The sequence below is a fragment of the Primulina eburnea genome, chromosome 16, assembly GCF_022965805.1.
Source record: "Primulina eburnea isolate SZY01 chromosome 16, ASM2296580v1, whole genome shotgun sequence".
Lineage (NCBI taxonomy): Eukaryota > Viridiplantae > Streptophyta > Magnoliopsida > Lamiales > Gesneriaceae > Primulina > Primulina eburnea.
The window spans coordinates 8,791,746-8,863,834 of record NC_133116.1 but is presented as its reverse complement, the minus strand read 5'-3'; the positions used below and the strand labels follow the sequence as shown (position 1 = coordinate 8,863,834).

The 72,089-nt window shown below is 36.7% G+C and overlaps 2 protein-coding genes and 2 long non-coding RNA genes across 8 annotated transcripts; all 4 read left to right on the top strand.

The window, feature by feature from the left end:
• Positions 1–6,257: 6,257 nt before the first annotated feature.
• LOC140816178 (LEAF RUST 10 DISEASE-RESISTANCE LOCUS RECEPTOR-LIKE PROTEIN KINASE-like 2.1) lies at positions 6,258–31,365 on the top strand. Of its 4 annotated transcripts, none has more exons than XM_073175260.1 (3): positions 6,258–7,184; positions 29,978–30,013; positions 30,127–31,365. In XM_073175260.1, exons 1-3 carry the CDS (start codon positions 6,431–6,433, stop codon positions 31,263–31,265), a joined length of 1,929 nt encoding a protein of 642 aa, XP_073031361.1. In that variant the 5' UTR covers positions 6,258–6,430; the 3' UTR covers positions 31,266–31,365. The 4 variants fall into 4 exon arrangements, with proteins under 4 accessions (XP_073031361.1, XP_073031360.1, XP_073031364.1 ...); XM_073175259.1 differs by having other exon boundaries at positions 6,259–7,184; positions 29,966–30,013; XM_073175263.1 differs by lacking the exon at positions 6,258–7,184 and adding an exon at positions 28,865–29,791.
• Positions 10,473–13,412, top strand: LOC140816180 (uncharacterized). The gene is made up of 2 exons (XR_012114489.1): positions 10,473–11,092; positions 13,190–13,412. It is a non-coding gene; the product is annotated as an uncharacterized lncRNA (long non-coding RNA).
• On the top strand, positions 14,972–19,145 carry LOC140816179 (uncharacterized). Its single transcript, XR_012114488.1, has 2 exons — positions 14,972–16,825; positions 18,923–19,145. It is a non-coding gene; the product is annotated as an uncharacterized lncRNA (long non-coding RNA).
• A 30,050-nt stretch (positions 31,366–61,415) lies between the features above and the next one.
• LOC140815916 (chaperone protein dnaJ 15-like) lies at positions 61,416–69,849 on the top strand. Of its 2 annotated transcripts, none has more exons than XM_073174951.1 (12): positions 61,416–61,574; positions 61,678–62,127; positions 63,057–63,180; positions 66,020–66,102; positions 66,180–66,291; positions 66,390–66,494; positions 66,733–66,783; positions 67,618–67,707; positions 67,791–67,899; positions 68,005–68,153; positions 68,256–68,309; positions 69,389–69,849. In XM_073174951.1, exons 2-12 carry the CDS (start codon positions 61,994–61,996, stop codon positions 69,614–69,616), a joined length of 1,239 nt encoding a protein of 412 aa, XP_073031052.1. In that variant the 5' UTR covers positions 61,416–61,574; positions 61,678–61,993; the 3' UTR covers positions 69,617–69,849. The 2 variants fall into 2 exon arrangements, with proteins under 2 accessions (XP_073031052.1, XP_073031053.1); XM_073174952.1 differs by having other exon boundaries at positions 61,434–61,574; positions 61,817–62,127.
• The last annotated feature ends 2,240 nt before the right edge of the window (positions 69,850–72,089 follow it).

Below are 72,089 nucleotides of genomic sequence, written 5' to 3'. Positions count from 1 at the left end.
TTGATCTTTCTTCACCTCTGTGACCATGTACCTGTCCAACCTGTTGTCATGCACACATACAAACAAGACAACAGCCGGATAACTCCGGTGAGATATAAATATCCCAGTATAAACAATGTATTAAATGCAATCATATAAAACATATATAAAAGCATAAACAAACATCAAAACATGCATCCAATCTGACTACATGAATCAATGACTCGTGATCTGATCTTATCTTATCTCTAATCTAGGGATCCCGATCTAATTTAGACTTTGGTATGCTGTATCGAGTGTCTACAATAGACGTCGATCTACATCTAAAGCTCATCGATACACCGTAAGTCTAGAGTCTTATCGGTTCTGAGAAAGACTCGGCGGTTCTGCCCTAGCTAGGCTGATCTGCCCTAGACTCAAACTCTGGCTCTACTATCATTCAATAGACTAAACATATCAATCTGATAATCTGCAAATATCAATGCAATAAAATAAAGTATGTGATTTAGGTAAACTCAAGTCAAACCTAACTCGAGTTGTGCAATCCCGAATCAACATTTATTTATACCTTTCTTGATGTCGCTCTGATACAATCAAAGTCTTGATTCAAAGTCTATCACTGTTCAATCTGGCAATGACAATATCAATATTATGTATCAATATTCTAATCAACTTACAACATCTCTGTTTTATCAAATTCTGACAGTACAATAGTACAATCCTGCGATACCGGTAATACCAAACCAGTATCTACTAGTTCCCATAATTTACAATCAACCACCGTACAAATCTGACATCACATCTCAGTCAATTTAACTCTGAAATTCATAACAATTCCATAACCAATCTGTTTCTTAATCTGACTTCGATTCTATGATGTCTACTATGTCAAAAACACTATATATGAATCGTATCTGATTCTGGACATAGCATAATTTCAAATCTTAACAAAACGTAACAAAACTTACGTCCTGTTGTAGCTGTCGTTGCTAGGAACACGGTGCCGTACTCAGATTCAAGTTTGGACGGACGGATCGAAATATAAAGGCGTAAGGATTTTTCACCTCTTTCCCCGAAGCTTTTCCTCGATTTCTGCTGTGTCATTTCTGAAGGATTATCATATATATATATATATCTACATGCATGTAAACGAAACGTGGCTTCTTTTCTTAAACTTCGGTCGGCGCTCGAGCGGTGCTAAACTACCGCTCGAGCGCGGCATCCTCTATCCAAGCATTTTCATATTGCAAATTGGCGCTCGAGCGGTCATAAACTACCGCTCGGGCGCCACACCTTCTGCCCAAAACGTATCGTTGATGAACACTGGCGCTCGGGCGGTCAAAAACTACCGCTCGGGCGCCAAACTTTCTGTTCACAAGTTGTGTAATTCATATGCTTGGCCCGATTTGGTCTCGTAATGGCCCTTAAATAATCGTCTTGGTTAAAAATCACTAATCGTAATTTACACGATATAAAATCTCGGGCATTACAGTCTTGGTGACTGAAAAATAACAGTATCGAATAGTTTCAAGTCCAGTCGCTTTTATAATGTAAGTTCAGGATTTGGACAGCTGGAAAGCTTCAGGTTGTTCAAGACAAGAGAATCAGAATCAAGACGTTATGGCAAGAAGCCAAGCCACATATTTGTCTGAACTCAAGCTGCAAGATATTATCTGTCAAACTGATCGGCAGTACACCTGTTCAATCCGTTGAAGATCCAACCGCATTTCCACCAATCAGAAAAGAGTTATTTTATATATGATATAACCGTTCAGATGTCTGCCATATAAAGAATGATTTCACAATATTCTTCCAACTCTCGAATATATAAATTTACTTATTTCGGACATGATGTGTCAGTTTTATGAAAAACAAGAGCTCGAAGTCACAAAAACACAAAGAACATTTAATGATACCTATGACGAATGAAAGTGACATGTCTATTTTGTCAGGTGATAGTGCAGATAACCGTTAAAAAGAAAATCTGACCGTTGGAACTCTTGATCTATAAATATATAGAACTTTGAAGAGAAGAATATAACATAATCCTTTATTAGAATTTATCTCAATCCTGCATATTTCAAGATCTTCGAGCACACCTAATCTTTCTGTCACAAGTAGCTTACTTAGCATACTCTTAACAGTTTATATTAGATCATCAAGGATAATTTCATGTTACACTTTGGGTTTATTAGGTGAACTAAGGGTTTTTAAACACCCAGATTTGTAAAATGATCACTAAAAGTTTTAGTCTAGGCAGTTATAAGTTCTAATTGAAGTGAGTTGTTACAAAACATTGTAAAACCAAAGTCTTTTAATGAAAATTTTCCAAGGTGGAAGAAGGGACAAATCTAGTCGTTCAAGAATATTTTCTTAACAACTTTTAAAAATTGTTTAGAATAATTCAAAGTTTACAAAGTTTTAAAAGAGTTTATTCAACTCCTTTAAACTCGAATATGACCCTAACAAAGTTATTGGTAATATGGACTATAGTATCAAAATCAATCCACCAAATGTTGTGACTAATACTGACCATGTTGGATTCATAACTAAGAAGATTTTTGAACGAGAAATATCTCAACCTCGATTGTATTAACTAATATGTTATATCATTTTTTGTGTGTGACATGATCATTGCACTCGAATATTGGAGATCTTTATAAAAACTATATAAGTAATGTGTTTGTGATTGTGCGAACACTATCATATTGTTCAATCGAACCCCTGACCTCAATTGAAATATTGTTCTTTATGAAACTATTTGAGAAAAGCTTATATCTCTCTGAATTTCCATAAATATAACCATATGAATAGCTGGTTTCAGTAATGACATATGGTTCATGCTTCCTATTAGTATAATCTATGTTCACTAAACCACCCACATGAAGAATAATATTCCCTTCCGCACTTTATAATTATAACATTGAATCTTGAGAATTACGAAATTAATATCAGAGGAATTAACATGAAAAAATGCGGCAAAATAAATAAATAAATGAATTACATGCTAATGTTACCAAATGAAGTAATAAACCACACGTTATGTTTTACTCACGTAAATCATGTTGTAAATATGAATCATTGACATAAAATTGCATGTAGACTAAATTTTCAATTCAGTTAGATTCATATAAATTAATAATATAACTATTAAATTATATTTAATTCTCAATCTATGTGAGTAAATTAAGAATTTATAAATTCAATATCATATCCTAATTAATTAAATTTAACATATATAATAAAACTTCATATGAGATAAATTTCATTAGTCAAATATAATTAATCACAATTTTTGACCAAATATGATTCACATAATTTGTATATAATTTTAATTCAATCGAAGATGTTGTGGCTAGTCTTCAATTTTTTAAAAAAAATCATATGAATAATTAGAACAATAAATGCTTTATCCATGAATAAATATTTTTCCTTTATAATTATTCTTACCAAATATTTTATCTAAATGAACCAAAGACGATAAAATTATGAATGATTGCATAATTTATTTTATGTAATTTATATTCTTTATAACTAAATGTAATTAAAAAATTAATGCATACTTTTAATTCAAGTTAAGATGATATGACTACTCTTCAATAAACTAAAATTATATGATTCAATATTACATTAAATTACTCATACATAAATATTTATGCTCTTAATAACTAACCATTAATAAATATCGTGATCAAAATTCCACTTAAAGTATAATTTTACATAATTAAGGGCAATGTACTAAATATTAATTATTTAAAATTATACGGTTTATTGGATAAAAATATTGGATTTACTTAATTCTCTATGTAATAATTATTTAGTAAGAAAATCAACATCTTTTAAAATTGCACAAAGGAAAATTTGGTAGGGCTCTTGGTCATAATTATTATATTAGTCAATTTAATTATCCATAATGTGGATCTTTTAAAGCGAAAAAATATTAGATAAGTTTATTATTCACATTTTAACTCAATTTGTTCATTTAAAATTATAAAAAAAGAAAATTATAATTAAATATAAATAAAATGCGAATCTTAATATGTCAATTATATTTATCTTCATTTGCATGTAATATTACGATAACAATAAATGCAATCCTCATAATATAAAAAGTGCATGTACAACCAAACAATAATCACACTTAATTTTGACATAATAAGTCTCATTCAAATAAATTCTAAATAGGCCATTTTTCATAATTTTGGAATGACACTATTTCTAAAGAGTAGGTATCTTGTGAGACGGTCTCATAAATCTTTATCTGTGAGACGAGTCAACCCTACCGATGTTCACAATAAAAAGTAATACTCTTAGCATAAAGAGTAATACTTTTTCATGGATGACACAAATGAAATATGTGTCTCACAAAATACGACCCGTGAGACCGTCTTATGCAAATTTTTGTCATTTCTAAAACCAAATTTTAGAATTTTCATAAATAACAATCCAAATGTGTCTATAAATCAAAATTCCAAATTTTAAATTCTTAATTTGGAAAGAGCCTAAACTGAAAATTAAGGAACAAATTCTCAAATTAAAAATTTTAATATCACAATTAATTCTGAAAAATAATTGATGGGTCAACTTATGAATTTTCAAAATTTTCAGTCAAAAATCAAACATGACATTAAATAAAAAAATCCCAAAATTGTAAAAACCTAAATTAGAAACCTCAATCCTCAAATTAATCTAAACTTCGGATTTCGGTCGGTAATCTTAATTTAGTGTTCGGAGTTCCTTATTACAATATGCAAAAACATAACACATAAAAATCATTATAGGGAAATCTAAAAGTAGTAACATATTATGACCTCAGCCATTATTATTGAATTTGATATTAGAACTGAAGAGATCTCACGAACACGAGAAATTGTTAAACCTTTATGCAGTTATATAGTGATGTATTTTTTTGAATAATTGTACATATTTAGATATCTTGAATGTCACTATTTATAGATGTACTCTAACCATCATAGAAAAATTTGAGATTTGACAAATCATGATGATATATATCCTAGATATGACAAATCAAATCTCAAAATATTTGACATCTTAATGCCGATGATATTCTTGACTTACTTAAAAAAAAAAGGATGTTTCTCCTATTTATCTTAATAAAATATGTTGATCACAAATAAATTATTTTATAAATTTTAAAGATTTAATAAAATAATCTAACAAGTTTTACTCAACAAAATGAATAATGTAATAAACGTTTGATAAATATTTTAAAATTATTTTTTTAATTGAATTGATATTTGCGGGAACGATAATATGCAAGCATATACGTTAGAATTTTATATTATAATATTTCTAACTTTAATGAGCTCGTACTCATGAACCAATCACAATTGAATAATGTAATATTTTATTAAAGAGCAAATAATATAAGAGTAGGTTTCTTGTGAGACGTTTTTACGAATTTTTATCTATGAGACAGATCAATCCTACCGATATTCACAATAAAAAATAATATCTTAGCATAAAAAGTAATATTTTTGTATGGATGATCTAAATAAAATATATGTCTCACAAAATATGACTCTTGAGACCGTTTCACATAAGTTTTTGTCATAATATAATATTATATTGTTAAATATTTCGCAAAGGGAGGGTACGGTAATGATGATAAGGGAAAACTATAAGAGTATGTATCTTGTGAGACGGTCTCATGAATATTTATATATGAGACAGGTCAACTCTACCGATATTCACAATGAAAAGTAATACTCTTAGTATAAAAAATAATATTTTTTCATTGATGATCCAAATTAGAGATTTGTCTCACAAAATACGATCCGTGAGACTGTCTTACATAAGTTTTTGCCAAACTATACAAATGCACGGTGGCAGCAAAATCTTAAATTAAATAAATTAATCAATCAAGTGCAGTTCGGTCATCATAAAGAAAAAAAAATAGTGATTCGAGCATTAGTCAAAAAGTTCAATTACAAAGGAGCTTGGTCAATTGAGGCAACTCATACCACAATTGCTGGTTTCGGAAAAATTAGGTTTTGGTTTAGTAATTTAATTTTGTTAATTATGAAATTGTATTTTTACTCACGTAACTTGCATGTTTTCTTTAGTCATTTTGCGATGAATTTTTATTTCTAATAATGTAATTTTTATTTTTATTTTTTTACTCAAATCCATCGTGTCTTCTCATAAAAAAATGGATCAAAAATACAAAATTTAAAATCAAAAATGAAAAAAAAAATAAATTACACGAGTAAAAATACGAATATGTTGTTACAAAAATACAATTTATAGGACTTAAAATATAAATTTTCATTCAGAATTTTGGAGGTACTTCAAAGTTCCGCGTACAAAAACACATGACCTAGTCAACCCACTTCATACACCAGAGTTAAATTGCTTTTTCTTTAAGATTATGATAATTTTTGTTTCGAATTAAAACTCGAGAGATTTTGATCCGGTGAACCCAAAAACCATGCATGATTTCTTCATATATTTGAGCTTCTGTATATTCTGTCTCATCATCTTATCCGAAAGATCTTCCGGCGCCGATTACGGATATGAAGCCTGCAACGTACCGGTCCTTTGTGGTGGCCTGAACATAAGCTTTCGGTTCTATATTCAAGGCCTGCAGGAAGCCTACTGTGGATTCCCTGGATTTATGCTAAACTGTAGCGATCTTGGATCCCCAGTTCTTGAATTACCCGGAAACGAATATGTAATCGAGGGAATTTCTTATACAAACCGGAAATTTCGTGTGATTGATTCAGCTGTTTTAAACTCAAATTCCAGCAGCTGTCTCCCAGGAATTAGAAACAGCACGCTTTATACGCAGCCCCAGTTCGATTATGTAGATGTAACACATCTCCGTCTGTTCGGAGACTGCCCGAAGACGTTAACTAATGATCTGTCTAGGTACCAGGTTGACTGCGGTAACTGGGACTTGGCATTGTATGATGATGGTAGAGATGAAAACTTGATCAGAATTGCGCTGGAAGATTGCCCAAGAAACGTTCTGGTGCCGGTGGATGGGGCCGGCCAATCGGGCGGTGGAAACGGTGGAATTGGAGATGTCCTCGAGGTTGCGAGTAAGGGATTTGATTTGAACTGGACATCAGCCGATTGTGACGCATGTGAAATAAGTGGTGGGCGTTGTGGATTTAATGAAACTTTATACAAGTTCATATGTTTCTGCCCTGACAGGTCTCATTCCGCGAGTTGCCTACGCGGTAAGTAATTTTTCCCTTTTCTTGGATGTTTATTTACTAACCAAAATACGTTTAACAAAGCAAAAACTGGTAATTGGTGGTCTCCTTTCGTGCATAACGCAGACTCTTGTCGGTTGATTCTAATATTGTCACTATTTTTCTACTTCATGGGTCTCATTTACGAGTATAAAATTCAACAAAATAATATTGAAATAAAATTTATAACATTTCGTTTTCAACTGTTCTTAAAATAAACAATCACAACAGTAACTTAAAACTCGTCTGATAGCAAAATATTTCAAATTTAAAATGAGATCTCGGAGTCGATGATCTCAACACACACTTATACAACTCAAAAAAATCCTTGAAAAAGCTAATTTAATATTTGAACGTATATCTATGAATGTGTGTGTGTATATATATATATATATCCATGAAAAAATATTACTTTTTATGCTAAGAGTATTACTTTTTATTGTGAATATCGGTAAGGTTGACCCATCGCACAACTAAAGATTAATGAGACCGTCTCACAAGAGACCTACTCATTAAACTATCAAATAATGTTATGCTTAACGGGCATAAAATCTCGAAAACCAATGTGTTTTATATCATAAAGTAAAACTATTGTCTTTACAATATCTCAAAATTAATTTTATTTGGTGGGTCTTCCATAAAGATGTTCCAAGTCCAACTACCGTGTGTGTAGCACAAACAACTGTTCCAAAAGTAGACCACCGAAATATAAAAATCTTGGCTCCATTTCCATTTTCTCGTCTATGTATGGCCTTTTCCAATTTGTCAGTCTTTTCCTTCGTATTTCATCCTTTGCTTCTCAAATTTTGTGATGCCAACAAGTGCCCCAAATACTTCCCTTGTAAAGATCTTGGGACACCGGAGTATCCCTTCATCGAGCTCGACCGGCCCCCGACTGCTGGATTATCGAGGTTGATTGTAATTCTTCTTCGACACCAGGAAAACTTGATGTGGTACGAAGTTATGAAACTAAATATCTCGTCCGATGAATATGTCCGAGTCCGAGACACAATGCTACAGTCTCATTCGGATAACCGTAGCTGTTATACTTGCGAAAATCTCTCTCTCCCTCACCACCCTCTTCAAATGTAATGTAACTTCCACTCATAGCAAAGGCATGGAAGATTATCTTGAAAATTACAAAAAAAAATAAAAAAATACTCGGGTTGCAAAGACTTTACAGTATATTAATTATAGACTGATCTCCTTCTCCCTTCATAATGTTGGTCGATTCAACTGCCTATAAAAGCTACTGAGGATTCGAGTGATGACCAGTTCAAACTGCTAACTTATGAACATACCATTTCGATCCAACTAAAGGTCGGTTTGTTGTTAATTACTTGCAAAATGAACCAATTCTTGCCATGAATCGTTTGTTACGATTCAATTGTTTATTACCTTTTTTTATTTCTCATTGAATCGTTCTGCTTTTAGATCTTTCAACTTATCGGTCCACTAAGAAAAAGGATCTGCTTAATTCTGGTTTACTAGCACAAACACTGAAGATTTGTCTTGCCTAAAAAGAGAAAAATAGGATGGTGATTAGGAAGTTTACTAATAGATGATAGACAAATTGTTTGCCTAATTATTTTGAGTTTAATTTGGACGTGTCAATATAAATTGCACTAACTTGTGCGGAAAACCAATAAATCTAACTTTTAAAATTCACGAACACTATGCATAGTAAACTTGATAGTTCGTTATAATCTCCTAAACAAATACAACAAAACCAAAGAAAAGACGATGGAATTTTACGACATAAAATCCGAACACGATTGTATATTTACAAATCAGCAGAAAATTACACAACATGAAATCATAATCAAATAGTACTAAAGTATGACTTAAAAATATTCTTAATGCTAAATCCTGGAAAAAAAAAAACTTGAGTTATGACTAAGATTTCTGTAGGGAGTTGCCAACGTTTGTGCGAGATGTGTGTGTTTTTCGTTTCTGTCGATCTTCTTCTTTTCTTCTGATCTTTTGGGCGGTTCTTCCCACTGCCCGACTACTACATGATTTTGCTCTCTGTGATATCTTCATGTTTGTATATACGTAGTTTGATTTATTCAAATCAATTCAAAACTGATGAGGTCTTATCTACTATTGTCACCTCTTTCTTCTGCGATTTGGACTTGACCAATTTTGGACCTAATTAAAATATAGTCCCAACACAAATAAAATTATTTAACCCCACAAATGTTTAGGATTGATGAACCATAGAAATAATTTTCTTTTAAAGACAATTTATGTAATTTGATGTACTTTTTGTTGAGATATCTATATGTTAGAACCAAAGAAAAAACACGGACAAGATCAACATGGATAACTGCGCATAGCTCTAGCCTAAGAGTCCTGGTTATAAGATTAGAAATGAAGTGTCCTAGTGCTGCAGTATAGATACGATTCGTTATAGTCTTGATTGTTGCTATAATACCATATAGTGTAGCGAGAGTCGGGGTGGAGAGCACTAGAGCTCGAGAGCGTGAGAGAAAGAGTCGAGCGCGAGAGCTTGGAAGCGTAGAATACGAGAGCTCGGGAGTGTGGATCGAGATCTTTTCTCTTGCAGTCTGTGTGTGTAAAAATTTTCATCTTTGTTCAATTCAGTTAAATCCAATTTCTTTTGTATTGTTCGATATCAAGGTTGTTTCTATAACATCCCCAGCTCAATTTGTGGTTCTCTGACAGGGGTGTGCAATCGGTCTATAAGGTTATCGACCGAATCGAATAGACCTTTAATCGATTTTATTTTCGAATAACCGAACTGATCGAAATATTCATAGAAACCGAATTAACTGAACCAATTTCAAGTCGGTTATTTTGGTTACCGACTGAAATAACCGATATTTTTTAAAATATGTGAATTTTAACACACACACAAAAGAAAACGATAGAATGCTTATAAATAACAAGAAACATATTGAACAAAAAATATCAATAAAATATTGAAGATAAATCATTAGATGAATGAGCTTTCTTCTGATGTATGAAAAGTTGAGTTTCTTTCTAATATATTTTAAATGTCTATATACAATTTAAATTAATATATATACCAATTCGGTTAATTCGGTTTAACCGAATTTTTCAAATTAAAACCGAAATTGAACCGAATTAACCGATTGTTTAAAATTTCAAAACTGAACGTGTAACGTCCCGAAAATTTGAAGGTACACGTGAACCACGTGCATGCAAATTATTAAATTCCTTTGGTATTTTATTAAATTGTTTTAAAGCCTAAAATGCATGTTTCTTTTTAATTATTTTTATGCATTTTATGCGTAATTCATGCATGATATGATTTAATTCATGAAATTTTAGAAGTTCATGCATTAGGGTTTCTAGATGCATTTCACGCCCGAACGAGGAACGGAAACCGGAGAATTTTCAGGAAAATTATTTTAATATATGATTAACTTTTATAAATTAATATATTGTGTTTTAAGTTGATTTTTCAAATAATGGGATTTTACCGGGTATTCTTATCCGCAGGACTTTATTTTTAACGGTATGCGAATTTTACCGAATCGAGAGACTTTTTAAGGGTTCGACTAATATTTTCAAAATGCTTTCCAACACAAAATATTTTTCGGGAGTGTATTTGGATTTATTGGGCCTACTTTTAAGCTTATTGAGCTTAAAATTCTTTTAAAATTTTTAAAATGCAATTTTAGGCCCATCAATTAATTATTGTCAACATAATTAGCACTAAATGGCTCCCTAAACGTTTCCACTAACTTAATCACCCTCCACTCAACCGCCCACCCCTTCCACTCACAATCATTCTCGTTCATTGTTGCTGCAAAGAGTTTCGGTGCTTCCATTTTTCATTTCAAGCAAGGATTCTCCCCTTCGGCCGTGTGTCATCGATCGATTGTCCAATAATAATCACCAAGGCACGCCCCCGTACTTTTATTTCTGCATCACATGCGTTGTATATTTGCTGTTATAGGTGTATGTATTATCCATGAGTTATTCTTGTTTTAACCGAGAGCGTGGAGGATCTTCGGTTTTTGTTCATGGCATGCATTCTTTTAATATTACTCACGCTTTCTGAATTATGGTGCAAGGGGCTGCTGTATTAGGATGGAAAGGGGCTGTACAGATCTTGGTTGTTGAGGTTTAGGTACTGGTGTGTGCAGCTGGGTCGAGATCAGCAAGGTTGCAAGGGCCGATCATATTTTTTTGGTTTGTGCGAGGTGGAGTGCTCGATCGCGTTTTCCATGTTCTGGCCGCGTGAGGGCCTTCTCCAGCCCTGTACCAGACCATGGTGGGTCTGAGTTGGGGTTTGGAATGGCTCAAACCGTGCTAGAGGGGACGGAAACATCGTTCGAGCCAAGGGAAGAGGGGTGAGCCGAGGTAGGAGCTGTTGATGAGTCTCGGTTCATAGAAGGGAGCAAGGTGCATGGGACGAGTTGCTTGGTTCTGGTAGGTTTTTAAAGGTCTGGTCAAGGTCCTAGAGGTCTTGGTTCGGGGCTAGAACAGCTGGTGGTAGGTAAGAAACATGATAATGGGAAGATAAGGGAAATAAGGTGCCAATTAAGGGAGGGCCGATAATAATAGTGTTTTCTGGAATTATCAGCCGTGAGATCATAGGCATGATATTAAATTTTAGGATCATTTAACTGTTTTTAAGATATGGTAACAAGTTAGGAAAAATTCGATTAAGTTTCGAGTTGATTTGGGTTAAACTCGGAACTCCGGTCCAAGTTTTAAAACAATTTGGTTAAGTTATGAAATAGGCTCGAGTTTACTTCTAGGGATGCTTTTAATTATGTTTTGAGACATTTTTAAGAGTTTGGTAAGTTTCGGATCAAAATAATGAGTTTTAGATTTATCCGGGATTTAGTCGCCGCATGAAACGTTAATTAAAGAATTAAATTGAAACGCTTAGATTTAAGCTTAATAAAATTATGGAAAATTTTATTTAAGTTCAAAGAATTATTAGAAGTCTAAGTTTTTAATTTGGGAATTTTATGATAAGGTTTGGTTTAATTCGGGATTTAAACGTATTAATATGGTATAGTTAAAGATTAATTTTTAAGTCATTGATTTAAGCCAAATAAAAATATGGGAAAGTTCATGTAGGCTTAAATAATTATTTGGGACATGCTAGAGTCAATGGAATTAAGAAAATGTCAAAGACGTGAAATTTTACGTCTAGGGAGAAAACGGTAATTTTTGGGTTTACAAGGGCAAAATGGTCATTTTGCACCCGGGGTGAGATGTTGGTCCTGGCAGCGCCCTGAGCACAAATTTACTATATTTTAAAGGTTTATGCATCATGATCACGATTTTTAGATTTTATGAAAATATACGTTGCATGCTTGGTTTAAATGAAAAATTACGTATATGCATGTTTTTATTAAGTGGTGAATATGATGATGTTTTTGAAGGATGGGAGTTGGTTGTGACTGACGATGTATATGTATACGATGATATGATTGGAGATATCGTGAGGGAAAAGGCCCCAGAGGGAGCCCGTTTACGGGAGAAGGCCCCAGAGGGAGCCCGACGATCGTATTTCCATTGACATGATATGATGAGCTGAGGCCCGGGCTCAGTGGGCGGGTAATGCTGTCGCTGATGTCCCCTGCCGCCGGGTACCACGGTTTTTATAGATGGATCCATCGATAGAGCTGATATGATAGAGCTGATACGAAAGTCACAACTAATGAACTGAATTCAATTAAAAAGAAAATGTATACGTACATGATGACATGAGATGACATGCTTTAATACTATATGATTTTACACGACACGTTTATGTATATGATGACATGAGATGACATGCTTTGAGACGATATGATTTTACATAACACGTTTACATTAAGCTTTTAAGTTCTTTAAAGGTATGTTGGCATTAAGCTTTTTAAGTTCATGAAAGATATGTTGAGTATGATATTTTTCACTGTTATGTGCCTGTATATGTACTTGTTATTCCTGGTACAGGCGTGTTGAGTCTTTAGACTCACTAGGCGTGTGTGATGCAGGTGAGCTAAATGTGGAGGAGACTGGAGGTGCCGAACTCTGAGTAGGCAGACTTGGTGGGTGACACGACCCGAGGACCCCATGTTTTCCGCATTACGATTATTGAGATTGAGAGGATATTAATATTTTTATACGTTGATGAATTTAAGATTTTTACTTGTTTATGTTTACGTATGATTTTGGATGAGTTTGGTTAATTTAAACTACGGTATTTTTACTGTCAAATATTTAGGATCATTTTTAAATATTATTTCGAAAATGCGAGCTGTATAAAAAAAATATTCCGCATTTTTTCAAAAATTAGTAGACGTTTCAGTTGGTATCAGAGCCAGGGTCCTGTATAGGGTTGTGCTACCGCCATCTTCTGTCGCTCACTCTTCAGAGCCTCAAGTCCGTAAGCTTTTATGATTTAAATGTTTTTAATGCTATCACCTGCATGTTTACATGATATATGCTTCACAGTACAAGTTTATCTGTCGTTATGTTTTTGAGATTAGATGATTTAAAATTTTTTTTGCATGTTACGACCTGAAACGAGAAATTATATGATTTTCATGCATGCTGGTTTTGTGGTGAAATTAGACATGAATAAGAATTTTGCTATTGGGCGTTAAGAGAGGTCGGTAATGATTTGTCTATATTAATTTCGGTTATTAGTACTGATGTTCTACTCGTGAGTCATAAGCTAAACTTGATAATTATGAATGCTTTCGGGACTTGTAGATTTTCTAAGAAATTATTGATAGTTTGTGATTACTAGTTGAGTTAAATTTTGAGGATTTCATGTAAGGATTAATGATTCAAAAAATACGACGATCTTTGAAAGTATAAAAACCTATAATTTATTTAGGATGCATGCTCTACCTAATGGGACCTAAGGATTGAATTGCATGGATTGAGAATTTTAAGGACCTAACTGTATTAACCAATAATTTGAAGACCTAAGTGCAACAATAAAAAAATTCTAAGGGACTATTTCGAATTTACCAAACTTTGGGATTAAATTTTTAGTTTTGGGAATTTTAAGGTTTAATGAGACCAAGTCGAAATTTTATGGGGACAAAAAAAAAAGAAGCAAATTTCGAAGAGTTGCAGGGTCAAAATTGTAATCTTCGAGAACTTTAAGGACCAAATTGCAAATTTTGAAATTTTTGAGGGTTAAATTCGAATTTTTGAGGAACACCTGAGTTAAATCAGTAATTTTCGAGGTTATGAGAATTGATTTTGGGTATAATAAGATTACAACTATTGAACTTTATGCTACGAGAAACCTATAAAATGGGATTATGAACGCCAAGAATTTATGGGTAATTGTTGGATTCTCGAGAATAAGGACAAATCAGATAATATTCGAGGAAAGTAAGAACTAATCTTGCAATTTTTAAGAAATTTGGGGTCTAGTTTAGCAGTAAGTGAGAATTGAATGGTTTAAATGATAGGAATTTTCGGTGATTTAGGCTTGAAGGAAATTTAGAACTTTTAGATATCTGAGTTATAATGTTATAAGAAATGTTAATTAAGGACATTGTAGGATGAATCAATCTTGGGCTTGAAAAGTTAAGCGTTTGTGAAATAATGTTGTGACAATTTAAGGTAAAGTTGATTGGTTAGTTAAGTTATAAGAATAGACATTGAGTTCACAAGTTTTTGGGAACTTAAGTTTGATGTGTCTTAAGTTTTAGTCATGATCTTAACAGTTAAGATTATACATTGTTGGAATTTAATTTTTCTAGAAAGTTGGGTATGATCGATGGTTGGGTTATTTGATAGACGCATAAGATGTGAGGTAGACACCTTGTCTTGAGAAATTTTTGAAAGCCATTAAGAAACTTGGAATTAAGTAGATATATGTATTGGAATTGTGTTATCTAAAAACTATTTGGGTTATGTAAGTAAATTACAAGTTTATGAGATAACTGTTCAAACGAAAATTTTGGGTGAAATAAAAACGAAAAGGGAATTAGTTGTGTTCAACATAGGTTACCAATGGACGAATGTTAAGATTTTTATCGAATAAGAAATCTAAAATCTTGATATGATAATTCTAGAATTCTTTGGGTTATAAGTGAAGTTGATTTATTAGAGTTAGTCCAACATTAACATGTGATGATTTAGTAAGTTTTATACGCTAGAATTAATTAAGCATTGATGATACGTAAGAATGCGACATTTGTTCCAATGAGGAAAGTCCAGAGTCTTAGGGCTCAACTATATTGTAATTGGGAAGAGAATAGTTTAAGCATGTAATTGATACTAGAAAGGTTTTATTATAAGGTAGAAGATCGATATTGTATATTTTGAGATTTATGAGTTGACGTTACTCGAGGATTAAGATTTACAATAATTTTATAATTGGGATGTACTTGTAAATAATTAAATTACGTAAGGTTGGTGCCGTAAGATGAAGATTTGATTCAAGGATCTTAGGCTAATATCATTATGAGGTTGAGATAAAGTTTAACTTTTAAGTGCATCACCGAGGATAAAAGTCGGTCATTAAATTTTGGGATAAGATTTTTCAAGTTGAACTGCAGAAATGCTAATATAATAGGTCAATTAACATCATGGGTACAGTATAAGAAAGTAAGACGCAATAAAATTCGGACTGCCATTTTTAATATTCGGAAGTTTAAGAAAAGTCAACATTTGAGGACATAGTAGAATAAAACTAAGTCGCCATAAGTCGTGTTAAGTTGCGATTCGCAATCAAGGATTCAGCATGCAATTTAATTAGAATTGAGGAGACGTAAGGACAACTCAACACTTATTTTATCAGAGTAGCACAACGGAAGCGTAGACTATTGGGATTCTAGAATTAAGAGTTTAAACTTTTTGTTTGACGAGAGTAAGCGAATTTCGAGGACGAAATTCAATTTAAGGGGGGAAGATTGTAACGTCCCGAAAATTTGAAGGTACACGTGAACCACGTGCATGCAAATTATTAAATTCCTTTGGTATTTTATTAAATTGTTTTAAAGCCTAAAATGCATGTTTCTTTTTAATTATTTTTATGCATTTTATGCGTAATTCATGCATGATATGATTTAATTCATGAAATTTTAGAAGTTCATGCATTAGGGTTTCTAGATGCATTTCACGCCCGAACGAGGAACGGAAACCGGAGAATTTTCAGGAAAATTATTTTAATATATGATTAACTTTTATAAATTAATATATTGTGTTTTAAGTTGATTTTTCAAATAATGGGATTTTACCGGGTATTCTTATCCGCAGGACTTTATTTTTAACGGTATGCGAATTTTACCGAATCGAGAGACTTTTTAAGGGTTCGACTAATATTTTCAAAATGCTTTCCAACACAAAATATTTTTCGGGAGTGTATTTGGATTTATTGGGCCTACTTTTAAGCTTATTGAGCTTAAAATTCTTTTAAAATTTTTAAAATGCAATTTTAGGCCCATCAATTAATTATTGTCAACATAATTAGCACTAAATGGCTCCCTAAACGTTTCCACTAACTTAATCACCCTCCACTCAACCGCCCACCCCTTCCACTCACAATCATTCTCGTTCATTGTTGCTGCAAAGAGTTTCGGTGCTTCCATTTTTCATTTCAAGCAAGGATTCTCCCCTTCGGCCGTGTGTCATCGATCGATTGTCCAATAATAATCACCAAGGCACGCCCCCGTACTTTTATTTCTGCATCACATGCGTTGTATATTTGCTGTTATAGGTGTATGTATTATCCATGAGTTATTCTTGTTTTAACCGAGAGCGTGGAGGATCTTCGGTTTTTGTTCATGGCATGCATTCTTTTAATATTACTCACGCTTTCTGAATTATGGTGCAAGGGGCTGCTGTATTAGGATGGAAAGGGGCTGTACAGATCTTGGTTGTTGAGGTTTAGGTACTGGTGTGTGCAGCTGGGTCGAGATCAGCAAGGTTGCAAGGGCCGATCATATTTTTTTGGTTTGTGCGAGGTGGAGTGCTCGATCGCGTTTTCCATGTTCTGGCCGCGTGAGGGCCTTCTCCAGCCCTGTACCAGACCATGGTGGGTCTGAGTTGGGGTTTGGAATGGCTCAAACCGTGCTAGAGGGGACGGAAACATCGTTCGAGCCAAGGGAAGAGGGGTGAGCCGAGGTAGGAGCTGTTGATGAGTCTCGGTTCATAGAAGGGAGCAAGGTGCATGGGACGAGTTGCTTGGTTCTGGTAGGTTTTTAAAGGTCTGGTCAAGGTCCTAGAGGTCTTGGTTCGGGGCTAGAACAGCTGGTGGTAGGTAAGAAACATGATAATGGGAAGATAAGGGAAATAAGGTGCCAATTAAGGGAGGGCCGATAATAATAGTGTTTTCTGGAATTATCAGCCGTGAGATCATAGGCATGATATTAAATTTTAGGATCATTTAACTGTTTTTAAGATATGGTAACAAGTTAGGAAAAATTCGATTAAGTTTCGAGTTGATTTGGGTTAAACTCGGAACTCCGGTCCAAGTTTTAAAACAATTTGGTTAAGTTATGAAATAGGCTCGAGTTTACTTCTAGGGATGCTTTTAATTATGTTTTGAGACATTTTTAAGAGTTTGGTAAGTTTCGGATCAAAATAATGAGTTTTAGATTTATCCGGGATTTAGTCGCCGCATGAAACGTTAATTAAAGAATTAAATTGAAACGCTTAGATTTAAGCTTAATAAAATTATGGAAAATTTTATTTAAGTTCAAAGAATTATTAGAAGTCTAAGTTTTTAATTTGGGAATTTTATGATAAGGTTTGGTTTAATTCGGGATTTAAACGTATTAATATGGTATAGTTAAAGATTAATTTTTAAGTCATTGATTTAAGCCAAATAAAAATATGGGAAAGTTCATGTAGGCTTAAATAATTATTTGGGACATGCTAGAGTCAATGGAATTAAGAAAATGTCAAAGACGTGAAATTTTACGTCTAGGGAGAAAACGGTAATTTTTGGGTTTACAAGGGCAAAATGGTCATTTTGCACCCGGGGTGAGATGTTGGTCCTGGCAGCGCCCTGAGCACAAATTTACTATATTTTAAAGGTTTATGCATCATGATCACGATTTTTAGATTTTATGAAAATATACGTTGCATGCTTGGTTTAAATGAAAAATTACGTATATGCATGTTTTTATTAAGTGGTGAATATGATGATGTTTTTGAAGGATGGGAGTTGGTTGTGACTGACGATGTATATGTATACGATGATATGATTGGAGATATCGTGAGGGAAAAGGCCCCAGAGGGAGCCCGTTTACGGGAGAAGGCCCCAGAGGGAGCCCGACGATCGTATTTCCATTGACATGATATGATGAGCTGAGGCCCGGGCTCAGTGGGCGGGTAATGCTGTCGCTGATGTCCCCTGCCGCCGGGTACCACGGTTTTTATAGATGGATCCATCGATAGAGCTGATATGATAGAGCTGATACGAAAGTCACAACTAATGAACTGAATTCAATTAAAAAGAAAATGTATACGTACATGATGACATGAGATGACATGCTTTAATACTATATGATTTTACACGACACGTTTATGTATATGATGACATGAGATGACATGCTTTGAGACGATATGATTTTACATAACACGTTTACATTAAGCTTTTAAGTTCTTTAAAGGTATGTTGGCATTAAGCTTTTTAAGTTCATGAAAGATATGTTGAGTATGATATTTTTCACTGTTATGTGCCTGTATATGTACTTGTTATTCCTGGTACAGGCGTGTTGAGTCTTTAGACTCACTAGGCGTGTGTGATGCAGGTGAGCTAAATGTGGAGGAGACTGGAGGTGCCGAACTCTGAGTAGGCAGACTTGGTGGGTGACACGACCCGAGGACCCCATGTTTTCCGCATTACGATTATTGAGATTGAGAGGATATTAATATTTTTATACGTTGATGAATTTAAGATTTTTACTTGTTTATGTTTACGTATGATTTTGGATGAGTTTGGTTAATTTAAACTACGGTATTTTTACTGTCAAATATTTAGGATCATTTTTAAATATTATTTCGAAAATGCGAGCTGTATAAAAAAAAATATTCCGCATTTTTTCAAAAATTAGTAGACGTTTCAGAACGTACAAATTAACCGAACTGAAAAATTCGGTTCAGTCGGATAATTCGATTTAACCGAAATTTGCACACTCCTATTCTCAGATAACAAAATCATTGTGCAACAGAAATATGGCAAAAAAAAGGAAGAAAAAAAGGAGAAGGAATGTAAAATCCCGGATTTTATTTTATCACAATAATATTTTTGTATCAAGATTTTGGAGATTCTCAGGATTTGTGGTTTTTGGAACTCAAGGATTTAAATAATATCGTGTGTATTTTGTTTATCAGAATATTTGAGATTTATAGAAATATCAACCGGATAAAAATTTAAGCGAGAAGATAACTCAATCATGGAGCAAAAATCTTGAGGATTTGTCAAGGGATTTTCGAAAATTAGGGGAGAATATTAAGTGATTTTCGAAAATCGTAGATAAGGGAAAAGTCTACACGATAAAATGCAGCCTTGGAAAAAAAAATTTAAAAGTTCAGCTACCAGGATTTTAGGAAAAATAATCCAAATATTATTTTTGGAAAAATACCAATAATTTCGGATTTAAGTAAGCAAATTTATGGGATTTTAGAAATATAATTTTTATTATTTTAGGAAGTCAAAAATCTACCGAATATTGGGAATTAGACACAAAAGTCGAAATTTCACAGACTGGGCAAGGCTTAATTTCGAAAATTTGCTTGGATATAATTATATATTTTCGAAATTTAGGATAAGAATAAAGGTAGATTTGATCACGATTTTAGATAAAGATTTGATTCAGAATCAACGCGATTTGATACACGATCAGGATAGCAGCCAACCCCTATAAATAGGAGGGCATGGATCTCGAAAATTCACACCAATTCTCTCTCAAATTTTCGAGAAACACACCTAGTTTCTTAGGATTTTTCTCGTTCACGGCGAAGCGCTGCCGCAGTCCAGCCACCGGAGTTTTACGTTTTTCTTCAAGAAGTCTAAGGTAAGTGGGCTTGTTTTAAATTGTTGCATTTTTCGGTGCATGTATTTCGGTGCATGTAATTTTCGGTTTTATTAAATTTCGGTCGAGTACAACTCTTTTCTACCCCTTCTGGTTATGATTTCTGCATGAGTTTATGTTGACACTGTGAGGATCCGACTGGATATGGGAGGGAATCCCAACTATGACATGACCCTCATACGGTGGGGATATAACCGATTCGGCCTCGCCCCCTTAGAGGAATAAAAATTAGGGACTGACGTCAGTAAACCATTGAAAGTAGAGGAATCTCAGTGTCAAGTCAAGTATACGAATGTGATATGAGTCAAAGTATGCATGGTGTGTGTGTGTATATTTTCGAATTGTTATATGCATGTTGTTGTGTACTCGAACGGCCCCCACTTGCTGAGTATTTCCCAAAATACTCACCCCCCTTACACCTCCCCAGATAAAACTGAAGATAAATCAGAGGAACAGGTCGAAGAAGAGGAGTCGGACCAGTTTTGAGGCTGGTGAAATTATTATATTCGATTTATGCTGCAAGATTTAAGGATTTTAGTTGGTTTATTTTATTTGTAAACGCTTCCGCAATTTATTCAATTTATTCAGTTGTAAAGACAGTGGTTGTTTTTGGCGAATTTATGAAATAAACTGGTTTCGGTTTATACTGTGCTACGAGGCTTGTCGTTTTTCGATTTTGTGATTGATGAGCGACGCCGGTGTCAATCCCGAGTTTCGGGGCGTGACATTTTAGTGGTATCAGAGCCGCCAGGTTCATAATCCGAGTGGAAAAATCGAGTTTCAAAAAAAAAAAATTCGGAAATATTTTTCGGAAATTTTTCGGCCAAACAGCGCCTTAGGGAGACGCCGCGTTCTTCGCCGATTCCGGCCGTTGCCGATACCCGTTCGTCGAGCGGAGACCATTTCCAGAATCGTCTCGACGAAACGAACCAAAGCCCTCAACCAATTTTGGATTTCGCGTCCGTATGCGACGAGAATTTTAGATCTACCAATTCTCGTATAAACCCTAAATCGCCGATTTTTGTTTCGTTCAATTACCCTACCATTCGTACTCCGATTTTAAATTAAATTTTACCGAACGATATATGATCCATGGGTAACGTTTAGAACCAATCAATTTTAGGATCGGATCACGAAATCAAAAACCCCCAAATTTGAGATATTTAGCGAGTTGCGCACGTTTTCGGCCAAATTAGAAGATTTTCCGGCCGAATTTTGACGTTCCGTCACCGGTTCCGTGACCCTTACGCCGTCGCCGTCATACGCTTGTGCTCCGACCGTTATCCGACGAGTCAACCCGGCGAGTCAACTCGTCCGAATTCAGCGAGTCAACCCGCCGATTTTATTCTCCTATTTTCGGGAAATTTTTATTTTTCGAAAATATTTAAATTTCGATACCCTGCTCTATAAATTCTTGATATTTATTCTGTCCTATATTTTTATATATTCTGAGCATTTCCTTTCTTTATTGTTCCAGGAAATGACTCGTACGCGTCTCACCGCTCGTAAGAAAGTGACCCCTATTGCTCTCATCGAATCGATTCAGTTGGATGGTCACCAATCGTACGCGCACACCCGGAATATTATGAGTTCTAGCGGATGGGCCCTCAGGAACCATGAGAAAACCATTAGAAGGATGAGGGCTACCAACTTCAAGAGGAGACAACAGGTGGAGGACCTGACGACCAAGCTGGAGGTAAAAGAGAAAAGAATCAATGAGGTATTTGAAATGTTCCAGCTCGTCAACGAACATAATACCGAGCTTCAAGACTCACTAGTCACAGCACTGCGTCAAGCCAAGCAGGCAAGGGAGGAAATGGATAAGCGCATTACCGAGTTAACTGAAGCACGAAAGAGAGATAAGCTGAGGATTGACGAGTCATGGGACGTGGTCACGCAACTATCGGAGTGTAACCAAAAGTTTATCAAGGAGATAGACGAAAGGAAGGAAAGAGAAAAGGTGATCATTCAGAAGAAGGATGCGAACTGCGCACAAGTAAGAAGTGAGTTGGATATTGCGGTAGGAAGAATTCTGACACACAAGGAGCGGATTGAGGAGTTGGAGTCAGAAAATCAAGACCTCCAGATGCATCTTGCAGAGTTCTTGGACCCCGAGATGCCAGAACCCGAGGAGGAAGAAGCCCCACCTGATATGGCAGTGGGAAATGGCGAGATAGCAGATTAGGATATTTAGTGAACCAATTTTCTTTTGTTTCCGTTGTTGCTACATTTCTTTTGTTCAGTACATTTATCTATTTTTAGATTTGGTCATGTTCATTTATTTAGGTTGGTCTTGTTCATCTATTTTGAGAAATCAATAAAATATTTTATTTGTTCCATTGATTTCAATTTACTACTGCGCAATCTATTGCATAAAACCTACTCGTACAAATTCTTAGAACTTGCGATTGTAGGAAATGGCTGGCAGACCTCCAAGACAGAACCGCAACCCACGTTACGCTAACACTGATCGCGAGAACAGGCAGGAAAATGAGCAGGAAAATAGGCAAGAAAATCGACAAGAGAACGGACCACCACCTGCAGTCGGCCTAAGCCGAGCCGATCTAATGGCTATAGCCACCATAGTAGCGACCACACTGCAAGGGTTGGTAAACCCGAACGCTAATCAACCACCTCCTCCACCACCGCCGAATGGAGTCAAATTCCATTATGAGTCCCTTCGCAGAAACAGGTGCCCAACCTTCGAAGGGGATGCCGATCCTGAAGTTGGCCAGAGTTGGCTAAAGAATGTCGAGACTCAACTGCGACTGTTAGAAGTCCCTGAGGCACTCAAAGTGGATGTGGTGGTGCCTTTCCTAGAAAACAGAGCAGCTAAGTGGTGGGAAGCAGTCTCACCAGCCATGATCGCTACAGGACCAGTTACATGGCAGAACTTCCGGGAAACATTCCTGAGACAGTATTATCCGGCGGAAGTCAGATTGCAGAAATTGAGTGAATTTGAAAATCTCACTCAAGCCCCCGATATGTCAGTGGTGGAGTACACATCCCAGTTTAATGCCCTTGGGTCGTATGCTCCGGCAATCATGGCGGATGAAGTGTTGAAACTACACCGGTTTAAGAGAGGATTGAACAGTCGAATTCAGTCAGCCCTAGCAGTTTATCAGGCCGCCAATTTTTCAGATCTTATGGGCGCAGCTATCCGAGCTGAAACAGATATACGCCGCAGGGAGGGAGAGTTTAAGAACAAGCGCCCTCTTGCCAATCAGTCTGCACAGGGTGGACAGAAGTTCAGGAAACCGAACCAATCAGGCGGACCATCTTTAGGGCAAACCTCAGCAGCCAACTACCAAGGACCCAAACCGTGCCCAAAATGCGGTTTCAGACACCCCGGGGAATGTCGAAGGGCCAGTGGAGCGTGCTTCGGATGTGGAAAACCGGGACACCGAATTTCTGAATGTCCTACCGCCACCAATCAAGCAGCTGGGCCCAACAGGGGAACTGGGCAGAATGTGGGAGCTAACCCCAACAAACCAAAAGAGAATCAGCCTAACGCTAGAGTGTTTGCTATGACGCAAGAGGAAGCGGACGACGCAAACGATGTCGTGTCAGGTACCATATTTATTCAGCAAGTGCCTGCTTATGTGTTATTTGACTGTGGAGCTACCCATTCGTTTATGTCAAAAAGATTTGCTAAGAAGTTAGGATGTAAGCCTGAGAAACTAAACGAGCCCTTTCGAATAGCTACACCTACAAGTAGGGCCATTGAAACCCACGAAATTCACAGAGATTGTAAAATCAGTATCAATAATCAGACTTTTAGCGCCGACTTAATACAGTTGATCATGGTCGATTTCGACATCATCTTAGGGATGGATTGGTTAGCCAAAAACAATGCAATAGTAGATTGTAAAGGAAAGGAAGTCAAACTCCGAACCCCAGGTCAGGGAGAGGTCGTGTTTCACGGTAAATCCAAGAAACGAAAATCACTCCTTTCCGCTTCACAAGCATGGAAGGCCATGAAATCCGGAGAAGACATCTACCTAGCTATGGTCAGCGAGGTGCAAGGAGAAGTCGAACTGAGAATAGAAGACATCCCAATAGCATGTGAGTTCCCGGATGTCTTTCCAGAAGAACTCCCAGGGACAGTCCCGGACCGCGAAGTCGAGTTCGAAATTAATCTAACTCCAGGTGCAGCACCAATTTCCAAAGCACCTTACCGGATGGCACCAGCTGAACTCAAGGAGTTAAAAGAGCAACTCCAGGAATTGCTGGACAAAAAGCAAGTTCGACCTAGCGTGTCCCCATGGGGAGCACCAGTACTCTTTGTAAGGAAGAAAGATGGGAGCATGAGACTGTGTATCGACTACAGAGAATTGAACAAGATTACTATCAAGAACAGGTACCCTCTCCCGAGAATAGACGACCTATTTGATCAGCTTAAGGGAGCCGCCGTATTCTCTAAGCTAGACCTGAGGACGGGTTACCATCAATTGAAGGTCAGGGCAGAAGATATTCCCAAGACAGCCTTTCGGACAAGATATGTGCATTTTGAGTTCACAGTGATGCCTTTTGGACTGACCAACGCGCCTGCAGCCTTCATGGACTTAATGAACAGAGTCTTCAAACCGTTCCTGGATCAGTTCATAGTGGTATTTATTGACGACATTCTCGTCTATTCTCCCAGTGAAAAAGATCACGAAGAGCATCTCCGCATCGCACTACAGACTCTAAGGGAGAAAGAACTCTACGCCAAGTTGAAGAAATGTGAGTTCTGGCTGAAAAGTGTATCCTTTTTAGGGCACGTGATCTCAGAAGCAGGAGTATCAGTGGATCCCAAGAAAGTCGAGGCAATTACAGAGTGGCCAAGACCTAAGAACGCCACAGACATCAGGAGCTTTCTTGGACTGGCAGGCTATTACAGAAAGTTCGTTGAAGGTTTCTCTTCAATCGCCATACCACTGACTAGACTCACGCAAAAGAATTCCAAGTTCATCTGGGACGAAGGTTGCGAGAAAAGTTTTCAGACATTAAAAGAAAAGCTCGCATCCACGCCAGTACTAGTCTTACCCACGGAAGACAAGGAATTCACCATCTACAGTGACGCTTCTAAGGAAGGTTTGGGATGCGTACTAATGCAAGAGGGAAGAGTGATCGCCTACGCATCAAGGCAGTTGAAACCGCACGAACAGAACTACCCTACTCATGATCTGGAGCTAGCAGCGGTTGTCTTCGCCTTAAAAATCTGGAGGCACTATCTCTATGGTGCTAAGTGTGAAATTTTCACAGACCACCAGAGCCTCAAGTATCTGTTCACCCAAAAAGAACTAAACATGAGACAGAGACGGTGGATTGAACTACTGAAAGACTACGACTTGACTATAAGCTACCATCTGGGTAAAGCAAACAAAGTGGCTGATGCGCTAAGTCGGAAGGGCCCAGGAAAAGTGACCTTAGCTTCCCTCTCAGCCCAGCCATGTCTGCGGGAGATCGTCAAGTTAAACCAAGATCAAGACCCAGCACTGACCAAACTAAAAGATCAAGTCAGAGAAGGAAAGTCTCAAGATCATCGGGTTGATGACAAAGGGACCCTATGGATGAAAGGAAGACTGTGTGTGCCCGACAGTGACAACCTTCGTCAGGAGATAATGGCAGAGGCACATAAGTCGAAGTTCTCAGTCCATCCAGGCAGTACGAAAATGTACAGAGACCTCAAGAACAGCTTCTGGTGGAATGGCATGAAAGGAGATGTAGCTGAATTCGTCTCCAGATGTCAGACATGCCAGCAGGTCAAAGCAGAACACCAGCGACCTGGAGGATTACTGCAACCCCTGGAAATCCCTGAGTGGAAATGGGAGCATATTTCCATGGACTTTGTAGTGGGATTGCCGAAGTCCAGGCAAAGCTACGACGGTATATGGGTGATCGTAGACAGACTCACAAAGACTGCACACTTTCTACCCGTTCGTATGAATTACAGTCTCGATAAGTTGGCTTCGCTGTATATGGACAACATTGTGAGATTACATGGGGTGCCAGTGAGCATCCTGTCTGATAGAGACCCGCGGTTCGTCTCGCGTTTTTGGAAGAGCTTCCAAGGGGCCATGGGAACGAAAGTCACTCTTAGTACGGCCTATCACCCTCAAACCGATGGACAGACTGAGAGAACAATTCAGACCTTGGAAGACATGCTGCGAGCATGCGCCCTAGAATTCGGTAACCATTGGAGCACTCACCTGCCATTGATCGAGTTTGCCTATAATAACAGCTACCACAGCAGTATTGGGATGGCTCCATATGAAGCTCTGTATGGAAGGAAATGTCGGTCACCCCTATATTGGGATGAAGTGGGAGAGAAAGCCATAGTGGGACCTGAGCTTGTACAGATAACCATAGACAAGGTTACAGTAGTCCGAGAGAAACTCAAGGCAGCTCAAGACCGACAAAAGAGTTGGGCAGATCTGAAAAGAAGGCCAATAGAATTCAACGTTGGCGAGAAGGCCTATGTAAAAGTGTCGCCTATGAAGGGAGTTGTCCGATTCAGTAAAGCTGGGAAGCTAAACCCTCGCTATGTAGGACCCTTTGAAATTTTGGAAAGAGTGGGCACACTAGCATACAGATTGGCGCTGCCGCCAAACATGTCTAGAATTCATAACGTCTTCCATGTATCCCAACTGCGGAAATACATCTCAGATCCAAGCCACGTGTTGGAAGTAGAACCGCTCGTAATCGAAAGTAACTTGGGAGAAGAGCTGAAGTACGAAGAAGTTCCCATCAGAATTGTGGATTCCAAGGACCAAGCACTAAGGCGACGAGTCATTCCATACGTCAAGGTGCAATGGTCTAACCACACTGAAAGAGAAGCCACGTGGGAGCTAGAAGAAAATATGAGGAACCAATACCCGTATCTTTTCTCAGACCAAGCCAACTCAAGTTTCGAGGACGAAACTTCCCATAAGGAGGGAGGGATGTAAAATCCCGGATTTTATTTTATCACAATAATATTTTTGTATCAAGATTTTGGAGATTCTCAGGATTTGTGGTTTTTGGAACTCAAGGATTTAAATAATATCGTGTGTATTTTGTTTATCAGAATATTTGAGATTTATAGAAATATCAACCGGATAAAAATTTAAGCGAGAAGATAACTCAATCATGGAGCAAAAATCTTGAGGATTTGTCAAGGGATTTTCGAAAATTAGGGGAGAATATTAAGTGATTTTCGAAAATCGTAGATAAGGGAAAAGTCTACACGATAAAATGCAGCCTTGGAAAAAAAAATTTAAAAGTTCAGCTACCAGGATTTTAGGAAAAATAATCCAAATATTATTTTTGGAAAAATACCAATAATTTCGGATTTAAGTAAGCAAATTTGTGGGATTTTAGAAATATAATTTTTATTATTTTAGGAAGTCAAAAATCTACCGAATATTGGGAATTAGACACAAAAGTCGAAATTTCACAGACTGGGCAAGGCTTAATTTCGAAAATTTGCTTGGATATAATTATATATTTTCGAAATTTAGGATAAGAATAAAGGTAGATTTGATCACGATTTTAGATAAAGATTTGATTCAGAATCAACGCGATTTGATACACGATCAGGATAGCAGCCAACCCCTATAAATAGGAGGGCATGGATCTCGAAAATTCACACCAATTCTCTCTCAAATTTTCGAGAAACACACCTAGTTTCTTAGGATTTTTCTCGTTCACGGCGAAGCGCTGCCGCAGTCCAGCCACCGGAGTTTTACGTTTTTCTTCAAGAAGTCTAAGGTAAGTGGGCTTGTTTTAAATTGTTGCATTTTTCGGTGCATGTATTTCGGTGCATGTAATTTTCGGTTTTATTAAATTTCGGTCGAGTACAACTCTTTTCTACCCCTTCTGGTTATGATTTCTGCATGAGTTTATGTTGACACTGTGAGGATCCGACTGGATATGGGAGGGAATCCCAACTATGACATGACCCTCATACGGTGGGGATATAACCGATTCGGCCTCGCCCCCTTAGAGGAATAAAAATTAGGGACTGACGTCAGTAAACCATTGAAAGTAGAGGAATCTCAGTGTCAAGTCAAGTATACGAATGTGATATGAGTCAAAGTATGCATGGTGTGTGTGTGTATATTTTCGAATTGTTATATGCATGTTGTTGTGTACTCGAACGGCCCCCACTTGCTGAGTATTTCCCAAAATACTCACCCCCCTTACACCTCCCCAGATAAAACTGAAGATAAATCAGAGGAACAGGTCGAAGAAGAGGAGTCGGACCAGTTTTGAGGCTGGTGAAATTATTATATTCGATTTATGCTGCAAGATTTAAGGATTTTAGTTGGTTTATTTTATTTGTAAACGCTTCCGCAATTTATTCAATTTATTCAGTTGTAAAGACAGTGGTTGTTTTTGGCGAATTTATGAAATAAACTGGTTTCGGTTTATACTGTGCTACGAGGCTTGTCGTTTTTCGATTTTGTGATTGATGAGCGACGCCGGTGTCAATCCCGAGTTTCGGGGCGTGACAAGGAAACTTCAGATAAATTGATGCAAACTTGAAGTTAGCTGACAGTCACTAATAATTCATTACCTCATAATTCAACTTCTTGAATTTAATGATATGATGTTCAGTACACCTAAATATATAATGCATTTTCTTGTATGATTATCCAATTTTGTAGTTTTTTTAACTCATGTCACAAAGTCAAGGGTCAATTATGTAAACGACCCTCCAGTCAAGTTGATAATGACAGCGAAACTTGAGTGTTCTTGACCTCAATCTGACCATTTCAAACTAATTAAGCAAATAAATAAAAAACAATAATAATTAAAAAATTATATATATCATTTCAAGTTTTGTTTCAGATTAAATTATTTCTAAATTAATTTTATTTGGTTCGGTCTTCCGTAAAGTGTACCAAGTCAACTACGGCTGTGTTACAAAAGTAAGACCACCGGAATACAAAAATCTTGCCTCCATTTTCCATTTTTTTCTTCTCTGCATGGCCTTTCCCAATTTATTCGTGTTCTTCTTCGTATTCTATGCTCTGCTTCTCAACTTTTCCGATGCCAACAACTGCCCCAAATCCTTCCCTTGTTCAGAACTTGGGATCCTGGAGTATCCCCTCACCGGGCTCGAACGCCCCGACTGCGGGTTAATCGGGGTTGCTTGTAATACTTCGGTACCAATGTTTAAGATTGGGGATAAAGGGCCGTTCTACGATGTTTTGGATAATATTTCCGCAAATAAATATTTTGTTCGAGACCTATCCCTTCGGTATAATTTGGCTCGCAGTAGTTGTTTTTCTTTCAGCAGTCTTCCTCTCTATATTTCTCCCCATATTTCATTCGTAATATCCCCAAATCTCACCCTCTTCACATGTGACAAGCCTTTCTATGATAGGAGTGTGGAAGAGCATTTCAAAGATTACAAAAATTACTCGCAATGTTCAGGCTTTGATGTATATTATAGAAACCCAGAGGATGGAAATCCTACTAGTGGGGCTGATCTCCCTTTACGATGTCGTTCGATTCAAATGCCTGTGTGGAATCGTTCTTTGAATTGGAGTGATGGCTTGTTCAAACTGCTTGCTTATGAATTTGATCTCGAGTGGCATGTTGAACAAACTAAAGGTCGGTGTTATATATATGTTGTTCTTTACTTGCAAAAGGAACCAAATTTTATGCTTACATATAGAGTTGTTTTCTTGGTGAAAAATTCAATGCTGTTGTTTATTTTTGCTTCTTCTTGAGTAACCCTCCACTGGTTCGTTTGGGATATGCAATTAATAATTATTCTTACCTTAGATTTGGTTGCAGGAAACAAAAAGAAGATGAAAATAATAATAGCCGCAGGTATTGTCAGTCTGATTACCGTGTTTCCATCTTCTGGTTTCCATAACTTAGTTTTCTTCAGGTTAGACTTTCATTAGCATCTTAAATCTCAGTCATTACCTCGTTGCATGCAGGTGCAAGTGTGGCTGCTGTAACAGTAGCAGCTTCTTTCGTACTCGTTGTCTTCTTCAGGAAAAAATTGCTAAAATCACATGCCTTTCAAAAGACGTATGCAAAAAACCAAGTGGACATTGAACTTTTCTTGAAGAATCATGGCACTCTTGCACCCAAAATGTACAAATATTCATATCTCAAGAAAATAACCAATTCATTTTCCGAGAATTTAGGTAAAGGAGGGTATGGTATCGTCTACAAGGGTAAACTAGAAGATGGACGTCTCGTGGCTGTTAAAATCTTGAGTGAATCAAAAGGAAATGGAGAAGAGTTTATGAATGAGGTATCCAGTATTAGTAGAACTTCCCACGTCAACGTTGTTGCTCTCCTGGGATTTTGCTTTGACGGTTCGAAAAGAGCTTTGATTTACGAATTCATGCCCAATGGCTCACTCGAGAAGTTCATACCCAATACTTCTTCTTCAGCACTAAATTCTACGTTAGGAGTGGATAAATTGTTTGAAATTGTAGTTGGGATTGCTCGAGGACTAGAATACTTGCATCAAGGCTGCAACACACGCATTTTGCATTTCGACATAAAGCCTCACAATATTCTTCTTGATAAGGATTTTAAGCCAAAGATTTCGGATTTCGGCCTATCAAAACTGTGCCCCAACAGATCAAGCATTGTGTTAATGCAAGAGGCAAGAGGGACTGTGGGATATATTGCTCCAGAAGTATTTTGCAGGAATTTTGGCGAAGTCTCTCACAAATCCGATGTTTATAGCTATGGCATGATGGTTCTGGAAATGGTGGTTGGGAGGCAACAGCACAGCATTGATCATCAAGGTGAACGCTCGACTGAAATCTATTTTTCAGATTGGATATACAAGAATTTGGAACAAAATACAATTGAAAAATGTGTCGTTGGCAGCGATATTTCGCAAGAAGATGAAGGAAACACTGTGAAGAGAAGGCTGATAATAATTGGATTGTGGTGCATACAGACTGATCCCAAGAATAGGCCATCGATTATTGGTGTGATTGAGATGTTGGAAGCAAAACTTGAATCCTTGCAACTTCCACCAAGACCAAACTTGTCTTCTTCCCCAAGATTACCGTTTGTATATTCAAGTTCAGAATCGAAATCTCTATTATAAATCACATTGGCAATTGAACAGTTACTGGGAATGAGGTTGAAATATGATCTCTTTTGAGAAAATTCTTTAGTAAAAACATGTATGTTAGTTGAGCAACCGAAGTTTTATCATTCTACTAAAGTTAGTTTCATATTCCGAGTTGGAGACGTAACAAAAATTCTAACAAGTTTTGAGATTTATTTGGATCGATGAATTTCAAATCCATAATTAATTTAAATATTTTAACTTGTTTACATGGACAAAATACAAGTGAATTTCAAATCAACCTTATATTAAATCAAGTATTTTTAATTGTAATTTCATCATTTAAAATTCGTTTATCAAATGAATGTTTCCAAAATCAAATGTTTATTTTTCCCTCAAAATCAAATACATTAATCCGAACTCAACCTGGGTATTTCCCCGTCTCATTTAATATGCAAAGACTCTTGTGGTTCATTCTACTAGTGTTCCGATTTTTCCATCTCCATGGGTCCTACTTATTGTTTAATTCACACATGAAATTTAAAAAATTAAATAAAAAAATTATAAAGTTCATTTTAATTGATCTTAAATAATTAACTCTCCTGAACTAATACATTATGAGTGGAATATGTTGGAATTTTTGGGGCCATAAATGTAATTATAAATGTTTATATATCATCAATTAAATAAGTTATAAACTTATGTGGTCTAATTTAGAACAAGAATTGACTTGATGACTTAAATGTCATGATATTATTGTGTGGATGTCATATGTAATATTTCTGGTTTGTTGAGAGGCCAAATTAGAAATAATAATAAAACTTGTTTAATGACAAATAAATAATAATAGTTATGTTCCAATCTACATATAACGTTTCAAGTTTTGTATCTCATCAACAAAACTCTCTGACTTAAAGGAAATCTGCAGATTGAAGATCATCATCGAAAATTGATCGCAAAATCATGGATTCAGGTACACTTCCGCAATTATGATTATTTTGTTTGTGATTTCATATATTGGATAGAATTCATGGATTTTTGTTAGTTGAGATATGAAATCCAATTGATTTCTTCCATTGGTATCAGAATCATCTATTTCAAATTCTTAAGAAACTATTTTGCCTTCATTAATTGTTTCGATTTCACTCCAATCGGCGTATGATTATAATCTGAAATATCCGATCATGGACATGGTTTGTGCGGTGATTTGTGATGCAAATATTATTTTATTTGTTTTTTTCCCCCCAAAATTAAGTAGATCGATGCATAATTAATAAGGAAATAATCAGTGGAAACAAATTTTTTTCCCTCCAAATGATTGAATCGGTGCTGTTTGTTTTTCATGGAATGATTGCATCTTTTCCATATGCATTTGATAGTAAGAGCCTGATTATTATTTCAAATAATAATAATTTTGTTTTAATTTAGTTTAATAATCTGTCATATGTGTTCGGATTCTCTGGGTACGGTTCCCACAAGTGACTTTTGGGAATTGCAAATCAATGACCACGTTTTTTGGTGGAAACCGTTCTAACTTTTGATATTTTTTATTTTTATTTATTATGATAACTGCACTGATTTTTTGCCTGGAATTTATTAAAATTCATCGTGTTTACTCATGTTGAGTAAAATAATTTAATTGTTTTACTGTAATTGATTAAAATTTTGGACTGAATTCCATATATCTATTAATATCTAATATTTCAAATTAAATTAAATTTGAGTTATATGTCGTCAAAGTGGCAACTGTTATTTAAATATTTTTTATTTGAGATATTAAGATATTATTAAGGTTTTAGATGTTGTGCAAATGAGTATATTTATGTGAGCGTTGATCGACCCAAATGAAGATTTATACTTCACAAAATGATTCATTTGCTTGTGATAATAAACATATAAAAATTATAAGGTTTTATAAGTTATTTTTTCCATGAAAATATTAAATCTATCCAAAGATAAGTTTCTTGTTTGTCATACATTATTGTTAATGTTTGATTGTTGCAACAAGAGTATCACTTGCATATAATATTATTTTCCAAAGATTTAATATTGATATTGCACTAGGTATCTTGAGATGAGATTTGTCATTTATTTTAATTTGTTTGAGATGAGCATATTATTTATGTTATTATTTTTTATGTTCTCTTTTCAGCAAAAGTTGCTACTATATCTGCTAATCTAAGTTCAGTTCCGATCCTTAATGGGACAAATTTTAAGGATTTGAAGGAGAACATTCTTATTGTTCTTGGCTGGATGGATCTAGATCTTACGATTAGGACAGAGCAACCTACATCTCTTACGGATTCTAGTTCCTTTGAACAGAGGGCTATATGTGAGAGGTGGGATCGCTCTAGCCGCATGAGTCTTATGATCATCAAACGCGGCATACCTTAGGCTTTTAGAGGTGCGGTGTCCGACAAAGTCACCAAAGCTAAAGAATATCTCAATGAAATTGAAAAGCGCTTTGCCAAAATCGATAAGGCGGAAACAAGCATGATTCTGAAGATCTTGATTTCCATGAAGTATAAAGGCAAGGGAAATATCCGAGAATATATTATGGAAATGTCCACCTTGCATCGCAGTTGATGGCACTTAATCTTGAATTGTCAGAAGACTTGGTTGTTCATTTAATGTTGATTTCTCTTCCAAATCAATTTAGTCAGTTCAAGATCAGCTATAATTGTCAAAAGGAGAAATGGTCTCTTAATGAGCTCATTTCTTATTTTGTTCAAGAGGAAGAGAGATTGAAGTAAGACAAGACTGAAAATGCCCATTATGAAAGCACCTCTAAAGATAAGGGCAAGAAAAGAATGAATGGGGCTGCTAAAGGTCCATATGCAAAGAAGAACAAGCAAGATAAAGACAAGAAATGTTGTTTTTTCTATGATAAGGATGATCATGTCAAGAAAGATTGTCCTAAGTACCATGCATGACGTGCAAAGAAAGGTACAATTTCAAGTTTGATATGTTCTGAAGTAAATTTAGCTTCAGTACCAAGAAACACTTGGTGGTTAGATTCCGGTGCTACTACTAATATAATTGTTTCAATGCAGAGTTGTCGGAGCTTCCGAAAGCCAAATGATGCTGAAAGATGCATTTATTTAGGTGATGGTAAGTCAGTCGAAGTTGAAGCAATAGGGCATTTTAGATTGTTGTTAAGTACTGGTTATTATTTGGACTTAATAGATAATTTTGTTGTACCGTCGTTTAGACAGAATTTAATATCTGTTTCTAGTTTGGACAAAATAGGATATTGTTGTTCATTTGAAAACAATATGTTTAGGTTATCTATTAATTCTAACGTTGTTGGAACTGGTTCATTTATAATTTATGATGTTCTATATATGCTTGATACAAACGCTTCTTATATTGAAACCTTAAATGTGGAATCATGTGGTATTAAGCATAAGTTTAATAATGAAAATTCTGGTGCATTATGGCACAAACGATTAGGACACATCTCTAGAAATAGAGTTGAACGACTTGTATCAGATGAAATTTTGAACTCTATTGATTTTACAGATTTAAACAATTGTGTCGAATGCATCAAAGGCAAACATACCAAAAGAAAGAAATATGATGCATATAGAGCCATCGAAATATTGGAATTGATACATACTGATATTTGTGGACCATTTCCAACATCTTCTTGGAATGGTCAATAATATTTTGTATCATTCATTGATGATTACTCTAGATATGCATACCTTATACTTATTCATGATACTTATTCATGAAAAATCACAGACACTGGACGTTTTCAAGTCATTCAAGACTGAAGTCAAGAATCAACTTGACAAAAGAATTAAGAAAGTCAGATCCGATCGTGGTGGTGAATACTACAGTAGAAATGACGGTTCAGGGGAAAAACGTTCAGGACCTTTTGCTCAATACCTAGAGGAATGTTGAATCGTCCCGATGTACACCATGCCAGGCTCACCAAGCATGAATGGTGTAGCTGAACGACGAAATATGACTCTTAAGGATATGGTAAGGAGTATGATCAGTCATTCAACCTTACCAGAGTCACTCTGGGAGTAGCATTAAAAACAGCAGCTTGCATTCTAAATAGAATACCAACTAAAGCAGCTATTAAAACACCTTATGAGCTTTGGTAAGTCTAAAACATTTTCATATTTGGGGATGTCCAGTTGAGGCTAGACCATATCGACCGTATGAAAAGAAACTGGACTCCAGAACAGTCAGTAGCTACTTTATTGGGTATTCTGAGCGATCAATGGGCTATAAATTTTATGATCCCAAAGTAAAGAAAATATTTGAGACGAGAACTGCAGTATTTTTTGAGGATATTGAGTTTGAGGGAAAAATAAAGTAACATATTTTGTTTTCGAGGAGGAATATGTTCCAACTACTCTTCAAGAGGAAATAGTTCATATTCATATGATTGATACTGATAATGTTCAGGATCGTATTCCTGTTGTAGAACCCGTAAATTAGACTACGTATATAAGTCATGCATAATTCCTAGTATTTAAATTAAACTGATTTTTATTGCATGAGTATTTAAATTCTTTTCTTTAAATTTAATTATTTTATGTAGTAGTTTAGTTGATATCTTTTCAGTTGATTAAGTGAGGCCGGACTGGAGTTGGAGTAAAAAGACAAATTCTAATATTTAGAAATCATTCCTAGAAGTTATTTAAGATAAATAATAAGTTGATTTAATGTAAAAGAATGCTCAAGGAATTATTTAAATAATTTGAGATAAGTAGTAAATAAAGTTCAATAATTAATTTCTTAATTACCTAAAATATTTAATGGGTAGATAAAACACTAGAGATTTAAAATTCAATAATTAATAAATATTTTCCCTTTATTTTACTTAAGATTTTCCGCCCATCTTTATTTAATTTAAAAATATTTGTCAACCTATTTATTTAAAATCTTTCCTTACTTTTTCTTGTTAGATAATTCCCTAAAAAATTTAATCTCCAATAATTAATATTTAAGAAATATTCCACCCCATTTTACAAGCCTAAAATCGGCCATCCCCTATTGTAAAAGATTTAATTTTAATTTACAACTCACAATTTAATTGACTTCCTTCCTTATCCATTTCTAGGAGATAAATCCCTCACCTTTTAATTCCCCAATAATTATTAATTAAACATTTTCCACCCCACTTTGCTAGCAAATTTCGGTCACCACAATTTAAAAGATTTGAATTTGTTTAAACAACTCACCCTTGATTCATTTCCCTAATCTTTTCCTTGGTATGATATCCATTCCTTTTATTCACCAATAATTAGTAATTAAGAAATATCCCTACCTTGGTTTTATCTAGAAAATAATCGGCCACTCACCTCTCCAATATTCCTCAAAAATCCCTTAGTATCATATCCTTTCTGTCTCCAAGCAAACTCAAAGAAAGCAAGATTTGTTTTACCTTTTTATCTCCCACCTATCTTGCAATTTCTGTCCACTCTCCTAACCATTATTCCCTCTCCTCACCACCGAAAATCAGAGGGAATTTCAGAGCAAAACCATGAGAAAAGTTAGAAGAAATAAGAGAGAAAAGCGAGAAAAAACTAATAAGCAAAGGGCACTCCTCCTCCGCGCCGCATCGTCACTCGTTTGGGTTTTCTTTCAAAAACAAAAATATCCAGGCATGCATATACCATCCCTTGATCTTCAATCAAATTGTATTTATATTTTTATAAACCGTTATGTGCGCATGAATCAGGAAAAACGAATTATGGACACAAACCTTTGTAAAAAAATTCTGCACAGATTTTTATCCCCCTTGTGCTTCACGTTTCTGTTGTTTCTAATGGTCCAGGGTTCGGCTCGTGTCCAGGCTCCAAAGGCTGCTCCTAGGCATGTACTAGGATGTATTAGGACCATGTTGGTCTATTCGTATAAGTCCCATACCCCCTTGGAAATCAGTAATGACAGCAACACCCCGAACATGCCCCCTTTGAGTCTCGATTTTTACTGTTGCTGTCAAGGGAGAAAGTTCCTGATCTTGGCTGCCCTAGGGGCCTATAGCCATGGTTAGAACACCCCCTATCGTATCTAAGACGTGACCAAGTCGCCTTTTCGAGGCTTGATCCATGGGGTAATCGGTTTTCAAATAGAAGCAACAAGAACAGCCCCTCGGCCCCTTCCCCTTACTGCATGTAATGTTTCGGTTTTGTGGAGCGGTGTGGATCTTGGTTGGCATCTAGCCCTTAGCCACGGTTCATACCATACCCCTTGATTTCTAGATCGTGTCATGTTCAATAAAATGGCCACTGGAACGATCCATGACAGCAAAACAATAGCAATTCCTCATGCGCGCAGGTTTGCTCTCGGCTGGGAGTATTGTCGCATGTCTGGTGTGGTTCGAATTGGGGCTGGCCTAGGGCCTTTAGCCATGGTTCAACATACCCTAGGATATTGGTAAGAGCCTCTAGTTGGCGATTCAAGCCCCAATGGTCGGTAGTCTCGAAAACGACGCAAGGAAACCAAAGCGCTGCTTCTGTAATTTTTGACAGCAAGTGTTCTACGGTTCAGAGGTGAGTTTCGGGTCCTAGGTTGGCTTTTAGCCTATGGCCTTGGACTGGACAGTACCTCATCAAGTTGGGAAGGTCATGTTTTTGGCCGTTTGTGATTCGGTTAAGTTTAGAGGTCGTACGAGGAATTACGGTGCAATGTACCAAAGTGACTCTCGAAAGAGCGTTCCATGTTTTTGGCCTCCATTCACTAAATTTCGAAGTACTGAAATTTTAGAAGCATTAGTTCATCATTTTAACCGTATTTTAATAATGACTAAACGATGGTTCGGTGTTGGTTCGTGTTGGTACGAAGTCATGATTAAATACGAAGTCCTTGGGTGTAATTATCTCGTTTTTTTGGATTCAATTACAAAGTTTGGTCAAATAAATCATTTGCATATTTTTCACGTTAGATTTAAGTCGCAGCGAGCCTGGTAACGATCCAACGCAATTGGTAAAATAAATACAGGATATTTAATGATGTTGTTTAATTATATTACGTGCAAAATATTCATTTTTGAGATTTATGCGATATTGCTTGTGGTCACTTTACTATCATGGGATTACTACTTCACCCGGTGGTCACTTACCGGTCAGTTCAGTTCTCTATCACCCAGTATACTGTGGGATTAGTCTGATCAGACGATTATTACTTCACTCGGTGGTCACTTACCGTTCAGTTCAGTTCAGTTCAGGGGCCACCTGCGTAGACCATAATCTCATCAGAAAATTATTACATTCTATTTCATCACAGGGCTCCAAGGAGCAAACATTTTCCCTATGATTTTCAGTTCAGTTGTGCACGTATTATAATTAATCATGACACGATATTTTATGTTATGCCTCATGACATTATATTTTCACTTGCATGTGATTTTATTATTTATTTACTCGTTATTTACGATATATGTATGATGAGTATTTAGACTCACTAGACTTGATTGTTGCAGGTACTGATGATGTCGGGACCGAGGGCGGATGTAGTGACCCGTTCCAGAATCACCTACTAGGCAAGAACTAAGCATGCAATTAACCTAATTAACAATAATCAGAGATAACAGCGGAAATAGTCAACAAAATAATGGTTAAACAACCCAATTGAAGTCTAGAATAACTCAAAATAAAATATCCAGTACAACCATATCGAATCAAAACAATACCGATAAACTAAACCAACCAGCTACTCAACGTCCTCCTCCTGCTCCTCCTGAGCTGTCCAACCTGAGGCCTGCCCCGTGGGAATGGGGTGTCCAAGAATAAACAAAACCGAGGACGTGAGCGATAAGAACGCCCAGTACAAAAGTATGAGTATACAGACCTATATGAAATGCACATGCTATGATCATGATACCGGGGTAGTCAAGAAACAGGAGTCACAAAAGGATCTCAACAATGCTCAGTCTAGAGGCGCCAAGTGGATAGTGCCGCGCGGTACACCTCTGGGTCACTGCATCCACTACAAGACAGACGTGGACCTAAAAATGTCCCGGACCACCGAAGCCCTCCCGACCCGTCGGCCACTGTGTACTCTCGGTGTCCATGCGTCCACAAGACAGGGCTGAGCGGCCCCAAGATATAGCTTATCTCGAAAGAGATACAGCTCAACAGTAAAGGCTATCTCGAAGGAGAATACGGCTCAACATGAAATGCAACGTGCAGTAATAAACGTGACATAATAGCATGCATCATATGACATATATCAATGCACCACATAATCATGCAACACATATAAGAATGTATACTCAACCAGGATATCTCGGATAGTACTTTCGTACCTCTATCACAGCAAGCCTAGCCTTACGCAACACCGCTAATCAGGTCTAGAACAAGCCTACGCATCAAAAGCATACTCAATCAATACTACCATGCTCGACTAGCAAAACCAGTACTCCCTAGTACTACCAAAGGTTTAGGGTTTACCTTCGTCCGTCGACAGCCCTTTGATGTCGATTGCCTTGAAACTCAGGCGCCGCTACGCTACTACTCCTGGCAGCTCTTGGCTATCGCTCGACCAACAACTAACCCTAGAAACCTTCCAAACTCTCCAAAATGAGAGAAAACTCAAGAAATTGGCAAGTCAAAAATGAGAAATCCGAGCACTATTTATAGGCCATGTTCGGATCCTCCGAACAACACTTCGGAACGTCCGAACGCTACGTGTCCATTGGCTCTTGACAGCTCATGATCGGATCCTCCGATCATACACTTCGGACCGTCCAAACATGCACGTGTCCAGCTGCTCTTGACACCTCATGATCGGATCCACCGAACCCACTTCGGACCTTCCGAACTCTTCGGTGCTTCCGAACCATCTTCGGTCCGTCCGGTCATGACTCGGTCAAAATTACACATTAAACCTTCTTAATCACCATTACTCCGTTAATTACCCAATTTGGAATTCGGGCTACTACAGCGGAGACCAGTGAGCTAGCTTGGGTCGGCAGTAGTGGAACCCGAGGACCTCATTCTCAGCATTTATCATTTATTGCTCAAATATTTTTACCCGTCGTTGGATTATGTTAAACGGTTATTTTTGCAAACAATAATTTTTTCCGCTGTTATTTTGAATATTAAACTTTATTTATCAGTTTATTTTATGAATGAGACATTTTAATTATTTAAAAAGAAAGTTTTCAATTTTTCCGCAAATTTTCAAATACGAATTTAGAGGCCTTTACAGCTGGTATCAGAGCGATGATTCTGTATAGGGATGTACTACTACTGACCACGAGAAGCTCATGAAGTCACGTCTTCGGTCTGTAAGTTTTACATTTATTCATTTTATTTAAAGCATGAATTATTTTATCAGCATGCTTTCATGAAATGTTTTTACGTTCAGATTTTAATTGTTCAGTATTTATTCAAATTTAAAATAAATTATGGAATTATGCATGTTGGTTACGTATGGGTTATGTATGGAACAGTATGCCCCCTAGACGCCTTGTTGGACGCCCGAGAGGTGATGATGAGCCTCGCCAAGAGGATGCTGAGGAGCAGAGACAGGAGAGGCAGGGACCTCCACCTGACATGAATGCCCAGATGCTGGCTGGGATGACGCAGTTGTTCGCGCAGTTTGCGGGGAACAATGCTGAAGCAGCCAGGCCGGCAGGGCCTGAGGCTGTCTATGAGAGATTTATGAAGATGCGTCCTAAGGATTTTTCAGGGACGACGGACCCCATGATTGCCGAGGGTTGAATCAAGTCCCTCGAGATTATCTTCGAGTTTATGGAGCTTGGAGATGCAGACAGAGTACGTTGTGCCACTTATTTCTTCGGAGGATATGCCCGCTTATGGTGGGAAGGAGCATCAGTAGCCCTGAACTTGGCTACACTGACTTGGGCACGCTTCACGGAGGTATTTTACAGAGGAGGTGCGCACTAGGTTGACCACGGAATTCATGAGCATGAGGCAGGGAGATCCGACTGTTACAGTGTTCATCCGTAAGTTTGAAAGAGGTTGTCATTTTGTGCCCCTGATCGCGAATGATGCTAAAGCCAAGTTGATGCATTTTCTGGTGGGTCTACGGCCGATCTTGCGCCGTGATGTTAGGGTGGCTGACCTTACTACTTATGAGATCACCGTCTCCAGAGCTCTAGCCGCAGAGCAGGATCAGTATGATATTGAGAGGGATCGCCAGGGCAAGCGCCCAATCCAGGTCCCGCACCGCCCTCCCCCTCAGCAGCAGCAGCACCAGAACAAGATGCCTTATCAATGCCCGCCCATAAATAGAGGAGGACCACAGCAGCCACAGGGACGCGCAGTCCCTAAGAATTTTTAGCATCCAGTCTGTCCTAAATGCTTACGCCGCCATCCTAGAGCATGTATGTATGGCTCAGGGAAGTGTTACAAGTGTGGTAGCCCAGACCACGTGCTGCCGCAGTGCCCTCAGAGGAACCTGCCTACCCAAGGCAGGGTGTTTGCTCTCCATGCAGCGGAGACGAACCCAGAGACCATGCTTATGACAGGTATCTTAAAGCTTTAAGTTTTTATTTGGGATTTATTGTTTTGGGTTGAAATCTTGAACTTAGAATTGCAATAGGATTGTATACTCTACTCAGTATTATTTTGGGAATTTAAGTTAGAAGAACTTTGACCTTTGCATGTCTATAAGTTAGTTCTTGTGATTATTGGGTTTAGCTCAGTGTTCCAACCTTTCAGGGAGAATTTTTATATCTGGTTCCGCTACGAAAGCTTTGATAGATTCAGGGGCTACTCACTCGTTTATTTCGGAGACCTTTGCTAATTTCCTCAAGGTCAAGACCGTTGGGCTAGACATAGCCTATCCAGTAGTACTGTCTTCTGGCGAGGAGATGGCAGCCACTAATGTGATCTGAGACATAGACCTCGAGCTGCATGGGAATCTTGTTTATGCGGATCTTATCGTGCTACCGATGCCAGAGTTTGACATCATACTAGGGCTAGATTGGATATTGCGGAACAAAGTATTGATCTACTTTCAGCGGAGATCTGTTCTAGTCCGACCGCCTGGGATGACACAGTTCTTATTTGAGCCAGACATGTACTTTCTTTTACCGCGCATTATTCCTTATGTCCAGGCTAGGAAGCTCATGCATAGAGGTTGTCGGGCGTTTTTAGCAACTTTTATATCTGTCCCCGAGGCACACAGTCAATCAGCCGCAGATGTTCCGATTGTTAGAGACTTCTTAGACGTTTTTCCTGAGGACGTCTCTGGTATGCCACCCGAGAGAGATGTGGAGTTTTCTATCGAGCTTATGCCAGGTACGGTTCCGATCTCAAAAGCACCGTACCGACTAGCAACGACAGAGATGGCAGAGCTTGAGAAGAAGATTCAGGAACTTCTTGACAAGGAGTTTATTCGCCCAAGTTTTTCTCCATGGGGCGCGCCAGTCTTGTTTGTGAAGAAGAAGGATGGCTCTATGAGACTTTGTATTCATTACCGGGAGTTGAACAGGGTTACAGTGAAGAACAAATACCCACTTCCGAGGATTGAGGATTTGTTTGACCAGTTGCAGGGAGCCTCAGTATTCTCCAAGATCGATCTGCGTTCGGTTTATCACCAGTTGAGGGTGAAGGACGCCGATGTTTCCAAGACTACTTTTAGGACTCGTTATGGCCACTACGAGTTCCTTGTGATGCCGTTCGGTACGAATGCGTCAGCGATCTTCATGGATCCATGATTCGAGTATTTCAGCCGTATCTTGATCAGTTTGTGATAGTATTCATAGACGAAATTCTCGTCTACTCCAAGAATCAAGAGGATCACAACAGACATGTGACCACAGTGTTGCAGACCTTGCAGAAGCATAAGTTATTCGCAAAGTTTAGTAAGTGCGAATTCTGGTTAGAGAAGGTGGCATTCTTATGCCATATTGTTTCTAGCAGCGGTATTGAGGTAGACCCAGCGAAGGTTGCAGCAGTCAGAGATTGGGTTGTGTCGTAGAATGCATCAGAGATCCGCAGTTTTCTTGGGCTAGCAGGATATTATCGGAAGTTCATTAAGGGATTCTCCTCTATTGTCGTTCCACTCACCTCATTGACCGAGAAGAATGCTAAATTTGTGTGGAGCAATGAGTGCCAGAAGAGTTTTGATACTTTGAAGCAAGCTCTTATCTCAGCACCAGTTTTGGACATGTCGTCAGGGCTCGGAGATTTTGTGTGGTATACCGATGCTTCAAAGCTCGGTTTGAGCGCATTATTGATGCAGCATAGGAAGGTGATAGCGTATGCTTCTCGTCAGCTGAAAATCCATGAGAAGAATTACCCGACCCATGATCTAGAGTTGGCCGCCGTAGTTTTTGCCTTGAAGATTTGGAGGCACTATTTGTATGGAGAGAAGTGTCAGATCTTTACCGACCACAAGAGCCTCAAGTACTTCTTTACGCAGAAGGAGCTGAATATGCGTCAGAGGCATTGGTTGGAGCTTGTGAAAGACTATGATTGTGACATTTGCTACCACCCGGCTAAAGCTAATGTAGTTGCGGATGCACTGAGCAGGAAAGTTGCAGTGATGGCCCATTTGACGATTCAGAGACCTCTTCAGTCTGAGATGCAGATGTTTGATCTAGAGGCATATCCTCAAGGTAGAGTTCCCCGTCTATCTACTTTGACGATTCAGTCTTCCCTTATTGACCGTATTCGCAGTGGTCAGCCAGCAGATGAGCAGTTGGCACAGTGGAAGCAGAGGGATGAAGCCAAGGGCAGTGTGTTGTATTCAGTTAGCGACGGTATTGTGAGATACCGAGATAGGATGTGGGTTCCCAACAGTGGTTCTATTCGAGAACATATTTTATCAGAGGCCCATATGTCGCCGTACTCTATTAACCCTGGGAGTACGAAGATGTACAGAGATCTGCAGTTATTGTATTGGTGGCCCGGAATGAAGAAGGATATCAGACGTTTTGTATCCGAGTGTCTGACTTATCAGTTAGTGAAGGCGGAGCATCAGAAACCAGCAGGTTTGCTCAAGCCTCTTCCTATTCTCGAGTGGAAGTAGGAGAATGTTGCCATGGACTTTGTGACCGGATTGCCGAAGTCAATTAGAGGATCAAATGCCATCTGGGTGATTGTTGATCGTCTTACCAAATCAGCGCACTTCTTGCCTATTAAGACGACTTTCACCATGATTCAATATGCAGAGTTGTAAATCCGAGAGATAGTCTGACTCCATTGTATTCCAGTTTCTATCGTATCTGACAGAGATCCCAGATTTACTTCCTCATTTTTGAAGAGTTTGCATTCGACTATGAGGACGAAGTTGCTGTTTAGCACAGCTTTCCATCCTCAGACAGATGGGCAGTTAGAGCGAGTTATACAGATTTTAGAGGATCTTCTCCGTGCCTGTGTCATCGATTTCTATGGGAGTTGGGAGTCGAAGTTGCCATTGGTAGAATTCACCTATAACAACAGCTTTCAGTCGTCTATAGGTATGGCACCGTATGAAGCACTGTATGGCCGCAAGTGTAGGTCTCCTATTCACTGGGATGAAGAAGGAGAAAGAGCAGAGTTGGGTCCGGAGATTATTCAGCAGACTGCCGAGGTGGTAGTCAAGATCCGTGATAGGATGAGGACTGCTCAGAGCCGACAGAAGAGTTATGCGGATCAGCGGAGGAGAGCCTAGAGTTCGCCGTCGGCGACCATGTCTTCGTGAAAGTGGCACCTATGAAAGGTGTCATGAGATTTGGGAAGAAAGGGAAGCTCAGTCCGAGATTCATTGGACCATTTGAGATCCTCGACAGAGTTGGGACGCTAGCATATCGTGTTGCTCTTCCGCGGAATCTGGCCGGAGTACACAATGTATTCCACGTCTCTATGCTGAGGAAGTATATGGCAAATCCTTCGCATGTTCTGAACTTCGAGCCGTTGCAGCTTACTCCGAACTTGTCCTATAGGGAGAGACCAGAGCAAATCTTCGACAGACAGGAGAAGAAGCTTCGGAACAAGTTAGTTAAGCGAGTGAAGGTCAAATGGCTCAACCATTCAGAGGAGGAAGCTACGTGGGAGCCTGAGCCAGAGATGAGGAGTCGTTATCCGGAGTTATTCGGTGAGTTTTAATTTCGAGGACGAAATTTTTTTTAAGGGGGGAGGGTTGTAGAACCCGTAAATTAGACTACGTATATAAGTCATGCATAATTTCTAGTATTTAAGTTAAAATGATTTTTATTGCATGAGTATTTAAATTCTTTTCTTTAAATTTAATTATTTTATGTAGTAGTTTAGTTGCTATCTTTTCAGTTAATTAAGTGAGGCCGGACTGGAGTTGGAGTAAAGAGACAAACTCTAATATTTAGAAATCATTCTTAGAATTTATTTAAGATAAATAATAAGTTGATTTAACGTAAAAGAATGGTTAAGTAATTATTTAAATAATTTGAGATAAGTAGTAGTTAAAGTCCAATAATTAATTTCTTAATTCCCTAAAATATTTAATGGGTAGATAAAACACTAGAGATTTAAAATTCAATAATTAAGAAATATTTTCCCTTTATTTTACTTAAGATTTTCGGCCCCCTCTTTATTTAATTTAAAAATATTTGTCAACCTATTTCTTTAAAATATTTCCTTACCTTTCCTTGTTAAATAATTCCCTAAAAAAATATAATCTCCAATAATTAATATTTAAGAAATATTCCACCCCATTTTACAAGCCTAAAATCGGCCATCCCTTATTTTAAAAGATTTAATTTTAATTTACAACTCACAATTTAATTGACTTCCTTCCTTATCCATTTCTAGGAGATAAATCCCTCACTTTTTAATTCCCCAATAATTATTAATTAAACATTTTCCACCCCACTTTGCTAGCAAATTTCGGTCACCGCAATTTAAAGGATTTGAATATGTTTAAACAACTCACTCTTGATTCATTTCCCTAATTTTTTCCTTGGTATGATATCCATTCCTTTTATTCACCAATAATTAGTAATTAAGAAATATCCCTACCTTGGTTTTATCTAGCAAATAATCGGCCACTCACCTCTCCAATATTCCTCAAAAATCCCTTATTATCATATCCTTTCTATCTCCAAGCAAACTCAAAGAAAGAAAGATTTGTTTTACCTTTTTATCTCCCACCTATCTTGCAATTTCCGTCCACTCTCCTAACCATTATTCCCTCTCCTCACCACCGAAAATCAGAGGGAATTTCAGAGCAAAAACATGAGAAAAGTTAGAAGAAAGAAGAGAGAAAAGCGAGAAAAAACTAATAAGCAAAGGGCACTCCTCCTCCGCGCCGCATCGTCACTCGTTTGGGTTTTCTTTCAAAAACAAAAATATCCAGGCATGCATATACCATCCCTTGATCTTCAATCAAATTGTATTTATATTTTTATAAACCATTATGTGCACATGAATCAGGAAAAACGAATTATGGACACAAACCTTTGTAAAAAAAAATTCTGCACAGATTTTTATCCCCTTTGTGCTTTACGTTTCTGTTGTTTCTGATGGTCCACGGTTTGGCTCGTGTCCAGGCTCCCAAGGCTGCTCCTAGGCATGTACTAGGATGTATTAGGACCATGTTGGTCTATTCGTATAAGTCTCATACCCGCTGGAAATCAGTAATGACAGCAACACCCCGAACATGCCCCTATTGAGTCTCGATTTTTACTGTTGCTGTCAAGGGACAAAGTTCCTGATCTTGGCTGCCCTAGGGGCCTATAGCCATGGTTAGAACACCCCCTATCGTATCTAAGACGTGACCAAGTCGCCTTTTCAAGGCTTGGTCCATGGGGTAATCGGTTTTCAAATAGAAGCAACAAGAACAACCCCTCGGCCACTTCCCCTTACTGCATGTAATGTTTCGGTTTTGTGGAGTGGTGTGGATCTTGGTTGGCCTCTGGCCCTTAGCCACGGTTCATACCATACCTGTTGATATCTAGATCGTGCCATGGTCAATCAAATGGCCACTGGAACGATCCATGGCAGCAAAACAATAGCAATTCCCCACGCGCACAGGTTTTCTCTCGGCTGGGAGTATTGTCGCATGTCTGGTGTGGTTCGAATTGGGATGGCCTAGGGCCCTTAGCCATGGTTCAAACCATACCCTAGGATATTGGTAAGAGCCTCTGGTCGGCGGTTCAAGCCCCAATGGCCGGTAGTCTCGAAAATGACGCAAGGAAACCAAAGCGCTGCTGCTGTAATTTTTGACAGCAAGTGTGCTGCGGTTCAGAGGTGAGTTTCGAGTTCTCGGTTGGCTTTTAGCCTATGGCCTTGGACTGGACAGTACCTCATTGAGTTGGGAAGGTCATGTTTTTGGCCATTTGTGATTCGGTTAAGTTTAGAGGTCGTACGAGGAATTACGGTTCAATGAGCCAAAGTGACTCTCGAAAGAGCGTTTCATGTTTTTGGCCTCCATTCACTAAATTTCTAAGTACTGAAATTTTAGGAGCATTAGTTCATCATTTTAAGCGTATTTTAATCATGACTAAACGATGGTTCGGTGTTGGTACGAAGTCATGATTAAATACGAAGTCTTTGGGCTTAATTGTCTCGTTTTTTTTGGATTCAATTACAAAGTTTGGTCAAATAAATCATTTGCATATTTTTCACGTTATATTTAAGTCGCAGCGAGCTTGGGAACGATCCAACCCAATTGGTAAAATAAATACAGGATATTTAATGATGTTGTTTAATTATATTACGTGCAAAATATTCATTTTTGATATTTATGCGATATTTCTTGTGGTCGCTTTACTATTATGGGATTACTACTTCACCCGGTGGTCATTTACCGGTCAGTTCAGTTCTCTACCACCCAGTATACTGTGGGATTAGTCTGATCAGACGATTATTACTTCACTCGGTGGTCACTTACCGTTCAGTTCAGGGGCCACTTGCGTAGACCATAATCTCACCAGAAATTTATTACATTCTATTTCATCACAGAGCTCCAAGGAGCAAACATTTTCACTAAGATTTTCAGTTCAGTTATGCACGTATTATAATTAATCATGACACGATATTTTACGTTATGCCTCATGACATGATATTTTCACTTGCATGTGATTTTATTATTTATTTACTCGTTATTTACGATATATGCATGCTGAGTCTTTAGACTCACTAGACTTGATTGTTGCATGTACTGATGATGTCGGGACCGAGGGCGGGGACCAGTGAGCTAGTTTGGGTCGGCAGTAGTGGAACCCGAGGATCTTATTTTCAGCATTTATCATTTATTGCTCAAATATTTTTACCCGTCGTTGGATTATGTTAAACGGTTATTTTTGCAAACAATAATTTCTTCCGCTGCTATTTTGAATATTAAAATTTATTTATCAGTTTATTTTATGAATGACACATTTTAATTATTTAAAAAGAAAATTTTTCATTTTTCCGCAAATTTTCAAATACGAATTTAGAGACCTTTACACCTGTCATTGATCATGATATGATACAAAATCAACAAGACATTGTCAATCAAGTCTCAATCGAACAAACTCAGCAACCTCAAGAACCAGTGTCTAAGGAACAAGTGTCTTTACGGAGGTCCACTAGAGAAAGGAAGATCGCTATTCCAGATGATTACATAGCGCTACTCCAAGAACATGAGGAAAATGAAGGTATGGCGGAGGATGATCCAATCAACGTTCTTCAATCCATGCAAGATTCAAATTCTCAAAAGTGGACCGAGGCAATGAGTGAGAGTATAAGTCAATGCAAGACAATAAAGTTTGGGAACTTGTCCCATTACTAGAAGGTGTAAAACCCATTGGTTGTAAGTGGATTTTCAAAACCAAATGGGATTCAAAAGGTAATGTGGAGAGGTACAAAGCACGTCTTGAAGCTAAAGTGTGTGCTAGTGCCTTCGAAGACATTTTGCACACAACAGTCTCCAATGAACTTCAATAGCTCGTGTTCTAAGAATATTAACACCGATGAATTAAATCAAGTTTGGTTAAAAACCAAGCGGAAGAAACTCGAAGTAATTCTTCGTGAAGAATACTGTTATATTTAGAAAACATTTTAACTTATGTACACTGACTAACTGAAATAAGACAGATTAGTTTTTGCATTCTTCAGTTCAATTACGGTGACAACTGAACTGATGAATACTCCAACTGATCAAAACAGTTTGAAAACAATAGTTAATCAGTTAAATACACAAGATATGTTTATGGATGTTCGGAGACTTCAACTGCTCCTACGTCACCCCTTCTATCTCCACGGATAGGATCCACTAGAAGACTTTGATTTATACTACATGTAAAAACCCACTCAGCTAGTACTTACACTACTGCCTAAACTGAACTCCTACCTACGACTGAAGACAACACCTTCCAGCCAACACTTCTTTAACATCTATGTGTCAAAGACTACATACACAAGTTTAACGTCTTTGTGTGAGACTTTTTTTGAGTGTTTTTGAGAGTGAGTGTGTATGTGAGAACTGAACAAAAGTGTTCTCACACACTGAGGGACAATTGCTTCTAAACTAAGCAGATACAACAATAACGAGTTCCCTCTAGGCTTGAATGCTTGTATAAGCTGATTTGCAACTGAGCGTGCCCTTCTCTATTTTTCTCTTTCCACTCTCTTCTTCTTCTCGTTCTTGTTCTCTCTTTATTGAGTCTTCACTAATCTCCTCTTTATATAGGCGGGAAGAACTGATCGTACAGTGAGACTCATTTATTGTATCCGTTGCATTTTGAATCGGCTTCTTGGACTTTGTGTCTCGTCTTTTCGTCTGTCCTTCTGAAGCGTTTTGTCTTCTAATGCTCTGATGCAACAGCCATTATTTTCCTTTGACTGGACAAAGGGTTGTACCTTTACGCACAGCTGGAATCTATTTACTGTAAGCTTGTCTTGATCTGCAACTGAAAGGTTTTTTAACTGATGCTTCAGTTTGGTCAGCTTGACTGATCTTCAGTTGGGCTTAGTGAAATCATTTGACTCGTCAGTTGAACTGATTCCACCTTTGTTCAGTTTGAATTGGTCAGTTGAGCTCTTCTTCAGTTGGATGCAACATCAGCTGGTCAGAATTTTGAGATCTTCCTGCTGAATTACATATCAACTGGACAATTAACTGAGCTGCTTGATAGAAGAACCCGTTGAACTGATTTGGTCTCGGCGATCAGTTGGTTCAATCAGTTGATATCTTCGATAGCTTCAGTTATGACTTCGTAAATTGATTAGTTCAGTTTTAGATTTCTACTAAGGTAAATTGTTAGAAATAAGATGATAAGTTTTGTTAACATCAAAATTAAGATTGCGAACTGAGAAATTCCAACATAAAGGCTATACTCAAAAGTATGTGATTGACTTTAGAGAGACCTTCTCTCCAGTTTCATCGAAGGACTCTTTTAGAACAATCATGGCACTTGTTGCACACTTTGATATGGAACTTCATCAGTGGCTGTCAAGACAACTTTTTTCAATGGAGACATTGAGGAAACAATCTATATTGTGCAACCAGAACACTTTGGATTGGGAAATCCAAAGAATATGGTTTGTAAACTTAAAAAATCCATCTATGGGTTAAAACAAGCTTCTCATCAATGGTACCACTAGTTTCATCAAATAATTATCTCATTCAGTTTTGAAGTAAATGTAGTAGATGATTGTGTGTATAATAATTTCAGCGGGAGTAAGCATATTTTCTTGGTTTTATATGTGGGTGACATTTTTCTTGCCACAAACGATATAGGTATGTTGAACGATACCGAGAAATTTCTATTTAGACATTTTGAAATGAAAGATCTTGGTAATGCCTCCTTTGTACTAGGAATCCAAATACACCGAGATCGTTCTCGAGGTATTCTTGGATTTTCTCAAAAGATCTATATCGATAAAGTGCTTAAAAGATTTGGCATGCAAGGTTGTAAACCAGGTAACACCCCGGTCGCTAGAGGAGACAAGTTTAGTCTTAAACAGTGCCCTAAAGAAAGCCTTGAGATTCAAGAAATGTAAAAGATTATCTATGCTTCGACTATAGGAAGTCTTATGTATGCTCAAGTTTGTACGCGTCCAGATATTGCGTACATTGTTGGAGTGTTAGGCAGATATTTAAGCAACCTAGGAATGGATCACTGGAAAGCAGCCAAACGTGTAATGAGATATCTAAAGAGAACTTGTGATTACATGCTCACATATAAGAGGTCGAATAATCTTGAGATCATGGGATATTCGGACTCCGATTTTGTGGAATGCCAAGATAGCATGAGATCCACTTCATGCTATGTATTTCTATTGGCTGGCGGAGCTATCTCTTGGAGAAGTGCCAAAAAGCACTAACAGCTTCTTCCATCATGGCAGCAGAATTTATAGCATGTTACGAGGCATCTAATCATGCAATATGGCTGAAGAATTTTGTCACTGGGCTGCGTATTCTACAAGAGGTGGAAAGACCATTGAAATTGTTTTGTGACAATAGATTAGCTGTATTGTATTCCAACAATAATAGGAGCTCGAAAAAATCGAAGCACATCGACATCAAGTTACTTGTTGTGAAATAAAGAGTACAAAGTGGACAAATTTCGATAGAACACATAGGCACAAACTCCATGATAGCAGATCCTTTTACGAAATGTTTTCCAGCCAATGTTTTCCATGAGCATACTACTCATATGGGTGTTATTCAGTTTGATGAAGTCTAGATCTAGTGGGAGTTTTTACTATACATTAGGCATGCTTATCAGGCCGGTTCGACCCGGAACCGGTCCGATAAGCCCGGAACCGGATCCGGTATGTGAGAACCGGACCCGAAACCTTGTACAACCCATTAATTAGTGGGTTGAACCGGTTCAGCATATTCTGAACCGGTTCAACCGGTTTCGGGTCCGGTTCCGGACCGTATCCGGAACCGACCCGGAACCAAATCCGAAACCGGACCCGAAACCCGAATTTCGATTTTTTTTTAAAAAAAAATTTGGCCCTAATGATGGCCAAAGGCTGCACTCAGCCGTTGGGCTGCAAATGCAGCCTTGCAGCAGTCCAACGGCTGCATTTGCAGCCGTTGGACACTGCAGATTTCAGTAGCAACGGCTACTGAAATCTGCAGTTTTTATTTCTCAATTTGGCCCCCAATTTTGGGGGTGGGGGCCAAATTGCAAATAAATTTTTTTTTTTAACCCCCAAAAATCACCTATAAATACAAGTCATTTTTCTCATTTCATATATCAATTTTCTCTCAACTTTCATTTCCCTACAAGCAATATATTTCGTAATTTACTCATATAAATATTTCGAATTTCAATGGCATCATCTTCAAACCGTCGTGGTGGTCGTGGCGAATACGCTCCCGACTTTGGTGAACATTATGGCTACATCCCCGACTATGATGAAGTCGAACCTGGCCACGAGGATGAAGAACCCATGGAACTCCCCAACAAAGATGTAGGGACGCCATCGTCTACTCGAGCAAGCAACACAATTTCTACGAGCACGACGACGGCCCGTGCAAAGCGAAGCAAAGTTTGGGATCACTTTGATATTGAACAACAAGGTACAAATAACTCTTTCGCCGTTTGTAAAATTTGCAAAACGAGGTATTCTTACAAAACAGGTGGTGGTTCTGGTGGAACCGGCACTTTGAAAAAACATTTAGTTATAATACATAAACTTGACCCCGATACGCTACAACCATTAGGTAGGGAATTAACACAACAACAAATTAATCCTTCAAGTGGTAAAGCTTTCACAATTACAAAAGAAATTTCTAGGAAAGCTATCGTAAAGTTTGTTACCAAATGTTGTCAACCTTTTATAATAGCTGAACAAGAAGGTTTTGTTGAATTTACTAGTACTATTCAACCTGGTTTTCACAATATTTCTAGGCCCACACCTAAAAAATATTGTTTTGATATTTATAAAGAATATAAAGAAACACTAAAATCGCATCTTTCAAATATTTCTTGTAGAGTTAGTTTGACTACTGATATTTGGACTAATTTAAAATATGAATCATATCTTGTTGTTATCTGTCATTGGATTGACGAAAGTTGGAGTATGCAAAAAAGAATTTTAGCGCTAGATCATTTAGAATCGTCTCACAATGCATACACTATAGCTAGATATGTTTTAAATGTTGTTAAAATTTACGGCATACAAAATAAAATAATGTCGATAACGTTAGATAATGCGAGTGCCAATACTCTTGCAATTAAATATCTTAAAGATTCACTAAAACCAATTTTAGAAGGTAATTTGCTTCATGTTAGATGTGCGTGTCATATTATCAACTTATGTGTTAAATGTGCATGTGATGAGCAAATGTCCACTGTAATAGAAAAGTTCAAATTATGTGGGAAATTATTACGTGAAAGAAGATATGGACGTGACTGGAAAACACTAGTCGAATCAACCGGAATTAAATTTAAAAAATTTCCTCTTCCAATTGATACTAGATGGAATTCTTTATATCACTTGCTTCATACTTTATTACGTTTTCAAGATTTAGTTACTCCATATTATAATAATATCGCGGTAGAAAGTTTGATGCTAAATGACGATGATTGGATTATTTTGAGTAAATGTGTTTCTTTGTTAGAAATTTTTAAAGAAGCAACCGAAAAATTTTCTGGCATTAACTACCCTACTTCAACGATGTTTCTACCTTTGCTTTTCAATATGTTTTATAAATTTATTGAATATCGTAATGATTCTGTAATGCGTGATTTTGTTACAAATATGGAAAATAAATTTAAAAAATATTGGGAAACTATACCAATTGTGCGTGGTTTAGCAACATTACTTGATCCTACTCAAAATCAAGGAGGATTAGACATTTTTTTTGAATATTATGCTAAATTTCTTGGGAAGAATGTTGACGATCAAAAGAAGTCAATCACGCATTCTCTCCAAGAATTGTTTGATTTGTATGCTAGTGAACAATGTGATGAACCGAGCGCGCAGCCGGAGGAGATGCCGACATATAAAAGCAAAAGTGGAGCACTTAACTTCTTTCAAAGTTTGAAACGACAAAAATTCAAAGGAAAATCGGTGACAACAACCAATTACAATGAGATCCAAATTTATCTAAGCCAATATATTGAGACTACGGAGAATTTCGATGTTCTTGATTGGTGGAAAGTAAATTCTAAACTTTATCCAGTGTTAGCTGTAATCGCAAGAGATGTCCTACCAATTCAAAGTTCAAGTGTTGCTTCCGAATCAGCATTTTCAGTATGTGGAAGGATCATTGGTGATCAAAGAACTAATTTAAAGCCAGAAACACTTTCCATGCTAACATGCCTACAAGATTGGTTTGCTGCAGAAAAAAAGAATAGGACATCTGGCGCGATCGACGAATTTCAAAGCTCAAGCTCCGACGAAGATCCAGAATATTCAAAATATATTTTAATAAATCGTGATGAATTTTAAATGTCAAATTGTACAAATAAATGTTTAAGTTATTTTGTTAAATTTTTTTTTAATGTAATGCACATTTATTTGCATCTTAATATTAAATAAAAAATTGTCCTTTAATATTTTTAATTTTAATTATATAATAAATATAATAAAATAAAGTTAGAGTTCGGAACCGGTTCGACCCGAACCGGAACCGGTTTATTAGAGGCCGAACCGGTCTAGATTCGGATTGGTTCCAAGTATTTCAACTTGGAACCGGAACCGGTTCGGAATCGGTTTCTTACCGGTTCAGACCGGTTCCGAACTCACCGGACCGAGAACCGGTAGGAACCGGTCCGGTGGAACCGATAAGCATGCCTACTATACATTATATGTTCAATTATGTTGTTCAAACTTATGTATTTGGATATTTTCTGATCAGAAATAAAGTTCATTGTTTACTTCACTCTTTGTCTAACTGAAGTTAAGCTTTTGATCTCATTTTGGTAAAGAAGGAACAGTTGAAAACAGACATGAATAGATCACTTTGCATGTAATTTTCATGCCACACATTCATGATTGATCTATGTCATTTGATTGTATTGATATGTGTGACCATTGATGGTTCAGTTGTGATAGATACAACAAAGACTGCATTGATCCTATGTCGATATAATTAATGGACGAGATTGTTTAAGAAGTCTTATGGTTGTGATGACAAAAGTTTTGAGCTCGTTAAGTTTAACACATTTATGAGTTTACACATATTTTGGAATTTTTGGGGCAATAAATGTAATTATAAATGTTTATATGTCATCAATTAAATAAGTCATAAACTTATGTGCTCTAATTTAGAATAAGAATTGACTTGGGGACTTAAATATCATGATATTATTGTGTGGATACCATATATAATATTTCTTGTTTGTTGAGTAGCCAAATTAGAAATAATAATATTTATAAATAGGCAAAAACTTGTGTGAGACGGTCTCACGGGTCGAATTTGTGAGACGGATCTCTTATTTGGGTCATTCATGAAAAAGTATAATTTTTTATGCTTAGAGTATTACTTTTTATTGTGAATATGGGTAGGGTTGACCCGTCTCACATATTAGTATCCGTGAGACGGTCTCACATGAGAATAACTCTTATAAATAATGGTTATATTCTCAATCTGTATATAACGTTTCAAGTTTTGTATCATATCAACAAAACTCTCTTGGCTTAAAGGAAATCTGCAGATTGAAGATCATCACCGAAAATTGACTGTAAAATTATGGATTCGGTACGCTTCCGCAATTATGATTATTTTATTTGTGATTTTTTAAGAATTGGATAGAGTTGATGGATTTTTGTGTGTTGAGATATGAAATCCAATTGATTTCTTTAGGATATCCACAATTAATTTAATTATTATTTTTTAAAAAAGAGTATCTCATGAAATTTCCACAATCTGAATGTTTACGAATTTATTTCTCGATTGCATATTATTAATGGCGTGTTTAAATTTAATTTCATTATTATCCCATTCATCTATTTATAGCCGATTATATTATTTATTGTTTTTATTTATGTTTTTGAATGAAAATAATGATAAATATTTAGGGTTAACTACATTTGTATCCTCGACATTTATCACAATTATGAAAAAATTTCATTATTTTTAATACTAAATAGAAATTTTTAGTATTAGAAAAATCTGATTACACCTTAATTATTTTTATTGTCAATTAAATTAAATTAAATTAAATATAGATAATAAAAACCCATTTTTATATTTTAAAATTAAAATATTACACAATAAAATTTAATAACATGCAATTAAATTTGATATTAATTTTAAATTATTAAAAATTATATTTAGTCGAAATAATTATGATCAAATTATATATGTAATAAAATTAAAATAATAGAAAAAGCATTAAATTTTTGTAATTTAAATTAAAATAAAATATTATTCGAATAAAAATAATTCAAAGTGAAACTTCTAAAAAAATTATTTTCAAAATATTAAAAATTAAAATTTATACAAGTAATGTTTTAGATTTTTTTTACCTATATTTTCTAGTAAATCAAAATTTTCAAATACTAAAAATACTAAAAATTCTCAAGAAAATAATTATGAAAACATTAAAAAATATAATTTTAATAAACATTATTAATAAAGGATAAATTTAGAATGTTGTAGAGTGTTAAGATAGGGAAAAAAATTAGAGGGAGTGAATAAACTCTATGAAAATATTTGCTTTTAAAATTTGTTTTCAACCATTGTTAGGTGGTTGAAAGTTTTTTCTCAAATAGTTATAAATATGAACCACTTGAAAAGTGCGGAAAACGGTTTAATATTTCTAATGATTGTTTCAACCGGTTAGCAGTCTAATCAACAAGATATTGTTTGAAATGTACAATCTTGCGAAAAGTAAAGACACAAGATTTTGTGGATGTTCAGAGATAAGACTCATATGTCACCCCTTCTTCCTCTGTAGGAAGGATTCCACTAAAAGTTTTTGCCTTTACAAAACTCTTTGCAACAGTCTACTCCAAGAAAGACTTATCACACTGCCTATTTTGGAACTCTTAGTGATCACTTTATACTTCTGGATTTTAAGAACCCTCAGTTCATCAAACACCACTATTAATCAAATAACCAAAGGTTAATGATATAAGTAAAACAATCTATTTTAGTTGAACAAATATGATCTTTGAATGATTAGATATATTCCCGTTGAGTGTGAGCTAGATGAGCGATGAGGTATATGTTTTTTAATTGCGCTCAGATTCTTTAAGTATGCAGGCTTGTAGTAATCGAACTGTTGAAAGCTTGACGATTTTATATGTGTTTCTTGCATACTTCCAGCTCTTCTTATTTAAGCTGTCATTCCAAAGGTTGGAAAAAGATGTGTAACATTAACCTGTAACCTTGGAATGGTGTGTCACTATCAGCTGCAAATACATTGAATGTTCTTCAACAAAGCATTTAATGTTCTCTTTGCTAACATAGCTTTGAATCATGTTCCTTGAAGAGTTACTGCTGAGTATTATTTATGGCAACTGTTTTACGATCATAACTCGTAGGATATGAGTAATCTTTCATTTATGAGAAAGTGACATAAATTCATATCAATAACGGGACTGGTGCAGCACATGGTTGACTTGTAGCGGTGTAAAACCATTGAATGTCCTGAACCAGTTAGAGAATGTCTTCTATTAAGTGAGAAATAAATAGCTCTTTAATGACTCGATTTAAAGTCTTCGAACAGCCGGTTGGAAAGTTCTTTGAAAGTTTGAACTTCTTCTGCTTCAAACGGTTGAATGGTAGGCGGTTTGTAATTCAAGCAGTTGAAGACTAGACGGTTGTAAGTTTAGACGGTTGAACTGGTTCTTGTTATATCCAGAAGATCGCAGCTGTTTCCTGAAACAGTTAAGTGTTTTTTTGATTTTTTTGATCACCAAACTCTTAGGTAATAGTAATTCACAATTTCTCTTTTTTTGGTGATGACAAACCCAGCTGCAGAAATTAACCTTTATTCTGTTCTTTAATATGTTTAGCTTCATCTGCTTTGGCACGCTCTGCAACCCTTTTTCTAACTGATTCTTTTGCTCTCAAAAGTTCCTTTTGTCGCTCTCTTTCCCCCTTTTGACATCACCATGAACAAGGAATTGCATGATTTCAGGGAGTTGTGTTCTTTGGGCATCCATATATTGATCAAAATATGCTTTAAGATGAGTTAGTTGACCTGAAAGCTCAGTGCACATATTGAGATGTGAAGAGTTATATATGTCTTGTCGGAGGGTAATACTTGTAGTCATGGTAGAAAATACCTTGGAGAGGTCAGATTTCATCGATTGAAAGGCTTCCTTCAAGTCAAAATGCTTCCTGTTAAGAGCATGAATCGATTGATCCATATTCATAAGTATGTCCAAAATATCCTTCAAGCATTTTTCCTCCATCAGTTCTTCTTCTTCATGTTCAACTAAATCGGCTGAAGAAATTAATCTAGCCTTGAATGAGATCAATTGAGAAGATGATGCTTTTCCATTTGACTTTGAAGGTTGAGGGTAATCAATCATTGTGTCAAATTCTTCAGTCGAGACAAGGATTGCTTTGCATGTGGCTTCTTTTGCTCCCAGAGCGTTTGATGGAGCGTTTTAATTTTAGTACGTTTCACTGTTGTATGATATGTATACATACTTTGTTATTACAGTTCAGGTGTCTTGTCTTTAGACTCACTAGGTGTGATTGATATATGTGATCATGATGATGAGGAGACTAGAGGTGCTGAGGACTGAGCTGGTGGCGCACTGGAAGCCCGAGGACCTTGGGTTTCTTCCGCAAATTATGATTTTTATGAGATATACAGTTGAGACAGCTTTTCAAAACATTCTTGCTTTTTTATGCTTCGAGGATAGGTAGATTTTTGGTAATATGTTGTTATTTTATTTTTAAACATAAAACATTTCCGTTGGTCACATTTTCAAAATCTGAACTGCAGTCGATTTTATACAGGGGTTGGAGTTATTTTAATGCATGGTACGAATTATATATATATATATATATGTGTGTGTGTGTGTGTGTGTTTTCGGTCAAGACTTTTTTTATTAAAAAAAATTCAGTAGTTTAGTAGTAGACGTTACAATTGGTATCAGAGCAAGGTTTTTTGTAGAGGTTTGTGCCACCGCCAGCTTCAGAAGCTCAGTCGTCAAGCCTCAAGTCTGTAAGTTTACGTGCTTTAAATGTGTTTAATGTTATCACATGTGTGCTTACATGATTTACGCATTTCAGTACATGTTGATATGGTTGAGGTTAAATGATTTAAAAGCTAGATTGAATTGCATGTTGGTTACATTTGGAAATTGGACTGTGTTCAGATAATATACCTCCCAGACGAGCTCCATCGCACTGACAGGCAGGATAATAATCCTGGACATGACAGAGGCTTTCCACCACCACCAGGAGATCCCACTACCCGAGTTCTGGAGGGTGTAGCCCGACTGATGGAGCAAGCCCAACAAGCTCCTATGCCTCAGCAGGACATATATAAGCAGTTCAAGAGGCTGAATCCGAAAGAGTTCAATGGCACTACCAACCCATTTATGGCTGAAGGTTGGATCAGGTCCTCAGAGATGCAATTTTGATATCTGAACATGGGGGACGCTGACAAGGTCCGATGTGCCACCTATATGTTGCGAGACGATGGGCTCTATGGTGGGAAGGAGTAGAACATGGGGTTAATCTGTTGCAAGTATTTAACTGCAGACGTCAGGGTGCGTCTGACTATGGAGTCATGAGTTCCGACAGGGGGACTCGCATGTTGCAGAGTTCATCCGAAAGTTTGACAAGGGTTGTCTCTTTGTGCCCCTTATTGCAATAGCCGATGCGGAGAAGCTGAGGCACTTCATGGATGACCTCAGGCCCACTGTTCACAAAGATGTTATGCTGGTGAGGCCCGGGGATTATGAGGCGGCCACTGCTTGCGCCTATCAGGCAGAGCAAGCATTGAGGGACATCAACGTAGAGATGCAGAGGAAGATGCACCAGGCTCAGCAGAGTTCACAGCCCCACGAGATGTAGTTCACAGGGCCTCCTAGAAATAAGGGGCATCTGAAGCCCCAAGTTCAGTTTAAGAAGACGGAGACTTATATGCAAAGTTCAGCAAGTGCTATTTCTACCTAGACAGAGTGGCGTTCTTGGGCCACATTATTTCCAGAGATGGAGTTGAGGTTGATCCCAAAAAGGTTGAGGTAATCAGATATTGGCCAGTGCCTAAGAGTGTGACAGAGATCCGCAGTTACTACAGGAAGTTTATTCAGAGATTCTTAACTATTGTAGTACCCATGACCGCCTTGAGGAAGAAGAACGCGAAGTTCAAGTGGGGATCAGAGTGCTAGGAGAGTTTTGAGAAGCTGAAACAAGCTTTGACTTCAGCGCCAGTTCTAATGACATCATCAGAGCAGGGGGAGTATGTGCTATACACGGATGCATCGAAGCTCGGTTTGAGCGCAGTTTTGATGCATCATAACAGAATGATTGTCTATGCGTCCAGACAGCTGAAGGTTCATGAGAAGAATTATCCGACTCATGACATCGAGCTAGCAACAGTAGTATTCGCTATGAAGATTTGGAAACACTATCTTTATGGGGAGAAGTGCAAGATTTTCACATATCACAAGAGTTTGAAGTACTTCTTCTCCCAAAAAGAGCTGAATATGTGGCATCAGAAATGGTTAGAGCTGGTGAAGGACTATTATTGTGACATTAGCTACCACCCGGAAAAGGCCAATGTAGTCGCAGATGCTTTGAGCAGGAAGAACGCAGTGATTGTTCAGTTGTCGGTCCAAAGACTACTGCAGGCAGATATTCTTGCAGTGTTTGCTATGAGACCGGAGGTGTTGAGGACTGAGTAGACTGAGCTGGTGGTGCACTGAAAGCCCGAGAACCTTGCATTTCTTGCCCAAATTATGATTTTTATGAGAATTATGGTTGAGACAGCTTTTCAAATCGTTCAAACTTTTTTGTGCTTTGAGAATTAGTAGATTTTTTGTAATATGTTGATGTTTTATTTTTAAACAGAAAACGTTTCGGTTGGTCACATTTTCAAGATCTGAATTGTAGTCAATTTTATACAGGGGTTGGAATTATTTTAATGCATGGTACGAATTGTATGTATATTTATGTGTATTTATTTTCAGCCAAGACTAGTTTTATTTTAAAAAAAATTAAATAATTCAGTAATAAATGTTACATAAAATTATATTTGGAGAACAATATTTTTAAAATATTTTTCGTAAAAATCTTATCTAAACACGTGTTTAATTATTTATAAAACATTAAAAATGTTAACCTCAAAAGAACACCTTAACACGTAAAATAATCTTAAAGAATATAGATAGATCCATAATTCAACTTGATGGTTTTTCTAATGGTAATCAATCTCAGAAAAATCAAAGAATTTGGACCAAAATGGATGAGTATTGTTAGAATGGTAAAACTCTCCCTCAGTTGAGCGGGGACCCGTTGTTTATTGGAAACGAGGAAGCCTCCTCCTCTTTGCATCGTCATTTCTCTTCACTCGCATGCCAGGTAAAATCTTCGAATTCTAGCTTCTTTCTGATTGCTGATTGACTGTAATCTTTGCTGTTTGTTTTTGTTCGTAAAACATATTTTTCATTATTGTCTTGATCAGTGTGGAATCGATTCATTTGGGTGGTTTCTCCTCAAATTTTTGAGTTTCGCTCGCTCATATTCCGCCTCGATTATAGCGAAAGTTCTGTGCTTTTTTTCCCCCTCTATAAGGATTTTTAATTTTTAAAATTTGCTTGAAGATTTGTATAAAAAAGGGGTTCCAAGATATGAGGGGGTAGTGTTCTTCAGATACAGAGAAGAAAAGAGATCAACCCTGAAGGAAGCAAGAAGGAAAAGAAAATACATTTAACATAATTTTGGTGAAATTCACAGAGAGAGAATAAAAATACAGAAAAAGGTTTAAATTTTGGCTAGAGATGAGAGGCTCGAAAGAGGAGGGGCCGTCGGCTGCAGTGCCAGTGTTGCGGCGGGATCCTTATGAGGTTCTTTGCGTTTCTCGGGATTCTTCGGATCAGGAAATTAAGACCGCTTACAGAAAGCTTGCTCTCAAGTAGGCATTTCCTTTCAATTATCCACTTCTTTTTCCTCCGAGTTTCTAATTTCTTTGTATTAGTATTTGAAATTTGGACGTAGTATTTTATCTTATAGAACAGTAAGGAAAACCTTCGAAGCTTTTCTGTTTCGTGGAAAGATGCGTATAGATGCACTATGACTGAAATGTTTGTTTGATTTCCTACTTCATGATGTCGGTAAAAGTAATTGTTAAGCTTTCAACCATATTTTTATTAATTGGTACTTTATTCAAACCTTAACGATGATGAAATTTAATTTTCAATGATTGTTGTCCTTTCGTTTCTATACTAGTTTTAGTATGGTCATTTCTTGTAGGTTACCATTTTGGATAGAAAGCTTGCTATGTGTTTTTATGAAGTTTTCTGGGTATTGCGATGTTTATAATTTCTATATTGTATTTGGCAGTTCATTGTTATTTTTTTTATGTCTTTGTATTGATTATGCGGTAATTGATTGAGATTGAGTGCTTTAGCTTTTTATTGAAGTTATCTTTCTTTCTTTGTTTTTTTTTGAGCGAACCCAAATCTTGGTTTTGAATATGATTTGAAGTTTACTCTGCCCTGTTGCACATACATCACTCTTTTGCCTGTGAAAAACTTTGGTTTGTAAGCCTGTTTTCTCTTGAAGTGCTTGTGTTATCATTTCAGTTTGATATGCTTTATTGCAACCAATAACACGTTAGAGTGGCAATAGCGTTGAGTTTTGACTGTGTGCTTGTGTTAAGTTTTGACTGTGTGATGAGTAGAACTTTTATTTGATATGTAAAAGAGTAACAACTTGATGACTTGGGAATTCTGGTCTTTATTCAACTCAAGAATGGCTCCACACATGCTCCATCAACGACAGAATGTGGATTTTGAGAATGCTTTCTTGAACTGGTTAACTAATAAATCAAGCAATTGATAGGTACCATCCGGACAAGAACGCCAGCAATCCTGAAGCTTCCGAGCTTTTCAAGGAGGTCGCGTATTCTTATAGCGTTTTATCGGACCCCGAAAAACGGAGACACTATGATACTGCAGGGTTTGAGGTGACCTTTTGTCTCCTTGGTAACAGCAGTTATATTTTTTGCATTTTTCCAATCTCTTAACATTAAATGGGTTGTGGACAAATATTTACAATCATGAGGAATTATATTCTTTCGCAGAACGAGGACCTTAAGTTTTGGCCAAAATGTGTATATGTACTTTCAGTTTTGGGCAAAGAACAAAACCAATAATGTCTTCAAAAGGGAAACAAATATGCATGGGTGCTCAGAAAATGACGACACATGATGTTATGCATTTTAGGTTTCTAGTCTATGTGATAATGTAATATGTTAAAGGCAGCGAACACCTATAAAACTAATGATGATTCCAATGCTGCTGGTCAAACATAGAACTTATTCTCCTGACATGGGGCTACTTTTTTGGTGTTTGTTTCTTGCTTTCATCGAAAACTTCTTCCTTCAGGCATTTTGAAAATCACACAAAATGAAAATATTGTTATCCATTGTTAGTTTTTCGGACACAAGACATTTGATTCACTGCTTTCCTTGTCCCTAGTCTTGTATAAAATTTCTGGAATCAGTTGTTCAGAAAAAAGTTTCCTATATTGTTGGGTAGTGTTTTATGACTTTAACTTATATGCACAGGCAAGACTACTTTTGCTTGTAAAACATAAGAGTAACCTTAGAGCAATTCACCACACCCTAGCTTACTTCTCTGTCTCCAAAAAATCGGAGGCATAAATTGTAATAGTCATGTTTCAGGTGTCATGATATGTCCCCTTCTATTTTAACATGGTGACTTGCAATAGAATTTAGTCATCACCATTTAGTGGCATGAAATTCCTTCAAGTTTATGGAAAACATAGAGATACCATGGATTATTTTGTACCATGTATCAATTTAGCAATTTGATATTTTCTCAGAAGACAGAATATTTGAGGTCTTTACCGAGATGGTGAATGGGTTACAGGTGCTTTATCTTTTGTTAGTAAACATTTGTTCTCTTCCCTGCCAAAATAGAATTTCTTTTCCTGTGTCTGCTGAATTCTTCCTGAAATTACTGTTCTGAAGGATGTAAAAATGTTTCAACTCTTGTTGTGTGGACAGCGATATGTCCTTTCTCTGCGAAGCTTTTTCTTGCACAACTTGGATTCTCCTGAATTATTACTTCTTAGCAAACCAATTCTTCTTTTTGAAGCCAACAGTTGTGTCTTGGGGACTGTATTTTACCGAGATGGTGAATGGGTTACAGGTGCTTTATCTTTTGTTAGTAAACATTTGTTTTCTTCCCTGCCAAAATTGAATTTCTTTTCCTGCGTCTGCTGAATTCTTCCTAAAATTACTGTTCTGAAGGATGTAAAAATGTTTCAACTCTTGTTGTGTGGACAGCGATATGTCCTTTCTCTGCGAAGCTTTTTCTTGCACAACTTGGATTCTCCTGAATTATTACTTCTTAGCAAACCAATTCTTCTTGTTGAAGCCAACAGTTGTGTCTTGGGGACTGTATTTTACCGAGATGGTGAATGGGTTACAGGTGCTTTATATTTTGTTAGTAAACATTTGTTTTCTTCCCTGCCAAAATAGAATTTCTTTTCCTGCGTCTGCTGAATTCTTCCTGAAATTACTGTTCTGAAGGATGTAAAAATGTTTCAACTCTTGTTGTGTGGACAGCGATATGTCCTTTCTCTGCGAAGCTTTTTCTTGCACAACTTGGATTCTCCTGAATTATTACTTCTTAGCAAACCAATTCTTCTTGTTGAAGCCAACAGTTGTGTCTTGGGGACTGTATTTTACCGAGATGGTGAATGGGTTACAGGTGCTTTATCTTTTGTTAGTAAACATTTGTTTTCTTCCCTGCCAAAATAGAATTTCTTTTCCTGCGTCTGCTGAATTCTTCCTGAAATTACTGTTCTGAAGGATGTAAAAATGTTTCAACTCTTGTTGTGTGGACAGCGATATGTCCTTTCTCTGCGAAGCTTTTTCTTGCACAACTTGGATTCTCCTGAATTATTACTTCTTAGCAAACCAATTCTTCTTGTTGAAGCCAACAGTTGTGTCTTGGGGACTGTATTTTACCGAGATGGTGAATGGGTTACAGGTGCTTTATCTTTTGTTAGTAAACATTTGTTTTCTTCCCTGCCAAAATAGAATTTCTTTTCCTGCGTCTGCTGAATTCTTCCTAAAATTACTGTTCTGAAGGATGTAAAAATGTTTCAACTCTTGTTGTGTGGACAGCGATATGTCCTTTCTCTGCGAAGCTTTTTCTTGCACAACTTGGATTCTCCTGAATTATTACTTCTTAGCAAACCAATTCTTCTTGTTGAAGCCAACAGTTGTGTCTGGGACTGTATTTGTGGGAATAACTTCTATGCTAGGGAATCAAGAGGAAATTTCCTTGATTTTTGATGCATGCTGATGAAGGTGGACTCGAATTTTTATATTGAAGCTTCATGGCTTAACAGCGATGCGAGCTTTCTCATCATTGCTTGCCATAAGTATTTCAATATCACTTATCCTAGGTGTGCATACCAAAACGGTTTATTGAAAATTTTGACCAACCTCATTATCAACGATAAGACTTTTTCCAATTTTTAAAGATAGAATCTTGTTCTTTAATACCTTTTTGTTGACTCGGTCCATAAACACTGTGGTCGAACTTCAAAGCCTATCAAAAACAATTTATAAATATCCTGGCATATGAGTTGGTATAAATATTTAATTTCTCTTAGGTTACAAAAGCCTCCATCTTGTGTGGACATTATATAAATAATTGATGACTATTGCAGACTATAATTAAAATCGACATCTAATACTTTAAATTGTTTCTGTTCTGAGTAAAGTCTGGTGAGTGTCTCTTATTTTGGCTTTTCTTGACAAAAAGGCCCTTGAAACCGAAGGAATGGATATGGAGATTGATTTGTCCAATCTTGGAACTGTCAATACGATGTTCGCAGCTTTATTCAGGTTTTTTCTTTCTACTCTCAGAATATGTATGATTAAGAATAATTTTATGTTTATTTTATGAATATTTATTTGGACAGCAAGCTGGGTGTCCCCATCAAAACTACAATTTCTGCTAATGTTCTTGAAGAGGCTTTGAGCGGAACTATCACAATTAGACCTCTTCCTATTGGAACTTCTGTTACTGGCAAGGTACCTAGCCCCTTGTCTGGATAAGAATCATAGTTTTTGTCTGCCATCCTTTTGTCATTCTTGTATTTGTTTATTTTCACCTTTAATACATTAAACAGGTAGAAAAGCAGTGTGCGCACTTCTTTTGCGTGACTATTAGTGACGAACAAGCTGAAGCAGGAGTTGTAGTTAGAGTTACTTCAGCTGCGCAAAGCAAGTTCAAGGTGTGTATTTATGTTACTTTGAGTTCAGATCTTGTGCTGATATACTAGATTTCCTTTTTCCATTCGCCTGCTTTAAGGTCCATTTGAAGGTTGAAGTAGAGAAGGTTCTAAACCATTGTAATTATCTACTACTTTTAATTACCAGAAGACAAAATATTGGACAAAAAAATTTCTTTCATGTGCATACTGAAGGCGACATAAGTTTCTGACTAACGGTTTTGCTACATGTGATTTTCAGCTCTTGTACTTTGAGCGAGATGAAAATGGAGGGTATGGGTTGGCTTTGCAGGTACTTTCCACTTTTGGTTGTTAACTTAATGACCTCAAGATTTCTTTACCTCGATCCTTTTTCTCAGCTTGAAGTGTCCCTTTTCTACTTGAGATCAAATCTTAACACCTCTTCCATTCCAGCTGCTACTTCACTGTGCATATGCATGTGTTACAATTTTTTGCTCAATCGGCTATAACAGATGATAAATGAATGGCAACATTTGTAATGTGCTGTTTAACTTTTCCGATCGGCATGCGTCTTGTGTTGACCTGTCATTGGAAGTGAAAGTTAATATTAGGAGTGAACAATAATTCCTGGCAGGCCAAAACAAATGGCGGTCACTTTGCGGGCAAGAAAGAATCTGGCCAATCTTTCACACAGACTACCATAAAATAAATCAATTGCAAAAATGATATGTGAGGATTTAAATATCCTGCTTCTCCCAAAAGAGAGTAACTAAGAGATTACATTGTGCCCCTTAATTTCTTTCTGGCTAAATCATAAGAATAAAAGCAGAATGGTACTAAAAACTGGATGTCTGAGTTTAAATGAGAATAAATAATTCATAATATTCATGAAGTACTGAAGTTTGGTCTGAGCTGCAGCATGCCGAAAAACGGTTAACTGAGAGAATCCCATCACTTGGTTGTTCTATGTGATAGTAGTTAAATTCCCTTCCTGAACTGCTGGCATGCAAGCCAATAATAGTAATTTTATAATAGGTGAAACTCTTGGCCTGGTTTCCTCACAATTTTTTTTGGGATTTGGGTTTTCTTTGCTATCAGGGGTCATTGCTTATCCCTTCCTTTCTGATGCCTTTTTTTTGCATTATACTCTGCTAAACATGTTTAGGAAGATAGTGAGAAGGCAGGCAAGGTTACATCTGCTGGAATGTACTTCTTGCACTTTCAAGTGTACAGAATGGATTCAACTTTGAATGCGGTATTTAGTTTTTACCTTTACTTTTCACTGAAGAGGCCTGCACGATTACTTTTGCTGATAAATGCAGTAGTTTGATGGTGTAGTTGGCAATGGCGAAGGATCCTGAAGCTGCTTTCTTTAAGAGACTGGAGGGACTTCAACCTTGCGAGGTTTCAGAACTAAATGCTGGCACACACATATTTGCTGTTTATGGTTAGAATCCCGTTGATACATGTTCTTTTCTCTGAGTTCTATTCTGAATTTTTAGAAACCACTTATAGATCCCTCAAGCAGTAATGTTTGGCCTGGTTCTTTCAGGAGATAACTTTTTTAAACCTGCTACCTACACAATTGAGGCACTTTGTGCAAAGACATATGAGGATACAACCCATAAATTAAAGGATATTGAAGCTCAGATTTTGAGGAAGAGAAATGAACTACGCCTATTTGAGACAGAATATAGAAAGGTATTCTCCCTCGTTAATCGTGCCTCGTTTTCCATGAAAGTCCGTTAGTAAGAGTTGTGCATTGTTTCTCGGTACACATCCCTTTTTTTCTCTCTATTTCAGGCATTGGCTCAATACCAAGAAGTAACCAATAGATATAGTCAAGAAAAGCAGTCTGTAAGTTTGCTTGCCAAGAACTTTTTACTTAAGTGTAAATGTTTCTGTTGTCGGAGTGTCTTTGATGTTTATATTCCTCACGCTGCAGCTATTACATTTGCTCCAGACTGTTTTATTGATAGAGTTGAAACTACACTAAAATGAGAAACATTTTCACCAAGCATCTACACAAGATTAAAAAATGAGAAACATTTTCACCAAGCATTTATGTATCTTGAAGTTGAAATTTTGGATTCTTCTGCCTCGGGAAAGTAATCAAAATGTAATTTGAATCTCAATTGTTTTTTTTCTTTACTGATTACCTCTTAACTGTTGCTCCAATTTTGTCGAAATATTTTTGAGTTACGTTTTCTGCTTTCTTCATTTATTCCCCAAAACAATAAGCCTATTTTTGATGAATCCGTGGATGCATATACAAAATTGTGGTTGCAAACTTAGATCAAATAAAACTTTTGGATGGATCAACTAGATGGGTATTCAAGCCTGCTTTCCATGAACTCCCAGCTGCTAACTATAGTTTCTGATGTTATATGCATGGCCAATTTATTGCAAGGATCCGATCCTTAAAGTCATAGCAACAAATTGTCTAGCCCAGTCATACATGTAGAAGTGATGGCCCTCTCTGGCTCTGATATCGGCTTTTACCCATACAAGTTTTGCATAAAAAATGCAGTAGGCTCCCCTTGTTTTAATGTCTGTTTTTGGTGCCTTTATCACTTCCCCATCTTCATAATTTAGTGGAGAGCAGGGAAGGAGTGAAATTGACCCGGAATTCCATGGCAAAAAGTGCTTCATTTCACAACTCTGTTGGAGACTAATTATTTTATACAACTCTCTTTCTACTTTGTTTTTTTGCATGTTTCCAATCAGCATGAAGCATTGTGGCCTTACTGTCATGCAATACTTTTTTTAGTCTATCACCCGGCTCTTTGTCAGCTTTGGGGATTTTTGTTCTTGTTTCAAATCGGTATTTTCACACAAGTAGTAAGCTAATCCACATCTGTTGAACTAGCTTTTTGTTGGTTGCTTTCTGCATGGTCATTTAACAATTTCTTTTCTTTTATCTAATTCATGAACAGGTTGATGAGCTGCTAAAACAGCGAGATAACATCCACTCTTCTTTTACGGCGACAATATCTTCTACTTCCAATGGGAGCACACAATTCAGTAATGGAAGTAGCAGCAAATATCCCGGTGAAGATTTTAAATCTGCGAGTCCAGGTGAAGAGGGAAGCTCAAATTCTAAGGACAAATCTTCAAAGAAGAAATGGTTCAATATTAACATGAAAGGGTCTGAAAAGAAATGAGCCTAGTTGTACTTGATCTTCTACTTTTTGAATTTTATTCTGGCTGCACGATTTTATACCTCAATGTTCCCTGTCTATACATGGTTTGCTCCATCCTATACGGTTAGGGATATATTACTGTAAAATAATTAGAAATGTAGAGGCTTTTGATTTGATTTCTATTATAATTCTTGGTAAGTTATCTTCAATATACCAAGTTACTTGTTGGAGTATATTGTAGAGAAGTTGGTTTATGTTGCAATGTTTATTTTTCAATTTTTTTTTTGGTTTTATATTCGAATAATGAATTTTTGATCATTCGATTGGTGAAAGGGTGTGAAATAATATTGGTTGGTTGGTCTCTTTACAAAAAGAACTTTTCCCCCTTGTTTGTCTTAATGAAGGTTAAGACTTGTTATAGTTTTATTTAAATTTGACACATAATGGTGACCGACTGCGCCCCAACTTGTTTTTTGTTTTCCCATCAAAATAATTAAAGATCTTAGGCATCACCATGTTTGGGTCCATCCTATGTCTAATATTATTACTCAATCATAAAATAAAATCAAATCTAAATAAATAAAAAAATAATAGGGTCTATTTATAAATTGTGTTTGATCAATACAAATCATCATTTGTATACACTGTATTTTTAATTTTAGTTATTTTTTTAACGTGACACTAATATGACATCAATACAACCGTGATGTAACATCAATATGACAACAATGAGCTGTGTTGTGTTATATCAACACTCACATAGAAAAATACGGAAATGATAAAAAAACGAAAAGATGCAGGACTAATATTAAATTTGACGATATATATGACTAAAATTAAAAAAAAAAACATACATAAATAATCAAAATTACAATTTCTTTATTTTTAAGAAGGTTCTTTTCATAAACGAATTAGCACGTTTCTATGCTAATATAAAAACCGAACAACCTAGTCCTCCACATGCATGCACTATGAATAATTGTGTGTTGGATCTCAATGACTTTTTGTTTAATTCTAGATTCTTTTGTTTGTCCTAATAGGTTTGTGAATAAATATATCACACTAGGCCATCGATCGAATTCAAACATATGCAATATTTTATGTGAGCTTAACCAACAATTGCAAATAAAATTCTGAATCAATTAGTGCAAGGAATTATTCCTCTTGTGTGTATGTGTGTGTATATATATATATATATTATATGATGACGTGTAAACCGGAGAAGCCGTCCACGTGGCAGCTTATTATATGTTTAATATGAGAAATATTTGAATGAAAATAATCTAATGGAATCCATAGACAAGTGCATGTGTCTCCCAACTAGTTTGCTTTGATTAACATGTTACCTGGTGCTTGTGTTGCCGCCTAATTGTCCACTCTATCGCCAACCCAAAGCACATTTAATTTGTCTCACTATTTGACCACTGTCCCTTTTTCAATACCCAATCAATGGACTTAGGAATCCTGGAGATATTAAAAATTTTGGGCTCTTGTTCTATGAAATCTAAGCTTAGAATTCAGGTGAGATTGCTTCATAATTCTCCATTTAAAAAAATTTATATTGATTTTTATGTGTATTCCACTTGACACCCTATATCTTCTGTTAATATTTTATATATGCTAGTAACCACTTGCACATATTGGATGCATATAAATTAATCTTTTATGTACATGGTTTTTTTTCCATGTTGAGTAAGTTTGGCATAAAAGATTTTAAATATTTTTTTTTCTAGAATTAAGATTTTAAAATATGTTTTTTAGGAAGATATATGGAGATGATTAATTAAAATGAAGATTAAATAGAATTGGGTGCCTACATTTACTTTAAAGTTTCTAGAATCATGTAATTAGTAGCTTATGGGTTTTTTTTTGTTTATGATTATTAATAAAATTTTGATTCCGATGACTAAAGAGATTTTGGTCTAACTCCCTTCTCTTGTTTATTTTTTTTGTTTTTCATTAATAATAAGAGAAAATTGTATTTTTTTTGGTTATGAATAGTTTTCTTTTTACGACATCTATGTTGTTAAATTTTGATTTTAGTCTTTTAACTTTGTATTTTGGTAATTTTATTGTTTTTATCAACTTGACGCTGATGTGGAACTAATAAGACATTTACGTCTGTCACTCCCTATCATGAATGACTAAAACCGTCAAAAACTGAAAGATATAAGACTAACATTGAAATTTGATAACAAAGATGACGAAAAATGTAATTTTCTCTAATAATAATATATATGTGGTGGTTTTTTTGTTTTTTTTTTTAAAAACAAGCTGGTATATTTTTAATTACCTTATAGGGAGAAGAAAAAGAAAAGAAAAGGAGTTCAAAAGACTAAATAAAGCTAGCATACTCCTCCACCCAACCTAAACTGCTTTATGTATTTTAGTGAAGTAGGTGTGTCACTTGGAATACACAGAGGGACTTATTTGAGTCGCCCCACATAGTTTGGATCAGTTGAACATTTTTTGAACATATTATATATATACACAC

Coding starts and splice junctions, on each gene's coding strand:
- LOC140816178 (XM_073175259.1), top strand. CDS start 6,431: ATGCATGATTTCTTCATATATTTGAGCTTCTGTATATTCTGTCTCATC. Junction 7,185..29,965: donor TTCCGCGAGTTGCCTACGCG/GTAAGTAATTTT, acceptor TTCTTACCTTAG/ATTTGGTTGCAGGAAACAAA. Junction 30,014..30,126: donor GAAAATAATAATAGCCGCAG/GTATTGTCAGTC, acceptor CGTTGCATGCAG/GTGCAAGTGTGGCTGCTGTA.
- LOC140815916 (XM_073174951.1), top strand. CDS start 61,994: ATGAGAGGCTCGAAAGAGGAGGGGCCGTCGGCTGCAGTGCCAGTGTTG. Junction 66,103..66,179: donor ATGTTCGCAGCTTTATTCAG/GTTTTTTCTTTC, acceptor TTATTTGGACAG/CAAGCTGGGTGTCCCCATCA. Junction 66,784..67,617: donor GGTATGGGTTGGCTTTGCAG/GTACTTTCCACT, acceptor AAACATGTTTAG/GAAGATAGTGAGAAGGCAGG.